Source organism: Bidens hawaiensis, unplaced genomic scaffold, assembly GCF_021521415.1.
Source record: "Bidens hawaiensis isolate Kalapana, Puna unplaced genomic scaffold, B.hawaiensis_p1.1 tig00075854_1, whole genome shotgun sequence".
NCBI classification, from domain to species: Eukaryota; Viridiplantae; Streptophyta; class Magnoliopsida; order Asterales; family Asteraceae; genus Bidens; species Bidens hawaiensis.
This window is the reverse complement of record NW_027503131.1, coordinates 1-58792: the sequence shown is the minus strand read 5'-3', so window position 1 is coordinate 58792 and position 58792 is coordinate 1. Positions and strand designations below refer to the sequence as shown.

Genomic DNA, 58792 nt, shown 5'->3' with positions numbered 1-58792 from the left:
TGATTTTTACCACAAATATAATTGAATTAATAAACGAAACGAGCTTTAATCAACCAAGTCCAAAACAGAAGGTTAACAGAACCATTTTGTTTCAATAAAGATCGGTAGCAACTTGTGCTGTAGTACCGAGCATCAGCAGCATTGTCTGTTGGTAGCAAATGAGCTAAGTTGCAAGTGAAATGCAATAGCAATAGAGTTGCTAAAGATGGAGTTGTTCATATCAACGTAGTTGCAATGATTACACCCCAGTGACATTACTTTTCATAAAATGTTGCAATATATGTTTTATCCTAACCATTGTAATGGTTCGACCCATGTATAAAGGATTCATTTGGTTTAATTTCATTATTGGATCCATGCTTCAATTCCATGGAAAAGGACATATTGTTCTTCGGAATATAATTTTCTAATTTTATTCGATAATTTATTCGCTAGGCACGAGAATTAGAATTTTAACTTATCATGAAAATACAAATCCAAAATCTTCGTACCTAAACCAAACTATGATCACCCATGGCCATAAGGCTTGGATGATTAAGTTTCTTAAATGGATTGGATTTTCATTTTTAAAAAGGGAGTAAAGGGTTAAAGTAGGATAAATGGTGTGAATTCAACTTTGAAAATTTTCCATTGTAACTGTTTTCGTTTCAATTTTCTGTTTCGGTTCCGGTTCAAGTTTGTATTTTCTTTTTTCTTGTTTATTTGGGATTCTGGCTAGAAGGTTCCTTTTATATTATTTTATTTTTATTTTTTTGGTTGTATACAAGCCTTTCAAAAACTTTTTTCATAAGACACGTTTCAACAATTTGTTTCCATAAAGGTTACTAGACAAAATTCAATACGAGTTCCTCAATTTTAAAATTTAACTTGGTTTAGTTTTCTGATTTTTACAAGAAAAAACAAATAATTATTATATGTAAAATGTTTTATTTTCACTTAAAGTCACTCCAACACGTATGTATGATTGTATCAATGTGTGCCTAGAAATTGGATACAAAATATATTTGTCATTATATTCCAACGTGTTAGAATTCAAAAAAACAAAATACATTTATTTTATGAAAATTGCCTCAATTTTAAAATCCGCTTACGCTTTAAAGCGTTTGACCAAAGAGACCCCCAATTTTAAAATACGTTTTAGGCCTAAAGAAAGTTGATGTGTTCACAACAATTTTCTATGTAAATGCCTGCCCTAGTTTTTATACAGTTTCCTGAAAATTTTCTATCAAAAAATTTTTGAAGAAACTATATAGAAATCAGGGCGGACCATAGTTGAGCTACGATAGAACCATAGTAGATATATCCCTATCCAAATAACCATAAAAAATCTTATTCTCATAGTGTTGATATATATGTATGATTTCAATTCAATATCAAACATATTTTATATGATTTCTCTATTTGTTGGTTAACTTGTTTTGTTAGTTTACTAGCTTTTGAACCTGTGTATTATACAAGATTTGTTAAATTATAAAAATTAATAAGATCCACTATTTGAAATAATACACAAAATTAAAGACAAAAAGAATTGAAATATACAGTAAAAACAATAAAAAGTCCGAAAACTCAATTTTACAAAGTTGAGAAAATCTCTTTATATTTTATACACAATATTTGTAATTTTAATATAAGTAGGTACTATCCAATATTATAGGACTATAAACACAAGCAACAATGTTTATTATATGTTTTTATTTTGTATCTTTCAAATAATTTTTTTTAATTTAAACATTAACAAATCTCATGTATTATATGGTTCTAGAGAGATAAAATAACACCGTATAGTTGAGACGCTAACAGGTAAGCTTCGTAAGGGTTTCACCGCCGTACCTGCCGCCGCCGCAGGGTTTCACCACTGCAACAGTCAAGACCCAACACTGCCGCCGTCATAGGGTTTCACCGTCGTACCACCGGGTTTCTTTATGGACCGTCGGAAGCCTATAATGGAGACGATTCAACGGAGGATAACAAAGTTCTTTGTAACAAATCTCCCTGATCGGCTTAGCAGCAATGATTTAGCGGGGTTTGTTAGAGAGCATGGTAACATTTTCGATATTTACATTGCTACGAAAAGAGATAGATTCGGAAATAGGTTTGTTTCATTGTTGGACGTAAAAAACAAGGAAGAAACGGGGAGGATGTTAAGCAAGATTAAGATGGGAGACTTTGCGTTAAAGTTTAACGTGGCGAGATTTATTCTTGAAGACGGTGAGGTTAACACTATGAAGCCGGAAGAGAGAAAGCAGCCGGAGGAGCGTGTGAATGTGGATTCTGAGGTTAATACTCATAACCAAAGTGCAGGTCGGTCAGTCGATTTCGGTAGGCGTACGTTCTATGACATTTTGTTGGGGAGGAACCATTGTGTCAATCAGAAAGGCTCGGTTTCGGTGGACGACAATGTGAATAGTTTTTCTGATTTGCATGTGAAGGCTTTAGTGGTCAAGCTGATGGATATGGATGCTTTGAAGAATGTTCATATGATCTTGAAGAAGATTAGTCCCGGTGGAGGTAAAATTCAATATTTGGTTGGTCTGACGGTCTTATTGTCTTTTTCGGACAACAGGATGGCGACGGAGGCTCTTAAGGGGGGCCGAGATATTGTAGGGATGTTTTCTAATATTGAGATGTGGGAGGGACAACCATTAAATTTTGATCGATTGGTGTGGGTCAAAATATTCGGTATTCCTCTACATCTTCGATCGAATGTGGTAGTTGAAGCTGTGGGGGGTATGATTGGTAAAGTAGTTCATAAACCTATATTATCGGAGGAGAAGGAGGATCTATCCTTTGAATCTGTGACAGTGTTGGTTGAAGGCGGGTAGGAGGTTGTGCGAGGAGATGGATATTCGGTGGAGGGGAAAATCTTTTCGTGTATCGTTTTTGGTAGATACGGTTGATTGGACTCCGGAGTTCATCTTCGATGGTGGGTCTGATGATGATGAGAGTCCAGCTGATAAAGACGAGGTGGATCATACAATTGAAGAGGATGTCATTAGTAAGGATGAAAGAACGGAGCCGGTGGTCATCGCCGGAAATGTTGTCGGAGAGGATTTGGTCGGTTATGGAAATGGTAAAACGGAACCGGTGGTCTCTGACAGAAATGTTGTCGGAGAGGATTTGGTCAGTGAGGATTTTGTGCCGGGTCCCACGTTTAATTTTGACCATTTTGTTAATTTAGAAGGTGGATTTAATGCTGGAAATAGTAATATTAACAAAAGAAAAAAAATTCAAAAGTCCTCTTCTGTGGGCCGGCCTAGTGATGTGGGGTCCAGTGGATCAGGGAATTTGAAAAAAGGGAAAAGGGCCGTACCAATGACCCTTTTGGGCTAAATGAATTGTTGGGTATATAGGATGAATCAGTGTCCAATTTGGGCTCGCATGAAGTGGAGGTGGACTCGTAGGAAGCGGACGGGGTTTCCAATGGGACCTTATCTGGAATTGATGGTAATAATGTTAACGTGACCGAGGAGGAAATCTTAGATCTTAATAATCATCCACAGGAGGGATCGATTAATACAGACAATGGTTGTTTTCATGGACCGACAAATTCTAATGAAATGGATTCAGAGGATTTAAGGTCTCCTTCGAAAATGTACAAAGGGGGACACCGAGGTCTCGGCGACCATTACGTTAGGGGAAAAACTTGGAGTTCGGCTGTCTAATTTTAACGAGATGGTGAAAGAATCGATTGTTCAAGAAGGGGTGCAAATAGGTAAACGATGAATTTCTTATCTATTAATATTCTAGGGATTGGGGTGATTGGTAAATCGGGTTGGATAAAGAAGTTAAAGGAGGATTGAGGGGTTTCGTTTTTAGCTATGCAGGAGACTATGTGTTCGGATACACAGATGTCTGCGTTTTGTAATTTTTGGGGTGGGCAGGGTTTTGAGACGGATTGGGTTAACTCTAATGGACGATCTGGTGTTATTGCAAGTTTGTGGGATCCAAAAGTTTTTCGAAAAGATAGCACAATTTTGAATGATAATTTTGTTGCAACTTCTGGTTTTCTGGTGGATGGGAATCAACGACTTAATGTAGTTAATGTGTACGCCCCTCAAAATAATGTAGATAAGAGAGTTGTTTGGCAGGGGATTATTAGGCTTATTCAGTGTGGGCAAGGGTGGTGGGTTGTGTTAGGTGATTTTAATGCAGTTAGATGTCATGAGGAAAGGAAGAATTCTACCTTTGATCAAGTGTGTGCCAAGGATTTCAATGAATTTATTGATGAAGCGGATATTAAAGAATATAATATGAAAGGTAAGAAGTATACGTTTATGGCTAACAGAGGTGATGTTGTTAAACTCAGCAAGATTGACAGGGTTTTGGTATGCTCCAACTTTATATCTAAGTGGCCGAACGCGTGCTTGAGGGCTTTCCCTAGAGAGCGGTCGGATCACGCACCGTTGGTTTTGTCTTTAGTAGATACCATTTTTGGTCCAAAGCCTTTTCGTTGGTTTAATTCGTGGGGGGGATAGAGCCGATTGTGAGGATGTGGTGGGGAAGATTCTTGTGAGGATGTGGTGGGGAAGATTCTTAGAAATTGTGCTATTTCAGGTCCTTCAAATGTGATTTTAATGAAAATATTCAGGTTGTTAAGAGACAATCTAAAAAAGTGGGTCAAGGATTGCAAAATTAAGGAAGGTGAAAACTTAAAAATTTTTAAATCAGAAAAAGAAGATTTTAAGTTACTTATGGAGGAAAGGGATCTTGAGGAGGATGAGGTGTGGGTGTGGGAACAATGTAAAAAAGGAATAGAGGATATTGAGGCTTTAGGGGCTAAAGATTTAAAACAAAAATCCAGAGTTAAACGGGCGTCCTTCGATGATGATAACACGGCCTTCTTTCATAGTATGGTTAATGGGAGGAAAGTTCAAAAACGCTATTCCAAGTTTGGAGATTAACGGGGAGTGGATTTCTAAACCGACTTTGGTTAAGAAACATGTTTACAAGTTTTTTAGAGAGCACTTTCGAGAAAAATTCACAATTTGGCCAGAGTTGGAATGTGAAGGGATTAGAACCGTCCCTACGGACCTTAAAGATAGTTTGGTGGCTTTTTTCTCTAAAGAGGAAATCAATTCCGCCGGTGTTTGATTGCGGGTCGGATAAAGCTCCTGGACCAGATGGTTTTAATTTTATGTTTGTAAAGAAGTTTTGGGGTTTGTTGGAGAATGACTTTTATAATATTCTTGTGGCCTTTCATGAGTCCGGGGTTATTAGTTCTGGTTGTGGATCTTCTTTTATCACTTTGATTCCCAAAAGTAAAAATCCTTTGGGCCTCAAGGATTACAGACCTATCACGCTCATTGGGATTATTAGTAAAGTGATTTCTAAAATCCTTGCTAATCGTCTCAAAAAGGTGTTGTGGGTGTTGATTTCTGAGTCTCAGTCTGCGTTTCTCAAAGGCAGGTTTATTTTGGATGGGCCTCTTATTGTTTCTGAGCTGGTGGATTGGTTGAAGAAAAAGAATAAGAAGGCATTCCTTTCGAAGATAGATCTTGAGAAGGCGTATGACAACGTTAATTAGAATTTTTTTTGATTAATATTATGCTTCAGATGGGCTTTCTTAACCAGTGGTGTTTGTGGGTTAAAGGGATTTTGGATTCGGCTAGGTCGGCGGTTCTAGTGAATGGGTCGCCGACTTTCGAATTTAATTGTGAAAAAGGGCTTAGACAAGGAGATCCTTTGTCCCCTTTTTTTATTTCTGATCGTGAAGGAGACTCTTTCTTGGATGTTGAATAAAGCTAGAGAGATAGGGGAATTGTCAGGGATTCGCATTTCGGACGTGGATATCACTTATATTTTTTATGCCGACGATGCTCTTATTGTTGGCGAGTGGTCTCAGGAGAGTTTGGAAAAAATAGCTCGGGTCCTTCGGTGATTTTATTTGTGTTCGGGTCTTAGAATTAATTTACATAAGTCCAACTTGTTCGGAATTGAAGTCGAAGACGACGAAGTGGATGGCATGCGGGCCGTGGTGGGGTGTAGAAGGGGATTGTTCCCTTTGATTATTTAGGGATCAAAGTGGGGGCAAACATGAATCGCATTGGCAATTGGTCTTCTGTTATTAATGTGGTGGAGAAGCGGCTCACCTCGTGGAAGTCTAGACTTCTATCTATTGGAGGAAGAGTAACTCTTATAAGATCGGTTTTAGAGAATCTTCCCATTTATTATTTCTCGTTTTTCAAAGCTCCTTCGGCGGTGATTGAAAAGTTAGAAGGTATTATGAGACGTTTTTTATGGGGAGGATCTAGTGAAGGAAAAAAGATCAATTGGGTTGCTTGGGAGAGAGTGACGAGGCCGGGGAAATTTGGTGGGTTGGGTTTAAGTCGATTAAAAGATACTAATGAAGCTCTTCTACTTAAATGGAGTTGGCGGTTCAAAAAGGATGGGAATTATTTATGGAAGGAATTCATTACAGCATGTCATGGTGGAACTCGAAGTTGGTCCTTCTTACCACTAAGATTGGGGAGAGATAGTGAAGATTGGGGAGCGTTCGGTTAGTAATGGTTAAAAACTTAATAGTTTCTTGCGTGGCGTTGCTGGGGATGGTGTAAACATTAGATTTTGGTGTGACCCATGGCTCTCAGAATTTCCTTTACGATGTATGTATCCTAATATTTTTAGATTGGAATCTCAAAAATGGTGCAGCGTGGCGGATAGAGTGAGTCTCCAAAATAATGATCGGGTCATGAGATGGGCTTAGCGGCAGGATCCCAGATCATCGGTAGAGATAAATGAGTTATTTGGGCTTCTGTCCAATATATATGAGTACGAATGGGTTGCTGGATGTGATAAATGGATGTGGGTTGGATCTGAAGATGGCATGTTCTCGGTTTCTGCTGCAAAAAACTTATTATTGATAGCCGACAATATGAACCCTTTTTTAAGTTTATATGGGATGGGTGGATGCCGATCAAGTGTAATGTGTTGGCGTTGCGAGCAGAGAAGGACAAGATTCCTACTAAAATTGCTTTAAATAAGCGAGGGATGGGTCATAGCGAGAACAGTTGTCCGTTTTGTGATTCGCATCAAGAATCCGCTAATCATATTTTCACAGGTTGTATTTTTGCAGCTGAGATATGGGATAGGATTGCCGTGTGGTGCCGTTTGGATTCTATTTTTGTGTTTGAAGTTCGGGATATTCTTGGATTAGCGAAAGGTTTAAAGAAGACGAAACTCGACAAAAAGGTGGCTCATTGTATAGTGGTTACGACCTTATGGAGTTTGTGAAATGCAAGAAATGAGAAGATTTTTCAGGATAAAGAGGCAAAAGCTTTCGAGGTGGTGTCCAAGATTAAATATTGTTCGTATTTTTGGATTCGAGATAGGTCTAGATTTAAATATATAGAATGGAACGATTGGTGTAACTATCCTTTTGGGTTGATGTAACTTGGTTTTCCTTGCGGCCCTCGTTTTGAGGACTTGCAGGTCGTTTGTGGTGAATGAAGCTTATTTTTCAAAAAAAAAAGATAAAATAACAAATATGATATGAATTTATTTAGATTTACATTTATAGCCTAATTTTTCTCTTAATTCTCTAAGTTATAACCCTTTTGTCAAAATGGTTTTAACTCATAACCCATAGATATTTAGGATGAATGAGAAAAGAGGTTAGAGAATTAGGAAAGAAATTTAAGTTATGATTGATTATAGTAAGGACACTATCATTACTTTTGTTTATTAGTTATTAGAATTAGAATAGTAAGATAAGATAAGATAAGAATCTAAGATGTTTCATGTTATTATGAGAATAATGGACATGGGCGAAAGGCGGCTGCTCATTGGGCTTAAGGAGTGGATGACTAAAGTTGTGGGCTCATTATGACTTAAAGTTGGGCTTCTCAATCTATGTCTCATAAATGCGAGAGCGTCTAAGGTGCTGTTTGTTTTTTAAAAGGTAAAATGTCTGCAGTTTGCGAACCACACATATGTGGAAGAAAACGTGGACCAAGCATCTGTAGTATGCAAGAAAAAGACTTTTTGTTTTTGAACGTCTGCAGAGTGCTATAATAAACAGAAATTTAAAAAAACAATTCATTATACCTAACTTTTCTACAAACTTTCTTCAACCAAAAATTAATAATAATCGAACACATGTAGCAATAAACAAGCAACAACAACATTCATTATATCAATCCTTTCTACAAACTTTCTTTATACCTAAACTTTTCTACAAACTTTCTTCAACAAAAAATTAATAATAATTGAACAATTACAAGAATGGTGAATATTAAACTAATCATTTTGTCTGCACCACACTGATATGTTGGATATGCTGAGAAGAGATTGGAAGAAGTGAGAAGTGGAAGGTCCAAGTCTGCACTAAGAAGAGGACGAGCAGACGTTTTTTAATGAAACGTCTTCGAAAAAACAAACAGTCTTCAGAGGGCAATGTTTGCGTGTGGTCTGGGCGGTGCAGACAAAAGAGGTCATGAAGATCTTTTGTGAAAAAACAAGCACCCCTAAGATAGGAGACGTTTCTTAAAGGTGTTAACTGTTAAGTTAATAGAGTTCTCGGTTAGATCATGGTCTTGAATCAGTTTAACATCGACATCAAAGGATCAATTTCTTACATTATCCTAAAAAAACATTATTTCTGTCATACAAAAAAAAAGTTGGGTAAAACATTCTTTGTTGAGATAAAAAAAAAATCAAGATTCGCGTTTTCTAATACATAGTAAGGTAGACAGAGACTTTAATTTCATCGTGAAGGTAAGGTGAACCATTATAGGTCTATATTGAGCTTATATACAAGTATGCAATTCCTGCGCATTCAACAATAGCCACATGTAAAACAGATAAGTTGTCAAAGATAAAAGCCAACTCAAACCGCGCATACATAAACCACCTGTTTGGTTTAGAACTTTTGGATAATTAGATTTTATGGTTCATTTACGTTTGACTGACCGAATTAATCACACAGAGAATTAAACCAAACGCTGTATTTTTTACAAATAATATGCTACATGTCGAAAAGTTACATTGTGTGTTTTTCTTATGAACATATTAGTTGTCCCTCTTTTCAATTAACAAAATTGACAAATAAAATATATTTAGCTACATTATAGATATCACTGGAGATGATCAAATTGGCTTTTCAATATACTTAACCAAATTAAATAACAAGCTTCAACTTCAAACCCAGTATGAGCTTCTTATCACAACCTTACTGATTACTAAGTGTAAACAAGGGAGTTAAAATAAACTCTTAAAGCTCAGTATTTGAAAAGAGAAGTAAAAACAAAACTCAATGCCACCGTTATTGTTTTGAAAACTCAAAACCTAAAATCATTTTTTTTTTGAAAATAGATTAGCATGTAAATTAAAAGTTAAACTAACAAGGCTATGAGTCATTGTTTTGAAAACTCAACCTCAATCTCTCTCTATAACATATTGAGTTCTACATGGGCTCATAAAAATTATCCGTACTCATGGACTCCTTGATTAACTGCAAAAGTCATACAATATACGAATAATCTACATTTGATCATGTATTCATACAATGATTATTAATGATTAGGAAATACATGGTTTCAAAGGATTATTGTCCTATACATTGAAGTTACTCCAACAAAGAAGTGTATCATTTGATACTCTCAATAACAGCATCAAATGATACAAGCAGTTAAAGAGTGTGACACTCCAAAATCAAGACCGAGTGTACAAAGCGATGTCCATAGCACTAGACACTAGCATAAACCCACATCAGATCTACAACAACACTTCACCACTTCCCCATTTGACCCTTCAAGTAGCACGCCCAACTCCATTTGTCCCACCACCAATACCTTGGCCGTCAGAGCAACCAGGGACAAAGTCACAAAGACTCATATGGCTTCAATGTGGGTCATGTGGCGCCTTCATCCAAAGTTACATAGTGTGGATGTGGGGTGGTACTAGCGCTGTGAATATCACCAGAACACTTGGCGTAATGAGAATTCCTTTAGGTTTTTTAACCATTTAGTCATCGATTATTTGCATATACAAAGAAAGAAAATAATAAAAAACTCAAAAAAATAACTAGGAAGCAATTAGGAAAGTTTTTTTATCAAAATTAGGAAACTTTTTTTTTATCAAAATGGGTTGAGGAGAAAAAGTAATTACCGTAACAACTGACTTTAAAAATATTTATGAAAATAAGATTTTTTATATATCACTTATTTTAATAATCAACATTACAATCTTTTTACTTAATCAACTAATTTGTTCAAAAACATAATCCGTAATTTCTTCATCACCACTTCCTCTAAAACATCAACCACCTCATCATTGTCTAATACAGTAATACTACATCAAGAATGATGCATTCTGATAGAGAACAAAGATTAATATTACGTACTATGCATTGATTAATTGTACCAAGAGCTATCTACGGCACCAGCACAGCCCAACATCACACCATGTCAAAACCACCCCACCACAACGCTATTGGAGCACCCCTACTACTACGCTTCAATGCTACTATAATAGCAATGCCCATCTTTTACACCGTAACACAACAGCCATTTACCAAAAATAGCACCACCACCTAATCTATAGGTCAGGTAACAGCACAAAGAAGCTTTAACTGGCTACGATATGTAGATGTTAAAAAAACAAGCACTGGAGGAAAAAGCAACAATAGAGACATGACTAGATGCTACAACATAGCACCAATGTGTGGGTGGTACTATTAAAAATCGAATGGATTTTAGAATAATAATTTATATAAAAAGTGTAGGAACCTCAGAATGCATTAACAGAAACTGGATCCTGTAATGCCAGAATATTAGCACCAATTAACGTACAGCACTCGATACACCATCAATGAGATGAACAAGCGACTCTAAAATGTAATGCCAACATCTACTTTTTATTTATTAATAAAATAAAAAAGCCTCAGTGAAAGTACTAATCAAAGAAGGATCTCAGAGAGAACCATTTCATATGGTACGGACAATACATCATCGGCAAAAAAAGATTAATTATTAACGATTGAGAAGGATATTGGGGACGTCGGCGGCTTGAATTTGAATGATGAAAGTGTTATGGGGAAGTTGTGTCTTTATAGCGATGAAGGAAACCCTAGTTTGTGTGAAAATTACCATAACACCCTTCGTCTTTTTCCTCTATTTTTATAAGATTAATTAATTAATTAATTTTACCAAGTAAAAAAAGAATGTTTGAAATGTTTTGTATCAGTTTTATTAATTTATTCATTTTCTCTGTCAATAATATGTAAGCAGTTTTCTCTCTCTCTCTCTCTCTCTCTCTCTCTCTCTCTCTCTCTCTCTCTCTCTCTCTCTTCTCTCTCTCTCTTTGGTTTTTTTAGAATTGTTAAAGTCAACCGGCAAAAGCCGCATAACCAAACCCCCTTCACAACTTGGAAGGGAGTCACAACGACGCACTACATTAAAAAGAACTTACACTATTTTTGTCTATCTATCGACTTACTTTTGGATTTATGTTTATAGCATGTAGCCTATAAACATAATATCTCCTATAATCTCTTATATCTTTACCTTTTTGGAACAAAAAAATTTTCGTTTCTCGTCTTTCAGATTTTCTAACAAGCCACAATAATAATAATAATACTGTGAAACACTTTTCTTTTCTCCAAGCCCCACCAAGCTGTGAAGCTCCAACAAGTCTTTAATCGAGAAACCGAAAATAGGAGGAACATTACACCATATGCTAATATGGTCCCAAATCCCAACAGCAACCGCGCAACCAGAAAAAATATGATCAAACAAGCCTAGGGGTGAGCAATTCGCGGTTCCGAACCGCTAGAACCGGGGAACCGGAACCGAAAAGCCAGATCCGAACCGTATTATTGTATTTCGGGTCCGGTTCCGGTTCTTAAATTTGGTTGAAAACGGTTCCCGGTTCGGTTCCGGTTAGAACCGACGGTTCCGATTATAGAACCACTAGAACTAGGTTAGGTTTAAATTTGAAGATTATATTTAAAATCTTATTTATTTAGTAGGCTTTCATGCATCCATGTACGGACGACCATTCACGTTCTCACTTTCCCGGTTACATTAAATCTCTTATAACATCATAAACAATAATCATTTTCCACGGCCATAAATCTGTTTTGAAAAATAATTGTTTTCTGAAATATTTTGAGTTATTCTAATCTATTTTCAATCCCATTCATTAAAATATAATATGTTGATATGATAATGCTTTATTTTGTGGGTTGTCGCTTGTTTTTTACACCTTCTAATATTTAATATTTAGAATTTTAATTGAAAATCGGTTCTGGCAAGAACCGTTTACACAAGAACTGTTTAACTCAGTTCCAAACTGAATCGGAACCGTTAAAATACGGTTCGGTTCCGGTTCTTATATTTAGCATTTAACGGTTCCGATTCGGTTCCGGTTCCGATTCGGTTCTTGCGGTTCTTAACCGTTGCACAGCCCTAAACAAGCCCCACCCGCTTCACAAAGAGGGCGCAACCGAACTGGCACATGAAGGCGCTTCCTGGGTAGGTAAACGATTCATTTCAGCTCTCCAAGCGTGAATCGAACACTTCAACGACACCCACTTACTCCACTTTAACACGTAATTATTGGAGTGATCGTTATCTTTCAGCAACAACATCTTTACTTAACCAAAAAAAAAACCCTGACGAATCTCCCATCCGTTATCTTTCAGCAACAACATCTTTACAATGACACTTTCTTTGGAAATATTATACCATACAACTGTAAATTTCTTGTTAATGAATTGACATTCTTCCACAGCCCCTCTTTGTTTGTTTTATGCCTCCATGCCCATTTAGCCAACAACACCACTTATTCCTGATATACCGAGGCCTCCCTGGTAGCGCAACCCCCCTATCCAAGCCACCCAATGAATCTTATTAATGTTCATCGATCCAATCCCTTCATCTTAACTTCTAGGATCTTTACCACTTTGGTAGGAACTTTGAAAAGAGATAGATAGTAAACCGGTAGGCTCTCAAGCACATACATATTTAATTAACTTCATCCTTCCACCAATCAATAAAGTTCAGGCATTTCATAAAGCTAAACGGTATGAATATTTAAATTACTCTTTTTATTACAAAATTATCTTTCACCTTTTATTATTTAAAAAATGTAGATAACAAAAAAAATTAATGTGTATTGTGACACGAATTGTAGTAGGGTTGTGCATTGCCAACCCTCATCTCCAGTAGTGATTCTGTCACCACCGTCCATTGATTTTAGACTATCGTGTTGGAGGTAATAGCCACTAGCATCAATTTTGTGATGATTTGAAGTTGTTACTTATAGATCTAGGGTAATGTTATTGAAGGTGTTGTAGGCCAAATGTTAAGAATGAAAACTAACTGAAACTTACAATTTGCTTATGTAAGTTATATTAGTCATTGTAATAATATTTGCCATGTTTAGAGGCTTACATAAAGTGGCTGCTTTTTCTATTTACAAAATCTTAACCATTGAAGCCACATATTAGTAGCTGCTATTTTATGCAGCTTACATAACCTTCCTATCATATTTAGGTTAGTAATAGTTTATAGAAGACAAAACGTTTACAAAAGTCGGTTGGTTCGCCTAATCAGATATTGGCTATGTATTGGCCTTTTTGTCCTTAGCAAAATAGTCTTCCCCAGCTTCGGTTAGCTTCAGTTGGTAGTCTTTTGGTCTTTCACCTTTGGGATGTCGTTATCTGAACCTGACAATCATTTAAAGGCTAAAGTTAGTATATGCATTGTGTTTTGATGTAGTTAGGGATGGTGTTACCTGGTGTGTCTGGTTCCTGTCTTTTTGACCCAGTTATTTTTGGATCGGGTGTTGCTGGTGTGATTGTAAGGGGTCTTTCAATTAGTCTTTGGGTAATGAGTGGCTGGCCGTCTCCAATGTTTGTAGCTTTGTTGACAATGATCGTTCGGTGTGCTTTCATTGTTAATTCAAAGAGTTTAAGTTGACCGATTTGCGTGGCGAGTTCATGTGGGATGACTTTTGGATCATTATTTGCACCTTGAACGACCAATGTCTTGCAAGGGATTTTGAGTATATATGACATGGCATCATTGAAGAAGACGAATTTTGTTGTTGCTGTATCGTCTATGATGGAACCGTTGATACAATAGCCGAAACCATAAAAGTTATATAGTTAGTAAAATTTAGTAAGTTGGTATTTTTTATGTTGTGTATTACTACCTGAATCTTGGTTCGATGTTGTCATGATCTTTGCAGACGTAGTTGTCTTCTTGCTCCTCTAGTTTCCGTGTGCATTTTGAACACTTGACAGTATACCACGTCCGATGAGCTTCAAAGTCTTTTATGCGAGCAACACATTTATAATTTGACTGCTGTGGAAAACTTGAGTGTTAGTGACCCCACAGAAAAAAAAAACCATTTTACCTATATAGAACGACAGATTGTAAAAACTGATTTTGACACTACTGATTGATTTAGAAACCAATTCCAATTTAATATCCAACTTCTGATGTATTTAACAATGAGGTGGTTGATTACCTTGTTTCCTGGATTGCTGTTGAGCATTTGGTGTATGGTAACATTAGTTTGAAGAGGCGGAAGAGCTTTCAATGTTGCAACCTTTTCTTTGAATTCGGTGAATATAGGGTTGATGTGTATGGTCGTGGCTCTTGTAGTTTCCAACTGTGCCACTGTAGATGGGTGTTGGATTTAAAGATAGAAACTATTGTAAAGTATAACGACCTGGTACACATCTAAAGATTGGCATCATACCTCTGTATATCGATGCGGTTGTTGATGTTATGGCAATTATGTCGCCTTCACGTATGTCATTACTTGCAAGATGTTCCATATCTTTCCAGAATGTTATCTCGACCTCTTTATTCCTGTTGTAGTAAGGTATGTCAGCTTGTATCATTTACACCCTTACAGCATCCACAATAAAGAGGGACATTCCACTAAACCACCAAACAAAACGCGACAGTTTTTTAATAATAAGTTCTCATTTGGCTGGCAAATTATAAAATTATAATTTTGACAGTTTTTCGTAAAACCGCGAGCCAAACCGTTATTAGCGTTTCCTATTATTGAAAACTATAGCCGAACTGTTGAGATTTAAAACTGAACCAAACATAACCGTACTAACGGTTTGGTTCCGACCAGTTTGGTTTCACAATTTAGACTTTATTAGCCTTTATAATCAGGAATGCATAACTAAATAGAATTGTTAATATTTCACTTCATGTGTAAAGTATCATGTGTACCATTCGTCTTGTATGAGAATTTTCTTCAATTTATCGCCTTTGGCTGTGTTCTGAGTGAACTTTCTCTCAACTCGTCCGATGTAGTCTGCATAGAAGATGTACAAAGAAACAAATGGTGGCTGATATGAGATCAAAATAGCTTAATAAAGTTAAAAATAACCAACAAAAATAATTGTGCTATTATCTGCTTTGGAACCGTAGAAATTGAAACCCAATACTCCAGAAATTGAAACCCAAAAGAAGTCCAAATTAACCATGTAAATTACCTGCTAGGGGCTTTGGGTCCTGTCGATGTGCCTCTAGTGACTGATGAGTCGCAAATCTGAAGTAGTAGCACGGTATGTCAACATCGTTGAGAGGTATAAAGATAGCCTTCATTCCAATGCTTAACGAAGCATTGTGGTCTACTACCCTGTTTACCTTTCTTGCAAAGGTAGATACATAATTTGAAACTGTGTAGCATGCTTGCACCTTGAGAATTTCATCAAAATGTTCTTGCTGATTCAGTTCTGCTATTACCTCAATAGCATCACCCTGTATAAAAAAGTGTTAGTAAGATTCAAATGTGTTGTTTGAGTCACAATGAAGGTAAAACTAATACATAAATTATCTTATTGAAATTAAAGTTGACTACTTACATGATGGTCTACAAACAGGTAGCATAGATCTTTTTGGTATTTAGGTATCCATTTTTTCAAAACCCTTATCTGTATCGGCTGCGGTTTTGATCGTGGTTTGATGTCACGAATACGTATTAAGTTCATTGCCATAAGGTTATCTGTTATGTAGGTCATCAATATAAGCAATAGATGTAAGGTGTATAATGTATGTATGTGTGTGTATTTATGATAAGACTGTGTTGAGTAATTATGTACAAAGTAAACATATATTTGTGTGTATGATTAGTATATGTTAAGTGTCATAGTTGTGTTATCTAGTAGTCTAGTTTGCTGTACTGTCTATTTCTTTTAGAAAATCAGAGTAGACAATATTTTTTGTTGTAGCTGGATCATCGTTGTCATGTGGAACAATAACAATTTTTATGGAGTTTGGTGTGATTGCTCTTGATAGCGCGACGTATAGTTGGCCATGAGTGAACACGGGATTTGGCAAATAGATACCTATCTTGTCTAGAGATTGACCTTGGCTTTTGTTTATTGTCATTGCGTAGCATAGTCTTAACGGGAATTGTTTCCTTTTGAATTCAAATGGAAGTTCTTTGTCTTTATGCGTTAATGATATCTTTGGAATGTACACTCGGCGACCTATGAACTTCCCTGTCATTATTTGCACTTCGACAATTGCTGGTAGAAGTTGTGTAACTATAAGTCGTGTGCCATTACAAAGGCCGCCTCTAGGGTTGGGATTTCTTAGTAGTATGACCGGAGAATTAACTTGCAATTCAAGCGCATGTGTTGGAAGACCGTTGAAGTTTAGAAGGTTAAGGTATTCAACAGGATACAAAACCTCTATATCAGTGTTGTCACCCGGATGAGGAACAACAGAGTCTATGCTTGTATAGGTTGTGGCTGTTCCTGGGGCCATATTGATAACCATAGCATTAATTTCATGGACCACGTCGTTTTTAGGACATATAATAGCCTTCCTTGAAAGCGTTGTCGCATCTGGGGTATGTAATGTATCGTTGTCGTATATGAAGTGTATAAGTTCTGTAAGTGCATTGTCAGTATAGGGTATTAGATATTGGGCAGGTATGCGTATGACTTTCATGTCTTGTGGGTCACTGATGTCGGGCGTACCAACATTGCCATCACCTACAGAGACCAACCATGAGGAAAATGTAGAGATTAGGTTTTGTTCACTTGTACTAATGTTTGGTCTCTGTAGTTGCATGTTTTCAGTTAACATATACACTTTGAAATTGTTCCACAAATAAGATCTTGGTAATGACGAAGCAAGAATTCCTGACTTTGAAGCACCAGGTACTATCGGAAGTGTTTGTCTGAAGTCACCGCCAAGTAAGACTGACTTCCCACCAAAAGGTTTATCTTGACAATCAAGTAAGTCTTGAAGAGATCTGTCTAGTGTTTCAAAGCATCTTCGGTCGTTCATTGGTGCCTCATCCCAAATGATAAGAGACGTCTCAGTTAGTAGTTAGGCAAGCTGTGTGTTTTTCTTAATGTGACATAATGAATTGTCTGTGACGTCTAATGGGATCTTGAATCTCGAGTGGGCTGTACGACCCGATGGGAGTAACAATGACGCAATGCCTGAGGCAGCGACAACCAAAACGATTCTGCCATTGGATCGCAAAGCAGAAATTATTGTTGTCCATAAGAAGGTTTTCCCTGTTCCACCATGCCCGTACACAAACACTAATACTTGATGGGCAGAAGCTATTGCGGATGTGACATCTTCATATATTCTGGTTTGCTGAGAGTTGAGCTTTGATAGGCATGTTTGGTGTTCAACTGAGAGCATATGTCGGTCGTAGTTCCTTTCTTCCATTAGAAGGCTGTTTTGTAACTGTTTAAGCAAATCAACTCTAGGCAAAGGCAGGCCGAAATCTGTTAATGATTTAGAAGGTGAACCTGAACGAAGTAACAATTCAAGCTCATACAGAACGTACTGTCTTTGATCATCTTCATTTGTAATGCCAAAGTTTCGTTGCCCATCGTCTGCCATTTTGTGCCATTAGTCATTCCACATCTTTAATGGGTCTGTTATATCACAAAAAAGCAGCATTTGAGTAAATAACGCTCGTAGTTCAGTAGCTGTGGCCCAAATGGCAGCCTCCTGGAATGCCCCTGACCATTCTACATCATCTCCAAGCAGCCCTAACTTCTCACATGTAGCACGAAAGGTTGAGCATATCTCACCATTGACTGTTCGTATAGATGCGAATGATGTACAACCTCTTTGATGGCCTAATAGCATACGCAAAAAGAAGCTTTCTCCACAGCTAGGATGTATGTAAATTAGTCTTCCAATCGCTGGAGGTTTGTCTGTTGATCGTCTTAGCCAGGCTTTAGATGACGGATCCCATCTATACTCTGTCAGATAGTCAATGTATCTTAGATGCCGACCACTATTGTCTTTCCCGTTGTTAGACAGCCACTCTGTTAAAGTTGTTCGTCTAGTGAACGTGTTGCTGGCAAGATTTTCAAGGTTGTCGTTGTCCCTAAAAGTAATGTGCTGCATGTTTTCTAAGTGGACAGCAAGGACTTGTACTGCAGGGTTTCTATCATGAATGTCAAAGTTGAATATCCTCCATGCAGCTTCGTGTGGACAAATGAATCTACCATCAACAAAATTTTGAATCTCATTGATAGGTGAACATTTACCTCTATCTCGCACGTCAATCAGAGTTGGTGATGTTGAGATATTGTAATGAATGCGGTCCACACCCTTTGATATATATTTGAAAAGATACTTGATAAGCATACTCCAACCGCAATACTCAACATTTATATGAGCCATGAAATGCAAAGATAGAGTGCGGTTGTAAGGCACAACGCATCTGCTATCTATCTTAACACCATTCTAAACTACAAAGAACCTGTCGGGCCTCCTTCTATAATGTATATGACCGTTGTCGTCGAAGTAGGTCTCGGGTTCATAGTGTTTTGGAAAGTTCTTAGAGCAAGAACCTGACAACATACATTGTGAATTTGGTCTAAGAAGCCCACATGGCCCATGAATCATCAGATCAGTAACTATTTTGTATAGATGATGGTCGACTGAAGGATCTGGGATCTCAGCAGAGATGAATTTGTCAACGTCATAGGCATCTTTAATCACACTTGTAGGAGCCACCCATAGAAGTATATGACAATGAGGAAGGCCTCTCTTTTGAAACTCAACTGTATATAAATATGCAGTGATATCGCCAAACACTTTCCTAGTCTTAACAAATTTAAGAAACAACCGTAGTTTTATGTGACCCGTGCAATTATATCCGGACGATCTTGTGACTTCAATGATGGATAGCGCGACAAATACCTTTCAATCTCAGGCCACTTAACATTACACGTGAATGTAATGAAATACTGAGGTTTACCATGCACTCTGCAAATAGCGAGAGCATCTTGGTAGTGTTTGTACATGTAGCGTGGGCTACCGACAAAAGATGAGGGCAAAACAGTGCGCTTACAAACATCTTTACCATTAGTATCACCACGCTGAACCGCGTCTTGTATACCTTGAAGGAAGTCAGCACGGAAAGTGTTCTGGTTAAGCCTTATATAGTCTAGTCGACTCTCTTCAATACAAATGTAAACGTCTACGATGAACTGTTGTAGCAAACGACCGCCCCTTAAAAGTAACGTATATAAGTTATAACGATCGTGCAGCAAATAGCTATAGTACATATTCATGGTAAGCTTTTTGCCTCGTGAATTGCCATCACCACGAAGATAAAGATCAGATGACCACCCGTGCTCACCATAAAGGAAAAGAAGAGGATATTGTAACGGCATATACAAAGGATGAATCTTGTTTATACGTTGTGGGCCACCGTCTTTATGCCTAATGATAATATCAAATTGCGTACATGTCAGATCAGGGGTCAGTCACAATTGCACCGATACACGCTTGAGATGGCATATCATAAGAAACTTTATCACGTGAACCGTAAAGACGAACACAAAAGTCAGGTACATCAGACGACGAACAAAGATCCCTAGCCGTGCGGAACAGCTTAACCAACGCGTTAGTAGATTCCAGTATGGTAAGAAGAATGCTAACGGTTTCAGGACATAAAGACGTCTGACCACCCGAGGAAAAAGGATGCAGTCGGTTGGCTATTTCATTCTCTGTGTCATAGACGTACATTTGCAAGAAACATGGCCTCTCATTAGGAGGTGGACATAACGTACCTAACCAATGATGAATCTGACCACTTATCTTAAAAACATACGGCCCAGAACCTCGGTTTATAGTATCGTCAACCTTAGCACCAAAAGAGGTCATAGAAAAGACAGAATTGTACGCACGTATGTTAGACATAAAGTCAGCTTGCTGAAACAGATGAATAATAGTCGTATAAGGTCTTCTAGGATACGGTAGTGCAACACGACCTCCCTTACAACATTGTGTATACCTCGAACGATGCCTCGTAGAGGAAGCTACAGCACGTTCATCATACCAAAAAAAAGCGTCACAAAACTCACACACGTTGTCACAATCCCCAATATCTATGTAGCTAGACGCAGTTACATGAGCGTTACGCAACAACGTTGAACGATAAGAAGCCTGCCTAGAAGACTGACCATGATTTTGATTAAAAAACGACGATAACTCAGTTCTTGGCCTTTTTTCACGTGACATATCGACAACAAAAAATTAGAAGTAAAAGGTTGAAAGTTAAAAACTACTCTAAAGACTACACAAAAGTGACAATTGAATCAGCCTAAGCAAGGAAAAAAATTAAGGCATGCACAACAGTACACAAAGAAACAACATACTAAAGCAAATGACATAAGCAAGTACCAAACAAATAATATGTGCGTACCTTCAACTTGAAAACAACAAAGTGGCTACAGATACCTAAACAACAGAGAGAGTAAAAAAAGATAAGTCTGTATAAACAAAAAACCCACCTAAAAGAAATTTAACATATGCAAAAACTAACAAACATAAGCACACAAAAGACGATGCAGACAACGTAATTACATTTCAAGAAACTATCTAAAAAAATTTTGAGAATCCGTCACTTTGTGAATTCCTATTTCTAAAGTTCTCGGTACCATAAATTAGCATAACTACCAATGAATAATAGACCTCTAGTTCTAGAAGTTGATACCAACTATTATTTTAAACCAAATTCATACCATGTTAGGGATGAGCTTGGTACCGAACTACTCTCAAATGATCAGACAATTTCACAATCCTAATGTTGTTGCAAATCAATAGCAAAGGTGATTAGTTAAAACGAAACACCATAAGAAGCATTTCATTGCATAGTCATTATGGAAAAGGTTATTTATGTAAACATTTTTTTGTGTTTTTGTGGTTTGCGTCTGTTAAAGAGAAGGCAAATTAGAGGTTTTGGTTCCTAATAAGCTGACATTCTTTAGAAATTTCTTATTGTAAATATCATATAAATTTGTCTTAGTTAGAGGTTCACTTTATTTTTGTAGTAATGATATTTCTTTTAAGCATAAATGGACATCATCCATTTTGGAAAAAAGCATATGATGTCCTCCTGAATCGAGCTGCTGTATGTTTGTGGTAATCATATACTTTGGGTTTAAAGTTTAAGAAAATTGATATGAATTGGTTGAGTCATTTTTGAAGCAAAAGTTCACTCAGGCGTTTAATCAAACACCAAACATGCAGGACGAAAAAACAAAGACAAACAGAAGAACAACATATGCAATGTGTAATCAGAGGTCGATAATAGACGATCCATGTTTTGTAATTAAACATCAGCTGCCGAAAATGCGTCTGAAAAGAAAATTGTAAAGAATGGAGACATCGGAACTTAAAAACACGTACACTCACCGTCTAACTAAGGCTAGCGGAGAACCGTGGCCGTCTGAAGTAATGTCGCCATGATACAACCCCTTGACGAAATTAAAGAGGTGGAGAGAGAAGCCACCAGTGGATACTGAAGGAAGGAAGATGAAGAAAGCAGCACTTTCCACACAAAAGAGGCTGACAGGTGTAAATATAGCTTACACGTGGAGTTGCTATAAATGAGAAGATATTGTACAATAGTCTAAGCAACAAGTACATAGTTTTAAGCTTAAAGTCTAACAAACAGTGACAGATGTGTGTATGAACAACTTTGTAATTTAAAAAATATTATAATTACCTAGCTAAATGTTGCTAAAGAATCACAACGGAGGCTTTAACGGGCTCAAGTCCAATGGCATAGAAGGTCAAATTAAATAATCGACCCTTTAATTATTTAGGTCGTTTGGTTTACCAATAGCCCAATCAATGGACGTTCGCTACCTCTTAACAAGAATCATGAATTGGTCACAAGGTACTAAAGACGTTCTAGAATATTGTTGCTGAGGTTCATTTTGTCTTTCGTACCATTCATTATATTCTTACACTAGGTTAGAACCCGTGTGATACACGGGTTGGAAAATAAAAAGATAAATAGACAAAAGAAAAAACATTTTTCATAATTTTAACAAAATTAAAAAAATAAATTTTTAAACATAAAAGCAAATCTACCATTTATCTATTACCCGAATTTACCTTTTCAGGTTGGACCCATGAATAAAAACTGTTTAACACCCATAATTTAGTCACCATGGATTTAAAGCCGTAATATTTAGGTGTTGAACTTTTGTTCTACGTAACTTGTGGATGCTTATGCATAATAAAAACACATGTCATAAGATTGCTACAAATAAATAAAGAAATTATAGCTTTATGCTACATTAAATATCCATCAAACTTTGCTGTTAAATATATTCATTCAAATGTGTTTACACTGGCCTTAAGAACATATTTCATCATAGTTTTATGAATAAACCGGCTTTAAGAACTTGTTTCATCACAGCGTGAATAGAGTTGAAGCCTATGTTAGTGAACTTTACTGAATATGTGCACAAAACCTGAGTATAGATATAATATAATCAAACCCAAATAATCGGTTTCACTGAACATAGAAAAAAAAGTCAACGTTGCAATTTTATAAAAGAAGTTGGTGATGAAACTGACATATATTGTATCAAGAAATCCTTAAAATATTCTTCAACTGCAAATATTTTAGGTAAGTTTAAATCAAGAAATACTTAAGATTATGTGTTCTATTTAATGGTAAATTCAAATTTTAAATAGAAATCGAAATCAAACTTGAAGTTAAAGGTCAAACATCAAAGTCAATAATAATAATTGTAATTAACATATTTACACTTTTGTAAGTTAACAATTTATTTTTAAGAAAGCTGAGCCAATAAACTATAAAATTATAAACAAAATACCTAAATAACAAAATAAGACGTTAAAATTGATTAACAATCATCTCTCGAGCTATACGTACTCTAATGAATAATAAATATGGTCATATTATTGTTAGCAAAATCTGATTTATGTGTTATCAAACAGGGTTAAATTAGATCATCTAGACAAAAAAGATTTAAAAGCAACAAAATTTATATTTTTTAACACTAAAATGTAAAGGGAAAAAAATCACCTTGTAAACGCCTCTATTGTTAAGTTTCACGCATAGCTTCTGAACTCCAACTACTGATGAAAAACAACATTTAAACAAATATATAATACTTAACTACTAAGAAAATGATTATATGCATATGCAAAGCCTATAAATGTGTACCTTGATTCTTTCATTTTACTCCACCGTGTCAAACTTGCCGTGCATTATTTTTTGCTATAACAAAATACAATAAGTAAGCTAATAAAGATCACAAACAAATAAACATTTGGTTGGTTTTGTATGAACACACTACTATAAACCGGTCGATTTGAAGAAAGATTTTTATTAATCAATACAAATCAATAAATAATACATTAAAGTAATTGACAAAAATTAGTTTAAATATTACATTTAAAGTTGTTACTATGTTCAAAGGAGATCATAAACTTGCTACTATAAAAAGTTAGTTTTTAGTAAAAACATAATGTTCTCATAACATTAGAGCATTTCACATATCATTTAAAATATATAAGCTGGCTCATAACAAGTAACTGTTAGTTGAAGGGTTGTAGAGTTGACTCCTTACATGGTGTAATACTTCAAGAAGAACTTACTAATCCACTCTAAAACATGTAAAATTTCTAACTAAAATACTTGTTTAACATTATAAGAAAAAAAATTTTCGATTTGTTAACAGAGATGGTCATACTCAACAACATTAAAGCATTATTTGAAGACAAAGTATTCTAGGAATAAGGAAGGTTTCTTGAAAACGCACTCTTTTATTATATAGGTGGATGTTTATCATGTGTAGCCCATTATAGACAAGCATAACCTCAAAACAACATATGCTCATGCTAAATCGAACTCCGAAGTATGAATTAACATATATATCAATCAATAAAAAAGAAAACTTAATTCACAATTTCACATCAGCACAAAATTCCACTCAAATTCACTCTATCTGCCAAACCTAAACCAATATTACAATCCTCAAAATGTTCAAATAATAATTAATCACAAAGCATGCTTGTTTATTTGATTGAAACATAACAAAAAAAAATTGTCAAGACGATAAGCCGTTAGACCTTTGCTTTGTGTTCCGGTCTATGATTAAACTCAAAGTCGACATGAACGAAGGCCCGCTCGACTTCAGGCAGTTGCTCAAGCTTCTCTTGTAACATTTCACCAATATTATGAGCTTGACTAAGCAACATATCTTCTGGCAACACAATATCCACCTCCACAAAATACTGAGAACTAAATGTGTATGCTCTTACTGTGTCAATATGCTTTATTTCCTCATGGTGGTTCCATACCAAATAAGTCAGTTTTGCTAGGAAATCCGGTGGGGCCGTTCTCCCTACTAACGACCACACATTCTCCATTACCGTCCTCGCCCATGTGCATATCGTGTAAACCGCAATCTTGCAAATAAATGAAAATTTTGATTATTAAAGCATATAAATCGTTAAGTAGTTAAATATTGTGTTTTTTTCTTATCATCATTCTTTCTTACCACAATAGCACCAACAGGATCAATCCACCACTTGTACCGAACCGCTAAGACAGTTGAAGCTAATCCAATGGAATTAGTGATAACATCAAAGAAATGATCTTGTGCGTACGCCCTCACGATTTCATTTTTGAATCGCCTGCAATATACCATTAATATAAACTTCACCACGGTCACGCTTACCATGATTCCAATCACCCATTCTTCATTATAGCTATTCGTGTCCGGGTGTGTCTGAAACATATACAAACTTCATATTAAACAACAATCACACAGAAGTCTCATGTTTGAATCCAACTTATACAGGTTTTCTTCTTTAACCAGCTATTTAGCAGGGTATTGGTGGGGTCCGTAAGTTACAAACTAAAATGATATGCACAATTTAATTGAGGCATACCTTAGCAATAAGTTGTCTACCGGACTCTAGTAATATTTGGAACCCAAGAGTTCCCATTACGGATGCAAAGACAACAATGCCCTGCAATCCAACATAATTAGTTTGTTATATATATGCGCTTTATAGTTGAAACATGATGATGAATTGAGTGAATTGAAATATTGAGGAGCTTACAACAGGCTGCATGCGGTTCTTCCCGATAGGATAATGAAACTGGTTCGGGTTTCTCATGGCATATGAAGTAAACCACAAAATAAAACCCGACAACAAGTCCAACAGTGAATCCAACGTTGAAGCAATGACAGCTAATGATCTGCTCTCTAAAGAAGCATATACTTTTGCTATAAAAAGTACCAAGTTAGCCACATTTGACACTGTGATCGCGGTTCTCTCACTCTTAGCAAGATTCTTCATTTCATCCTGTAACAAACAAGAACAAGAAAGATGAAAAATAATCCATTCATCAATCAATAAGAAGTAAAAAAGTAGTACAAGTGGCCAAAGTTAGCAACTGACCTCGGTTAAGCTTTCGGGTAAACATCCTGTTTCATTGATTGTTTCCATCTCATTGAACCCTTCTAATAGTTGTTCTTGTTTCTTGTAGTACTCTCCAACCTTTCTACCTTTCCCTGAATGGATGTGTAAGTTCAATTTTTTAAGCATTAACAAGTCCCATTTGGCCATAAAGAAAAACCAATATGTGCAAGAATATAGGCAAAATTTGAGATAAAACTTGTGTATTGATTGATTCAAAAACAGTAAAATTTTCAGGACATTTGAATTATTCCTCAATTTGGAATAATATCAGAGTCCTTGATGTTATTTGACTTGCCAAGAAATTTATATGTATGGGATTTTGGAATTAAAACTATTAAATAATAGATAAATCAAGGCGATACCAATAAGTACGCGTTGATTGGGCCCGCAATTAACAGGGTCCTGTTTTTTAGTGTTTGACTACGTTTAATTCGCATTGGCTTTCTATCTATAAAACTTTATATTGGAATTGATATTTATCTTTATGTTGTTTTTCTTTTCTTTTTTGTGTGTTCACAAATTGATTGTGAGCGGGTGATTTAGAGTTAGAGTAAAAAACCAGTATACTTTCTTTTTAAAAAAAACTCACTTTTTAAAAAATCTATTGAAAAACATGCATCTTAAAAAAAAAAAAAAGAAACCCGCAGGGAACTCGTTTTTGAAATTCAGGCACCAAAAAGATTGAACCAACCCTGATCGTATAATATATCATATGTTGAAGTAATTACTCGGGATACGGTGGAAGAGACGACGGAAACCGGCAAACCGATTGGTGGAACCAGAATTAGAAGGTTCTGGAAGATGGAATTGATCGATGTTGAGTCTCCATGACGAAGATTGCGGCAAAGCAGCACCGCTGTTATCGGTAACTCCGGTATCACCTTCCATGACCATGAGGATGCAAGAATCAAGGGGGTGGCAAGTGGTTAAGTAGAGGGATCGGAGAGAAGACTACTTTGTGCTAACGTATCTTAATGCAATTCTTTAACATTAAATAGTGATATGAAGAATATTATAAAATTAATGATAAAAGGTAAGAGTGTAAAAAGTCCACTTAAAGAAGATCCTAGTTAATGCGTGTGTTCACATCAAGGAGATGTAAGACTATATCATGCATGCCACATGACAAATACAACTATAGAAGCATGCAATGTGCCTAAGTTCATAGTTTATAACTAACAAGTTGATTGGTTCCCCATATCTCAACACAAATAAAATACTTCAAAATTTCTTACTTCTTTTCTTGGAAGATTCCTATTTGGCATGTAACATTTCACATGGATAGATACTGAGAGAAAATAATATTATGTTATATTACACCTTTGAATTATATAAAAAAGTTTATAAATTATGACACGAAATCTGTGTTGAAAAGAAATGATTATAGAGTAACAAACTATAGGCTTTTGATTATTCGATTAAACAACATGTGTTAACATCCATGGCGGCCCTAAGAATTTTGCTTTAACTACCAAAAGTCAGTGGACCATTGTTTAGTATCGCATATTGTATAACATGTTTGTGGTCGATACATTGCGCACCAAAAGAAGAGCAATTACAATATCCCATTTGAGTAGGTGTAGTTTCTGTGGGCTGCAATCGCATGTTCAAATTGACACAGTATCGAAGATGGAATACCTTGAATTTTGGATTATTAATATAAATACTTCAAGGATTTTGGGGATGTTAGTTTAGTATCTATTTTGTGTTTGGACTAAAATTTTCTTGTTGATGAATTTGGGATTGTTTCTTCTACTATTAAAGTTGAAGCTATAGTCAAGTTTGGAGAAACACACGTTGCTAGCTACTTTCTCTAAGCAAAAAACTTCTTGTGTGTGTTCTCAAGAGATCGACGACAAGAACGGGAAAAACTAGGGAGAGCAGTTGAAATTCAGCAATGTTTAGAGTAAAATCCAAGATTTAAAGGCCATATAATAACCATCCGCAACTTATGGTTAGTTTTGGTGAAGTGGTCACCAAAAAAAGGGGTCTTGGGGTAAGGAAAGAGGAAAAAACAGTGGCTCATATTGCGATAAAGACAAAGTAATTAATGGGGGTAATAAGCTAGTTTGGTTATAAGTTGCAGTCGTGTTGTTTTTATGGCTTTTGTTTTACATCGACACATGATATGTCGTTTATGGCTTCTGTTTTAATCGACACATGATATGTCGACCGACCTTCAACAAATAGATAAGGAAACTCATGCTTTCTGAAAGTTGTCAAGAAAAAGTAAGTAATTGCACTACCTAACTATGAAAAGTACATAACCATTGCAAATATACCTTGCTCACTTTACGTGTTCAATATTTATTTCTTTTGTGGCATGAGCATGTATACTTGCTAACAGAGTTCGTTTTGTTGACTAGTTGAGTATGTTGTGTCCGTTCAAAACAAAAGGTGTGCTGCGGCCCAAGGGAGTAAACGGATTGAGTTGAGCTGAGCTTGGGCTCGACTAGGTTCTACATCAGCTCGTTTCTTGAGTTTGTGTCGGTTCTTATTATTATTATTTATTAATGTATACGTTTTCTTTCAACGATATATATTATATATTTTGATAATGTCAAGAACAATAACATTAAAGAAATCGAATCACCAAACTATATTAAACATCAAACGCTTGAAAACACCACATGAAAGCAGAATCAACACATAAAACACCGAATCATAAGTCCCAGTAGACAACTACGAGTATGAAACATCGCCACCGCGAAGACGCAGGACCAGATGCAGAGTGGACTCTTTCTGAATATTATAATCCGCCAGCGTCCTCCCATCCTCCAACTGCTTGCCGGCGAAGATGAGACGCTGTTGATCCGGAGGAATGCCTTCCAGAGTGATTGTTTTGCCGGTGAGGGTTTTCACGAAGATCTGCATGTTTGATTGGATTTGGACTGATTGATCAATTGGATTGATTGATGAGATGAATATGAATGAAACAATGGGAATTAGGGGGAGGAGAGGTGATGAGTTGGGGGAAATTACCGGATACTTCCTGGTGCTTCTACCAAAGAGATTAGATTTTGAATTCAAATACGGATGCTTCTTTTTCTTTTCCTAATTAAAACCAGCCTATATTTCTGCTGTTTAACTATGCGTATTCCTATTTGTTTTTGTTATTCCCTCGCTAACAAATCACTAATGTCGTTAGTGGTGATACTGACGTGACTTTTTAATTTTTCACCAATATGATCAGAATCCTCTATTTTTCACTCTCCTTTACATTGAACCTGCTGACACTAATCATAGATCCTTTAAAACTGCTACTAAGTCCGGATATGCTTAGGCTTAATGTTTCAGGCAAATAGTAGCTTGCTCATTTATTATTTTTGGCAAATGCATTTCTTGTTGTTGGAATATCCATTGGATTAAATTGAAAACTTGAGTCTTTTCCTTATTAGCAAAACTCTTCAAAACAAATGACCCCCCCTATGCATATTAAACATCAAACCAATCCTAATCTAATGCAAATTCAAACAAACCGTAAATATAAACATACATTTAAACCTTAACTAAATCTATAATCACTTCTGCTAATCTTTTTCTTCCCTTCAGAATTATGTTGATCACCCATGACGTCTTTGTACCAGACCCTGCTTGTTATTCACTAGGTTTCCGAAACATACAACGGGATGAGGTAATCTACACATAGATTGAATCTTTTTGGGAAAAATGAAATTTGGGGCCTTAATATTAATATTCAGTTGATGATGTGAATCTGTTTAAGAAAGTTTTCCTCATCAATTTGCAATTGCTGCATGTACTTATCGAAAGCTGCCACCAGCTCCACTATGCTTTCTCCCTCTTCTTGCCTCCCACTCTTCTCTTCTGGTCCCAGACCATTATCATTTTCATAAAAACTAAAACCGGCTTTTACCTTCGCGTACTCAGCAGTATCAGCAACATCAGCATCTCCACCACCAGGAGCATTAAGCCACTGTCTCAAACTAGCCACCGTCTGAAACTCGAGTCTCTTTTTATCTTGTGTCTCAATGTTACCATCATTCTCTGTTGTGTCGGTATCCGGTGCCAACTCAGCTTGTTTGTGATCGCTGATTCGTTTCAGCAACTCGTCGTATTCCTCGACCGTGTGGATCTTTGAAAGGCGTTCGGATGCATTATCAGCAACTTTAAGGTTGGTGTTGGTGTGAATTGTCAAAGTGTCATCATCATCATCATCATCATCATCATCATCATGTTTTGGTGGTATGAATTTCAACACATGATCAGTTGTATGGTTGGTTTTGGAGGGAATGATTACCGGCTGATCAACGGATGGCTTAGAGGATATGCAGCCCATTTAGCAGTTTCTGGTTCTAACAATAAAGCCAGGAAGACCAGAGTGGAAATGATATGATATAATGTTGAAAAGGTGCGCCTGGGTTTTCTGACTAATCTAGATTTAGAACCCCACTTACCAACCCTCGTGTTTTCATATTCCATTCGTTGCCATGAGTTTTTTAATGTACCATACCCTAGTTTTAGTGCTTTCTCAAACCCGGACCCGTAATTATGTGAATGAGTTTTGTAAATTGTATGCTGTGGTTGTAAGTGGTTGTAAGTAAATGACAGGGAAAATGCTATATAAATAAGTTAAATTTGGGGTTTTATTGCTCACACCGTATAATCTCTTAATATTTTCTAAAATTGGCCGTGAGTAGATGAGAGAGAAAACATATATAATGATATAGATATAAAAATGTATTATCTAATTGAACATAAGAGAAGAGAGAAAATGCGATGATTTTTAATATAATTATATGAGTACGGTAGGGAATGGACTGGGAATGCTCTTATTACCGCTTTAGTTAAAAGGCATTTTTTTAGGCCTGCTTTGTGATAATTGTGGTGACGATAAAACAAAATCTTATTGTGAGCTTAAGTTAATAAATAATAATTTATTTATACATGTTATACAACATGTAAGTTATTTATATAATATAAAAGAAGTCTATTGTTAATTAGGCTTATATTTATAGTTATAAAATATTGGCTTAAGTTATTTAACGCGGTGGTACCTTTTTTTATATAAGTTGAGGTCCCAAGTTCAAAACACGGCTCCCACATCATTAGCCCTTTATAACAAATGTTATTTATAATTTAAAAAACGGATTAATCTCTTACCATTTCAATATATCAATTTTTGCGTCCCAGTGGATAACGGGCTTTAAGCGATGGTCGCGGCTTGAATCTCCTCTAGACGGCCTGATTGTACGCAACTCGGATTTTGTTTCGGCCTTTAGTTAGTTATGTGGCATGTTTTATTAGACCCGTAGTCGTGGGTGCTGAATATGTGATTTAATTTAATAATATTTGATGGAGTAATTTGATAGGTATGTCGGCCCCGTCATCCACTGCTTTAGCTTACATATCTGTTCTAGAATTCCGGGTGCTATTTTTTAATGCAACCAATTCGATTATTTCTTTTTTTCTCATTTTTGATGATTTAAGAATTAAAATAGCCGACAACATTAACATTTATAATAGCCGCCTTATTATCATAATTAAAGTTTCTTTAGAGTTGTACACTGAGAGAATAGTACATTTTAGTTGGATAACTCATAAGTTAATTCACTTAGAAATGTTTTAATATTGTATGTGATGATAAATTATTTAGAATAATCAGATAAGTCACAACCTTAGACTATGTGTAGTGGAGGGCTACAAAATAGGAGTATTTTCGACACGTTGCGTCACGTCAGTAGAGAGATGATTTTCATTTTAGAGGTATAGTGGTGTTGTCGCCCTTTGTCGCCCCCATTTTAATTTTTTATTATTATTTTCAACATATACATCGGCAACAAATCTACCCACCCACACTCCCCCATCACCCACATATCGCCGGGGGGTGGGGATGTTGCCGAAACTCACCCAAAAAGCCCCCCTTATCGCCCCACTACGTATACTCTTATAAACACATATTTTTAAAGTAGTTATCTTTTCATTAACATGTTTATGTAGCTTACATCCTTGTGTTATAATTCAATGTAACAAAATTACAATAAGCGGATATATATGATTAGTTACATACTAACTTAATTACTAACATTTTTATGTACTTAACATACTAATCACATTTGATGAAAAGTGTTAAACTGAAATAGGTTACCATTGCAGTAAGACGGGCCAAACCACATACGCGTAGCTTGATCCGTTACTATGCTTGGCCTCACAAGGATCCGGTACAGTAACAATATGTAAAAGGGTTCAAATCCTAACAGCTAAAAAAGTGATTGAATCGGTTTAATTGTCGAACTTAACTAACCAACTAACTAACTAACTAAGGTTTTGGTTCCCCTGCAAGTCTTCTAAACGTTATATATAAATATATTAAAACTATTGGTTCCGATGTTTGATAAATGTATGTTTAGGGTAAACAAATGTTTGATTCGTTATAAGAAAAATAACTATGGATATAAATACGATTGTATGATGAAATGCAAATCATTAGAGACTCGCTAGATTTGTAGCATGCGCTTGTTCAATATAAATATCACTATTTATAAACTAAGACAAGTTATGAATCGAAGTGTCAAACACACCTTCATTATCGTTTCCGGTAAACAAACGTCACATAAAACCTTTGGAGAACATCCACTAACAGTCATGGACAAAGTTTGGTGGTCCTATGACAACAGCAACTCTAGAAAAGAAATGGCTAAAACCAAACGACAGAAATATAAAACAACAAAGAGGAAAAAAGATCATCATCATCATCATCATCATCATACTCAGTATATCCCACCAATAGCAAAGCTATGGTAGAGTCTGAGGAGGGTAAGATGTAGACAGCCTTACCTCTACCCCATAAGGATAGAGAGGCTGCTTCCAGTGAGACCCCCGGCTCGATAGTAGTTTTGCATCAAGCCTTGGACATAAGGCACATAGCACTCAATCATCGGGACCGGCTGATCGGTGCATGTACCCTTGTCTTTCGGCTATCAACGCCACTACATGATGCCTGATTAACCGTCCGTCACTTTTAACGTATTTTCACGAGATTAGTAAAATAACTTCAAAATTAGTGCAATTTCACTTTTGCCCGCCCGAGGGTTCACACATATATACATCATATGTGCGCACCGCAACCAGGGCTAAAAGAGGAAAAAAGATGCAACTAAAATATATTTATTCTAAGAAAAGAGAAAAAAAAATACTTAGAATCAAAGCAACTCACCTTTTATTTATCTAGAGAATCATATTCATTTGGATCGGGACATCATAGTTTAATTGACCAAGTGGTCGAGAAAATAGTTATTTAAGTCATTGGTTATAGATGCACCTACGTGTCTGTCATACCTTATTGATGATATAACCATGCTTGAATGATAAATTACCAAGATACCTATTGAATTTTAGCTTTACTAAAAATAAACATGTTAAAAAAAAACCAATTAAGAGAGGATAAGTAACCGTCGGCGGCTAAAAGTAGTCGGCGGTGTATCTTGTATAGGCTAAATTTTAGCTGACAAAAAAGTCTTGAAAAATACAATGTGATTCATAAAAAAATCAATCAAGATAAGACCAATCAACATATAAAACAAAAAATAAAAACATTTCTTTTTGCTTATATGAAAAGCATAAAACATTTATATCTAACACCAATTAATATGTGACACCACATTATCTTTTGTATAAGTACATTTATCTTTTTCAATAAAACTTACTTTTATGTTGAACGAAAATTTACTAAAGTTAATATTGAAATTTTAGCTTTACTAAAAATAAACATGTAAAAAAAACCAATCAAGAGAGGATAAGTAAGAATCGTTGGCTAAAAGTAGCTGCCGATGTATCTTGTATAGGCTAAATTTTAACTGACAAAAAAACCTTGAAAAATAAAATGTAGTTTATAAAAAAACCAATCAAGATAAGACCAATCAACATATAAAGCAGAAAATAAAAACTTTTCTTTTTTCCTTATATGAAAAGCATAAAACATTAATCTCTAACACCAATTAACATGTGACACCATATTATCTTTTGTATTAATGCATTTATCTTTTCTAGTAACACTCACTTTTATGTTGAACGTAACTTTACTAAAGTTAATATTGAAATTTTAGCTTTAGTAAAATAAATATGTTAAAAAAAAATCAATAGCCTGTTAAGACCGCAATGCACAAGCTTAGTTTTAGCCAACAAAAACATTTAAAAGGTACAACAAAGTTCATGAAACAGTCAATCAATATAACGCCAATCAGCGTATAAAGCAAAGAACAAAAACTTTCTATTTTGTTTATATTAAAAAAAAATAAAGCATTTATCACTAACACCAATCAATACATGACACAACATTATATTCTATATTATCACATTTATCTTTTCCAATAACACTCACTTTCATGTAAAAAAAATAATAAAGTAATTCTTAAAAGAAAAACCTTAAATCATTATGTTCTCTTCTAAACCTCTCTAAAAACATAAAAATTAATGGATTATCACCTATACTTTCAACCTGGATTATAATTTAAAACAATTTGATTAACTTGACGCTTAAAATGGTTATTTTTGGAGCTTGTAAAGTTGAGCTTCGATGTATTGAACGTGTATCGATTGATTTATATGCATAGAGATTAAAAGTTAAGGGACTTTAACCGTACAATCCACATTCTTCAGGGATCTTTTCTTTTTATGAGGGTTTTAATGAAAAACTGTAATGAAAGCAGGGGAAACGTGGACTCCTATTCATCATCTGAGTTTGACCTGACCTGACCTGGATAATTATAATAATATAATCAACACAACACAACACAACACACTCTATCTCGCTTATTGTCTCAGAAAACACTAGCGATACACAGATAAAACCCCCCCAACTCTTTAAAATTAGATCCTCAATCAAACAAAGTTGGGGATTTAATCATCGACTAATATGTTCTAAAGGTATGTCTTTTAACTTTGATCTATTGCTCTTATTCTTATATATATTACAGGGTTTTTGTTTAGGTATCCAGATAATAATTTAATACTTTAATTGGGTGTTTGGATGTACTTTGATGCTGCTGCTATTTTGATGTATTTAATTCACTCTTAGTTACTTTGAGCAGTATATGATATGGATTGATTTTAGATTTTGTGTATAGATATATTCAATATAAAACCGATTTTAAGTAGAGAATCACGAAAACTTGTGCCTGCTGATTTAAACTGTATGGAACGTGCTAGGGGTGTGTTTGGGTCGGTTTTGCTACCCTCCCTCTAACTGTATGGATCCGTGGGTAGCTTTGCTAACTGAAATCGTAACTGAATACTTCTGTTATCCGGTTTTAAGAAACCGATCGGTTTTAGGCCCTAACCGAAGCCATAACCGAATGCTTTGGTTATCTGATATTGCAAATGAATAATTCATCACATTCTATTGCATATTTGCATCATATTAATGTCACCAAAATTGTACATTTTGAATATATATATATATATATATATGTATATATATATATATGTATGTATGTATGTATGTATGTATGTATGCATGTATAATCGGTTTGGTTGATTCAATGATTCGGTTATGCCACACACCATAACCAAAACGAGCCACAGTTTTCGGTTAATCAGTAATTGCTTATCCAAACCATCGGTTACTTGTTTGGTTCAGTTAAGTCGGTTAATTCATTTATTCGCTTACCCTAAGAGCGCGCATATGCACACGCATATAAATACGTGCATATAATCGGAACTTTTTGTTTGGTATATTGTAGGTGAGAATGAAGTGTGCACATATGGCTTTCATACAGTTTTCATGGCATCCATGAATTGATAGCTGTCACCATTAATACAAATTTTATAGAAGTTATTCTATTATAATTAGTTAATTACTTTGAATAATGGAACCTTCAAAAGGCTACAACCAAGTCCAATACTGTCATGCCATTCAACCCGAAAACAATGAATCAAGATCCTCTTCATCTCAAGGTTTCATAAATTCCACCAATTTAAGACCACCAGAGACAAAACCTGTACTAAATTATTCCATCCAGACAGGTGAAGAATTTGCTCTTGAGTTTATGTGGGACCAGCGTGAACCCCAGAACGCCCTTCGTTCCATACTCTGCAGGCGATCCTAGCCATACATCTGGCTCTAATAGTCACATGGTCAACGTTATCCAAAGAGGGTCAAAGGATAACCGTTTACCCTTGTCATCAATACCCCGAATCAACAGTGATCGTGTGTCGGATAATTCATTAAAAATCAAGATTCTATGCAGTTTTGGAGGGAAAATCTTACCTCGTCCACGTGACGGGAAACTTAGATATGTCGGTGGAGATACGCGAATAATCCGTGTTAAACGGGATATTTCTTGGCAAGAATTATGGCAGAAAGCGATAGAACTTTATAACGAAACGTGTTCGATTAAATATCAGCTTCCGGGTGAGGATCTTGATGCTTTGGTGTCGGTTTCTTGTGATGAAGATTTGCAAAATATGATGGAGGAATGGAATGTTCTTGGAGATGGTGAAGCTTCAAAGAAGATTAGAATGTTCTTGTTTTCTTTAAGTGATTTAGATGATGCTCAATTTGGTTTGGCCAACTCTGGCGTTGACTCTGAAGTTCAGTTTGTGGTTGCGGTCAACGGTTTGGACCTGGGGTCAAGACGGGAGTCGAGTTTGCATGGTCTCGGGATCACTTCACCGAATAACGCTGAAGTGGACATAAGTAAAACAACCGAAAAACTACCTGTTGAAAATTCTGTTCAACTGAATTCTGAGGGGCAGAAAGGTAATAACACCACGGACATGAAGCATCCAGAGTCGCCAGTGAAGTTGCCAAGTCAGAAAGAAGTTGACGACGGTAATGCTAAATCTCTCAAAAGTGAAGGGGATGAAAAACTGCTAGATAAGAATGAGGATGTCCGGCTTGATGAAAAACCGCTTGATGATAATCCGCCTTATGGTGGGTCCGGGACAGATCTCATTGATTTAAGCTACCTTGAACCGCCTGTGGCCCCGCCACGGGTTTATCATTCTGAAAGAATTCCACGCGGGCAGGCGGAATTTAACCGGCTAACAAAGTCCGATGACTCACTTGGTTCTCAATTCATTTTAACTCATTCGCGTTCTGATGTGGGCCCACAAAATCAGAATCCCATTTTAGAAGAAACATCGCGTATGAATCCTCAAAGTAATAATGAGAATGTCCAGTTTGATAAACCAGAAGAAACTAATGATGCTCAATCTTGTGATAAAAACGAGCAGGGAGACATAGTAATTGATGTTGCTGATCGGTTACCGCGTGATTTTTTGTCTGGTATATTTACAATGGAAAAAATGTCTGAAGATTTATCTAGTAAAGGTGTTATACCCACAAGATGGAGCAGGACTGAGCATGAACATACCGAATCACGAACCGCAACATTGGTCTTTTTTCCAGAAATTGGCGAGAGAGGATTTCCCACAAAAAGACGTTTCTCTTATTGATCAAGATCAACTTGCATTTTCATCTATGTTTCCAAAAGTTGAAGAAGCTTCCGGAAGCCACTTAGATTCCAAAACTGCACGTGTTGAAGATGAAAAAGACGCATCTTCGTCGCAGGTTAAAGTCAGTGAAAGCATGCAGTTTGTTGATATGATGGAAAACATGAAGATTCCCGAGTCAGAGTATGAGGTAAAATTACAGAATCACCCTTCATGGCTACATGTTTTCTTGAAATCTGACCGGTTGTATGATGCATCTTTTGTAGGTTAACATTGGGAATGTTGGGCTGCCTTCTCAAGATAATGTGGATTTCAGTCCTTTGCAGGTATGATGGCACGTGCCAACCTTTCAATGGTTTATTAAGAATCTTGAAATAACATTAAGATACTGTTGTTGCAGATCATAAGAAATGATGATCTTGAAGAATTAAAGGAGCTTGGTTCTGGTACGTTTGGGACGGTTTTCCATGGAAAATGGAGGGGAACTGATGTGGCGATTAAGCGGATTAAAAAGAGTTGCTTTGCAGGTCGATCATCCGAGCAAGAGAGATTGGTTAGTTGGTCACTTATATATTTCTTTCATTAATCTATGTAATTTTGTTAACTTACGGTTTATGATTTGATTGCAGACAAATGAGTTTTGGCGGGAAGCTGATATTCTGTCAAAGCTTCACCATCCAAATGTCGTGGCATTTTATGGTGTTGTACGAGATGGACCTGGTGGGACATTAGCAACCGTCACCGAGTTTATGGTTGATGGTTCACTAAGACGTGTCTTACTTCGCAAAGATAGGTATTTTAGTTATTATTGTTAGTATTATTTTCTAAGATATGCATATTACATATTTTTGATAACTAATCTTTTATAATGTGAATTTGCAGGCATTTAGATCATCGAAAGAAACTTATAATTGCGATGGACGCAGCCTTTGGGATGGAATATTTACATTCTAAGAACATTGTGCATTTTGATATCAAATGTGACAATTTATTGGTCAATATGAAGGATCCTTCACGCCCTATATGCAAGGTTAAAATACTATAGACTACAAATTCTGACAAGCTAACAATATATTTACTGTTTTATTTATAGTTTCTAATTACTTTTTTGTGTAGGTTGGTGATTTTGGGCTATCGAAGATCAAGCGAAACACTTTGGTTTCGGGTGGTGTTAGGGGAACTTTGCCTTGGATGGCCCTGAGCTACTTAATGGCAGCAGTAATAAAGTTTCTGAAAAGGTATATATATAATTTAAATTATAAAGTTACAAATAGAAAGTTTAATCATATAATGTTACTTTTCGTTACAGGTTGATGTGTTCTCTTTTGGAATTGTGTTATGGGAGATCCTGACTGGTGAGGAGCCATATGCTAACATGCACTATGGTGCCATTATAGGTCGGGTTTCGTTTATCTTTTTGTTTGTTAAATTAGCAGTCTGCTAACTAGTACTTGTTAATTTATTATGTTGATGCGCATATTTTCAGGAGGCATTGTTAGCAACACTTTGAGACCCCCGATTCCAAAGGATTGTGACCGTGAATGGAGAAAGCTAATGGAGCAATGTTGGGCACCTAACCCTATGGTTAGGCCAACTTTCACTGAAATAACGGGTCGGTTACGTGTTATGTCACATGCCAAACCGAAGGCGGTCATGGCAACAAAGGATCTTAGCTAAAGTAATAAGTACACATATAGTATATGTTAAATTTTGGCACAAGGGAAAATCAGACATGTGGGGGGGGGGGGGGGGTTAATTGTGTTATTTTAAAAGATGCTTTTAAGATTGTGTAATGTGAAGATGATTTTGTTTGTTTGGTGTATATATGGAGAGTGGATTTGTGTTTGTACAAAATGCAACATATCATTTAATATTCGTTGGGTGGTTGTTTTCTGGCTTTTTAATGTGGTTATAAAGGCATGCCATTTTAATGTGGATAATGAGATTTGATCTCACAGATGTATACTTATTTGATCGTCTGCTAATAAAAAAAGATATTGTTGTGTATTTTTTGGAAGAAATAAAGTAATATGACTAATATCCCCTAAAATTTTGTTCATTAATTTTTATTCCTTTTAAAGAAAAATAATATACTTATATTAATCTTTTAGAGCATTCTCATCCGGTTCTCCAAAATTTTGTGGATGAGTTTGTAAATTATAAGGTGAGTTTTCAGTGGTTGTGATTGTAAATTATAGGGTGGAGAGAGAAAATGTAGTGATTTTTTTGTAAATTTGAGGAAAAGGTAATGATTTTTTGTAAATTATAGGGTGGAGAGAAAAAACTGTAATGATTAAAATACAAAACAAATATTAATTAATTAAACAGAAGAGAGAAATGTAGTTTTTTTTAGTGTAATTATAGAGATAAGGATAGGAGATCGGTTGAAAATGCTCTTAAATATAGCCGACTTTTTAAATTTAACGCAAAATTTAAATATTTTTTTGTAACTACTTATAACATTATTCGGTTATAAATGCATGCCATTTTAACATTATATTATCATACACTGATTAAATTAACCTAAAATATTATCTTCCGTTGATGATGAGATTTGATCTCAGTACACATATATACTTATTTGATCTTGTCTTGCTAATCTAAAAAGATATTGTATTGCATTTCTAGGAATATAAATGAAGTAATCTATATCTATACTCTCTAATAAAAAGCTACAGGTTTTGTTATTTGTCTCCCATATTAAACCTCACTATTTTTAACAAATTTATAATAGTAGAATAATATTTACCATTCTTAAATTTATGCTTCAAAATTTGTTAATTTAATATTTACTTTCTATTTTTTTTTTCAAATATTTGATATTTATAATAATACTTTAAAATTGCTTTGAAGACTATTGTACAACGACTGTGTATTAATAGTGTTTAATAGGTTTATTGTTTCTTGTATATCGATTATTTATTAAATATTGTATTTTCAAGAACTACCTGTATAATAGACGGGTCTCAAACTAGTATGACAAATATCCTCTTAAAATTTGTTCATTAATTTGTTATTCCTTTTAAGAAAAAACAATATAGTTATTTTATTCTTTTATTAATAACAAACTTTTCTAAATTTAACGTAAAATTTAATTTTATAACCAATTATAACCTAATTCGGTTTTGGTTTTCCCAACCAGTAAACTAGTAACGCGACCGATTCTTTGGTTTCATAACATTTATAAAACCTTATACAATTCAAAACCGACCTTTGCGTTTCAACGTTGATCGCTTTTATATGCTCATTGTGCTATAAGGAAAGCTACAAAACTACACCATCCTCTTGTTTAGTTTTCTTTCTTCTATTGTTAGTTATTACATATATATAAATATTATTTGTTTTGACAACGATTTACATGGATATAAAAACCTTTCTATCAAAAAGTAACAAAAATATAATAAAAAAAAAAAATCAAACGTGGAACTGTTAGGTGACTACTAACAAACTAACTAAATGTTCACAGATGCCAGTGAAAAATCAAAATGATACTACATCTGTATTGACGTGTACAAATTTATGAGACACACAATATCATTGATTGACTCATAACTACTTGTTTATTATATTAAAGTAAAGATTTTGGTTGATTTGTTGAGTCGAAAATGGAGTCACCATTCAAGCCGGAGATTTTGAAAGGCAAAGTAGCACTTTTGACCGGAGGAGCTTCCGGCATCGGCTTCGAGATCTCTACTCAGTTCGGTAAGCATGGCGCCTCCATCGCCGTTATGGGCCGTCGCAAAGCTGTTGTCGATTCTGCTGTCTCTTCGCTCCAGTCACTTGGTATTCCGGTACTCTTCTTAATTATAATCATTATAGTATAGTGTTTAATTAGGGTTTCTTCAGTTTTCTATATGATGGGAACAATTGATTCGATTTCTTACATTACAAAATTAGGTTAGCTTAATATATTGTTAGGATCTCGGTTTTTGCGCATACATATCACTTCCCAAAATGTCCAACTAAAACTTGTAGACCGGATCACTTTTTAATCCTTACTAATAAGCAAGGCGGTGATTGCATCGAAAACAGAAGACAACAAGCCGCGCCGCTACCCCTTTTGAATTGCAAAACCCAATCTTTTAAAAACCACATTTGCTGATCTTGTAGTCATAACATTACTATGCATGACCCGTTGAACTCGGGTAACTAACTCCACAGCTTCAGGCGCGAGAAAACCAAAAGTGTAAAAAGCAAAAGGAATAAATACATGTTGGTTGTAAAGACACGCCTTCTCATGTTTAGTCACCTTGCTTGAAGCAGCTTGACCGACTGTGAAACCGCTGCTCCCTAAGCCCACCAGAGGGGAAACCCCTGTTAAATCCTTACTTGAACCAGATGCTGTCACGTGCCATAAATCGTCGTTAGACAGCTATTTTCTTTTAAATCTTCAGAGGTGATGGGATTATTTAGGCGTCGGACGAGATTATTTTGGCCTCTGAAGATATTTACTTTGACGTCCGATAAGTTTTCTTTTTTTTTTTTTGGCGTCCGACGAGATTTTTGGACAAGTGGTAGAATCTGGCTGGTTAAAAATCATGTCGAGTGATGATTAGATAGTGACTGGGTCAATGGGTTTTAAGGGGGGACATTTTGGAATTGGTTGGTCAAATGGACATTTTGTTCATTTTCGCTAACAATAAATAGAATTACAATCAGGGTTTCTAACTTAAAGAACAGGAAAACTAAACGGTTTCAAATAAAAGAAAATAAGGGCCGTCCACAAGCCTCCCTTGTCTTTGATTTCCATTAAGCCTAAACCCAAGAATGGGCCTCCACAAACCCAACTTATATAAGACGTGATGATGCTTTTACAGGCTGTTGGTTTTGCGGGAGATGTTCGCAAGCATGAAGATGCAAAAAGAGTAGTAGAATCAACTATTGAACACTTCGGAAAGCTTGATATTCTTGTGAACGCTGCAGCCGGAAATTTTCTGGTTTCACCGGAAGATCTATCTCCAAAGGGCTTTAAAACAGGTGTTGCTTCCTACTATTCATCTTCAGACTAAACGTATCTCAAATCTTTAATCAGGGATGAATATTAATCAATGTTTTTACCATGGTTAGTGTTGGACATCGATTCGGTTGGTACGTTTACCATGTGCCATGAAGCAATCAAATATCTAAAGAAAGGAGGACCTGGAAGAAGCCCAGATGAAAGTGGTGGAATGATACTAAATATTAGTGCCACCCTGCACTACACAGCTACTTGGTATCAAATTCATGTGGCTGCTGCTAAGGTTTATTGTTTATACATAATGATATTAAATTTAAGTCATCTTGATGTTTATATGCATTCATGTATGTATGCTTTAATGTGTGATATTATAGGCTGCAGTGGATGCTATTACAAGAAATTTGGCACTGGAATGGGGAACTGATTATGATATACGTGTGAATGGGATTGCACCTGGACCGATAGGTGACACAACCGGCATGAGGAAACTTGGGCCTGATGAGATAAAAAGCAATAGGAAGGAGACAATGCCTCTTTACAAGCTTGGCGAAAAATGGGATGTTGCGGTTGCAGCCCTTTATCTTGCATCATCAGCAGGTAAATATGTGAACGGGATGACCATTGCTGTTGATGGAGGTCTGTGGTTGAGCCGTCCACGTCATCTACCAAAGGAGGATGTGAAAATGCTTTCTAGGGTAGTCGAAAAACGTGCCCGAGCTGCTCCTGTTGGGGTACCTTCTAGCAAGCTCTAGCCTAATGGGATTCTGATGATGTTATTGGTATTGATGTAATTTCCGGGAACCAATTATAATCATTCTAGCTGTTTATCAGTTAAATAATTATGAATATGAAAGAAAAAAACTTAGTTCCTATGGTGGGTAATATATCAATTTGACTTTGTGTTGGTCAACAACATATGTGGAAGTCAGGCATGTGTGATAGATGTTTTAAGTTTTAATTGTGGTATTTAAAAGCATAAACTTAAAATTTGTGTCATGGGGAGAAACTGTTACATCATGGTATTAACATGTGAAGCTGATTTTGTTTGTTTGATGTCATTATTTCTGCTTGGAGAGGGGGATTTGTGTTTTGTACAAAATGGAACATATGATTTGCTATTTATTAGGTTGTTATTTTATACCTTTTAGTTTGGTTGCAAAAGCATACCATCATAACATTCTATCATCTTACACTCAATTATTATTATTATTAGACTAAATAAAAAAAATATAAACAAAATTAAAAATTCCATATGACATCTTATTAAAAAAAATACCACCTTAGCAGTGTTGTTTGCCAATGTGTTTTAAGTGCAAGTCCAAAACAAGAAGAGTGCAATACAAATATGGTTGCTTATGATGAGATAATATTAAGGTTTGTCATTTTCTTTATTAAAAAAATATTACTATGTACTGCGTTACCAATGTGCCAATGTTACTTGTTTACCAATACGTTTTTGGCTTAGACGATGTAGCAGGTAAGCGCAAGTACATAAGAGTAAAATACAAATATGGTTTGTGTGATAAGATTATATTACGCTTTTAGTCCTTTTCTTTATAATCTTCTCTAACAAATAAGCAAATCACGCATAGATACATCTTATATTCGGTTAACATTTATGCTTGTATCTATTTTTCCATACAATATGTTAAGAGGTTTCAACAATATTAGCAAATCGAATAGCAAGTTCACTACAAAAATACGAGTGTGCAAGTAAATAGAAAATTAACAATAAAAAAACCAATGTGACTAACTTCATTGCTCCCATAAATCTTCCACCCTTGATGACATGGAGTATTTTTGTAATCACAGGCCCATTGGAGGATATCCTCAAATGAAAAACGTCTGAATGCAACGACTTTTCAAATTTAACATTGCTCTACTTGCAAAATGGTGGTCTTGATATAAAAACTGTAAGTCTTTTTGTTGTTCATACGAATGTTCAGTCTTGGGGATCAATTCTGGTTAAAAAATCTCTTGGGGGAATCTGGAAAGCTATACATAAATTGGATCAATTAGATCAAGATGAACTGATGAGTAATCAGAATATGTTGGAAAGAATACAACCAAAAATGGGTATGTGAGACAAAATCTTAGCGATAGGCCATTAAAAATCATATTCCCCTCGATAGTTGCCTTGGAGAAGCGGAAATGTATTTTTGTTAAAGATTGTTATGTGTGGTATAATAATAATGTTAACTAGGTATGGCGATGGTCCAGAATACCTAGATCGGCCCAGTTCCATGTCGAATTTCAAAATTGTTTGGACTTGATATCGTCGACAGTAGTGACTTGGACCCTGATAAGTGGATGTGGAAAGGTTTGGATGGTTCTGCTGAGGAGTTTCTGGTCAAGAACCTGAGGTGGGAACTAGATAACAAGGCGCATCACGCCATTGACAGGGTCCCTTTGGATGAAATGCATTCCCACTAAGGTAAATTGTTTTGTTTGGAGGTTACTTTTAGATCAGATTGCTACAAAGTTAGCACTCTTAACGAGAGGTATTGATGTTGGAAACGATACATGTGTTTTGTGCAATATGAATCAGGAGTCGTTGGTACATCTTATAATTCATTGTCAGGTGGCTAAATGGGTTTGGTTGATTTATCCACGATTGGGTAAAGTTACCAAAGTAACCACTAATTTTCATACCGTGAGGGATCTTTTGGAGTATCCTAATAAGCATAAAAATAATGTGGCGGAACGTGAAGCGACCCAAGCAATTTTATTAGTCATATGTTGGATGATTTGGAAGGCTCGAAATGATAAGATTTTTAATAATAAACAATTCTCGATGAGCAATTTGGTGTATGACATCAGGCAACTTCGTTTCTTTGGATCAAGCATAGGAGCAAACATGCGGGCTTGGAGTGGGATAAATGATGCAAGATTAGTTTCGTTAATTTTCCTACTTAAGCGGCTGTAAAATGTTTTTTGCTTGATGTTTTTGTTATTTTTATTTTCTTGTATGTTTTAGGCCTCTTGCGACTTCCAAGTGATTTTCTTTTCTTTTTATAATATTGAGTCCTTAAAAAAATCATATTTGGGTTTTTTTTTTGCCAAACCATTTACCTTTTGTTTTCTTTTCAAAGATAATACCATTAATTTGTTTACTAACCATATCAATAATCAACATCAATTATCAATAATCAATATCAATAATAATAATTAAAGTAGATGAATTTTCCTTTACAGATATACTTGACATCTTACAATTTAATTGCCTTCCATAAATAAATAGCCATTAAAAGATAGCAAGCGTATGCTGGTTTCATCCTAGAAGTTAATCGGCTTTCATAATTTACATACATTGGTAAATGGTAATCCATTTCACTCTCATTTATGCAATTTATGTAGTTTTATATTGTTTTTTAAGTCTAGTTTATTTTTACATATTTCTTATTTAATTATTTAAATACATTTAAGTAATTAATTTTAAAGAAAAGATGAGTGATGATGTGATAGTTAAGTAGAGCGCACCTTTACCATTTAAAATGAAGTTGGAGTTTTTAAGGATTTTAAAGGATCTATAAGAATATGATGTAGTAGTTGACTGGGCAGCTAAGGATGTATAAAAGCCTCCTTAGACCGTGCGTAGTGAGGTGCTTCCCCCCTCCAAAACGCTCAAAAGTGTCGGGGAACACCGCCCCCGGAATGCTTTGGCTGTTAGAGAGAGAGAGAGAGAGAGGGAGGGAGGGAGAAAGACGGGGGGGGGGGGGGGGGGTAAAAGGTGATTGGGTGTCTTTATTTGTTTTTATAAATAATAATAAAATAATAATGAGGTAATGATTTGAAGGGATTCTATCCACTACACTCACATTAGCAAAAAAAAAAATCTATATGGTAACGTGACATCACATGACACAAAACGCCACATAGTAGCTCTATCCACGACACAAGGTCTTAGCATTTTCATTCACCATTATCAAATGTTCATTGTACTGTTGGCTAGGGCGAACTATAAATATACTCTCTGTTATTCCTTAATTTCAGTTGTTACATACACCAAATTTATTGCTTGCCGGCTTGTCCGATAAGGTTTGAAGGGGTATAATAGTCAGTTTACCATAACATGACAAAAATCTTAGCATTAGTGGAAAAATATATATGCTAGTACTGAGTAAGCAATGACAATTGCTCTTTGTTTTTTCAGGGGTAAAATGTCTGCAGTCTGCGGACCACATTTGCAGGCATCTGCAACAGAAGAGGTGACCCAAACCTCTATAGTCTGCAAAAAGAAGACTGTTTGTTTTTTTAACATCTACAGACCGGTAAAATAAACAAAATGGATTAAAAAGAGAAATTAAAACGAAACGAATCCAAACAAGGTTCAACATTAGACATATCAACAATATTTTAATATCTTTCTTTCTTATTCAAATTTTTTACATAACCAAAACTAAGATTGTATTTTTACATATTCAAACTTTAATATCTTTCTTTCTTATTCAAAAAGCACTGAAAGATGCCCAAAGAGGGAACGGGGGACGAGCAACGGGGGCGGCGGAGGAGCATCGGTGGGCGGCGTATGTGTGTGGTGGACGGGACTGCCGGAGGTGGAGGTGCAGGGCTGCCAGGGATGGAGTTGACAGGCGCTGGAGGTGGAGGTGTAAGGCTACCGGAGGTGGCGGCGCACTAGAGGAGGAGGTCGCCGGAGGTGGAGAGGTGGGATGGATGAAGGGGGCTAGGATTTGAGAGAGGTGGAACCAAGACCTGATGGAAAATAAAATATGAGAAAATGTAGAAGACTTGAGAAGTGGGTGGTCCATGCCTTCTACGATAAGAGGGCGTGCAGACGTTTTTTAATGAAATGTCTTCAGAAAAACAAACAGTCTGCGTGTGGTCTGTGCGGTGTAGACATAAGAGGTCAGGAAGATCTTTAGACAAAAAAACAAACACCACCTAAATATATCTTTCAAAAGAAAAGTTCTAAATCAAGATGAAAAAGAAAAAAAGGGATAGTCCTTAACATATCCCTATATATTGAGTTTCATCATTTAGTTTGTTGGCTTATGGCTTCATAGTTTCTTTAAATATTTAGACTATCTTGTCTTGTTTTGACGGTTGTTTATATATCTTTTCATTATTTATAACATTTTTTCACACTATGCTTTATATAAAAATTAAATAAAAACAAATTCGTAAAACAGTGTTATCTTAGACCATACGACTAATTTACTAAAAAATAAAGATAAATTGGATTTTAATAATCTCTCCATCTTGCAGTTGGTCGATAATAATTGGACCTTAGAAAATAGATGTCACCGGCCCCATCTTTCACAATAATTGTTTTTATTGGGTCTTCGTTTAAAAAAACTTAACAATGTTAGGTATTTTACCAAATTTTAAACTGATGTTTTAGGGTTTTTGATTGTAATGAGGATCCTTGAAATAGTTTTCCAAACGGCTTGATTTTTGCTAATTGAAAATTTAAACACTCAAATTGAAGCACCGTTTCGTTGTTTAGAGCACCGATCAAAAACCATAAAACATCAGTTTGAAATTTGGTACGCATGAATGACAATTGGAATGGAATGATTCATTACGTAGGAATGAAAAAAGTGGTGTTTGGTTGCTCAATGAAATGGAATCATCCATTACACATCCCATTCCATCAAATTTATTCCTTCCCACCCCCCTCCCCCCTTCTTTTTTCCATTCCATTCCTCATTCACTGTATTTTCTCATCAACACCATCACCTAACAACCACCACCACCACTATCATCGGCACCACCACCAACTCCGCCGACACCACCACCGCTGCCACCACCATCGCCACCGCCACCAACATTTTCGTCACCGGAGCTACCACCGTCGCCATTGTAGGTTTTTTTTTTTGGTTTAAAAAGTATTCACTTTTTTGAGATAGAAGTGTTTCTATTATTTCTATTTCATTTATACAATTTTTTAGATACCAAACAATAAAAATTAATAAATGATTTTATTCCTATAGGTTAACCAAACAAGAAAAATGAATAGTATTCATTTCATTCATTTGTCAATTCCATTCCTTCTTTCATTCTATTCCCCCTTCATTCCATTACCTCCAACCAAACATACCCTTAGCGTGAAAGCTGTACTAGTGAAAGGCTATTTTCAAAATGATGGATTATTAATTTGCCAAAAAAATAAAACGTAGGAAAGTGACAAATTTTGGTGATGACGTGTTATAAATAGAGTAGTTGATTGGTGTCAGCGATTGATTCTAAGACTGACTGTCGTTAATTTCTACACTGACAAAGCAAATCAGCCGACTTTGGACACCAAGAAAATGGAGTCGCCATTCAAGCCGGAGATCCTGAAAGGCAAAGTAGCACTTTGACCGGAGGAGCTTCCGGCATCGGCTTCGAGATCTCCATTCAGTTCGGTAAACATGGCGACTCCATCGCCGTTATGGGCCGTCGCAAATCCGTCGTTGACTCTGCTGTTTCTTCACTCCACTCACTTGGTATTCCGGTACTAATTTGATTCTACTCTTCCATTGTATAAATAAATCGCTAGGCACTAGTCAGGCGGTGGTGGGGTATGGACTGGCAATTAATCGGGGGTTGGAATTTATATGTAATTTATCAAATATACACATATGTATAATAATTCTTTTATATAAATTTTTTAATTTTGACCGATTTTGAACACTAGCGATTAATCAGCTCTTAATCGCTATGACATGTGATGACATGTGATGATGCTTCTACAGGCTGTTGGTTTTGCAGGGGATGTTCGCAAACAGGAAGATGCAAAGAGAGTGATAGAATCAACCATTGCGCGCTTCGGTAAGCTCGATATTCTCGTGAACTCGGCAGCTGGAAATTTTCTGGTTTCTCCGAAGATCTATCTCCGAAGGGCTTTCGAACAGGTTTTGTAACTTTGTTGTGTATGCCTCAAATCTTTAAACAAAGATGTTGTCAGTGAAGAATATTAATATGAAAGTGTTGTCAATGTTTTTACCATGGTTAGTGATGGACATCGATTCTGTCGGTACGTTTACCATGTGCCATGAAGCAGTCAAGTATCTGAAGAAAGGAGGACCTGGAAGAAGCTCAGACGAGAGCGGTGGAATAATATTGAATATCAGTGCTACCTTGCATTACACAGCTGGTTGGTACCAAATCCATGTAGCTGCTGCTAAGGTTATGCATAAAGATTCTAAATTTAAGTAGACATTATGTGTATATATGTATGTATGTTTGTTTAATGTGTAATATTATAGGCTGCAGTGGATGCTATTACAAGGAATCTGGCACTGGAATGGGGAACCGATTGTGATATACGCGTGAACGGGATTGCGCCTGGGCCAATAAACGACACTGCTGGCATGAGGAAACTCGGGCCAGATGAAATAAAGGCCGAGACCAGGGCGAGCATGCCTCTTTTCAAACTTGGAGAAAAGTGGGATATTGCAGTTGTAGCCCTGTATCTTGCATCATCTGCAGGTAAGTATGTTAACGGGACGACTCTTGTGGTTGATGGAGGACAGTGGTTGAGCGGTCCACGCCATATGCCAAAAGAGGAAGTGAAAACGCTTTCTAGAATTGTGGAAAAACGTGCTCGGGCTGCACCTACCGGGGTACCTTCTGGCAAACTTTAGCCTAATGGAAATCTGATTATTATGCATATTTGGTGATGACAACTATTGGTATTGATGTAATTTTCTTGAAAACATTGTGATCATTCTAGCTGTTTATCGGTCAAAAATACAATAAATATAAGAAAACAAAAAAAGAAAAGTATGTTCCTTTGGTGATACAGATTTGACTTTTTGTTGGTCAACATCTATGAAGAGGTGCAGGGTAAACATCGAGTGGTTGGTATCTCAAACGGTCATTATGAGGTATCGGTCCTTCCTGTAAAAACAAACAAACCAAACTCGTCAACTACATTTCACTAACTACCGAATTGATATTATTAATATTTTAACTTAAAAAATGTATATCACGTACGTCATCTGGATTTATTTGGAAGGGCTTAACAAAATCTTCAAACATCTGCGGGGATAATCCGCTTATCTTATCTTTAACTTCCTGAAATCATCCAATCAAACTCATTTTCAAATGTAAACATGACCTAATTTCAACTAATCTGGTAATGATATGTAAAATGTAGCATGTAAAGCTTACCATCCCTGTAATTCTTGAGTTCTCTAATAGTTCATTTGAAATCAAATCCAGTATGTGCCTATTATCCATCAATCCCTTCATCGCAAGCTCTTCAGTCTCTTCGATATACTGGAACCCACATCAGAATAATATTAGGTAACAAATATAAGTTAAGTTTATTAACGAATGATATCAAAAAAAAGTTATGCGTACTCTTGTCAATTCACGAGTGAAGAGCTCCGAAACTTCTACTGTCATATCAGCAGGAATTACATGCGGGTCATCCCACTGAAATATAAATACCAAAGCAGATGATTAATGACGTGTTAAGAATGAATTAAAGGCAACGATGAATAGTCAAATATCATTTACCCTGTATTTTATAAGTTCTCCATCAGTATTATCTGCTCTATTAGCCAATCCGACTCGGTGTGTCAATGTTGCATACCCTAATCTTGCATTTCTTGGGCTTATCACCATTTCTCGAGCAATCTAACAGATAATCACATGTTAAAACCAATGTGAGTATTAATTTAAAAAAAAAAAAGTGAAAACATATGCACCTTTGTGATCTTTTCTAGATCATCAGCTCCACCATCTGTTACATCATCACCAAAAACAACACGTTCAGCACAACGTCCACCATGAGCAACCACCATTTGCATCATCATGTACCCAAATGTTGTGTAACCTTGGTCCACCATATCTTCTCTAGGGTAAAAAACAGATATTGCAGTTTCCTGATCAAATATGTTAGCTATTAACAAGAATATAAAATTTAAACGAACACTTTAAAAGACAAATTCCGATATTATAATCATACCTTACCACCGGGTAATAACTGAGAAAACGCGTGCCAATCGTATCGAGGAAATAAATGCGCTAATAAAATATGACCGGCTTCATGCACTGCCAAGAGCCTCTTCTTTTCAATAGATACCTTTCACATTTTGAAAACATGATTTATGACTAAAATACCCTTACAAAGATGCAAGATTTTCAAATCATAAGAGGGCAAAAAGGCATACTCTTTCTTCAGATTTTTGTTGCTCTTCCTCTGTCAAAAGCACACCCATTCCCTCAAGCAACTGCTTATCTAACACATCAACAATATCTTGCTGGTATATTTTTGTATGCCCTTTTCTCACCTTCATAAATTTAATCATTTAATCTATTAATTCATATAAAGAACAGTGAGTAAATTATATAAAAAGTAACACTTACAGCCATTATTCCAGCTTCATTGACAAGATTTCTTATATCTGCCCCAGAGTACCCAACAGTGCGAAAAACCAACTGTATAACAGTAAAATAAACTTACAAAACGTAAACCTAAAATAAAAAAAATAAAAAAAATTAAAAAATTCCAAAAAATTACCTCTCCAAAATCAACATCTTCAGCTAGCTGCTTCCCTGTACTATGAACACCAAAAATTTGAACTCTTTGATTTGCATCAGGTAAACCGATGTACAATCGGCGATCGATACGTCCAGCATGAACGAATTCTAGATCCAATTCATCCGGTCTATTTGTAGCACAGATGAATATAACTGCTTGTCTTAATGAAAATCTATCAACCCCGGTTTTCACCTTTCTGAAATTCATAAAAGAAATAACATATATCAAAGCAAATCCAAAAAATTAAAAGGTGATCATTAAATTTAAGAAACTAACTCTCCATCAAGCTGAGAGATTAATGCATCAAATGTTGATTTCCTTCTTGGATCTTTTCTTGCGTGTCTGCCAGCAATAGCATCAATCTCATCCACAAATATAAAAGCAGGGGCCTGCAAATAAAAAAAAGAAGTTATTATTACTGTAACCCATCATAAACGATTATTAAAAGTAAAAATCTATAAAAATTTACATTTCGTCTTGCAACCGAGAACATTTGATTAATTCGCGCAGCACCACTTTTTTCACTATCTGTGAACTCTGCACCCGAAGCAAAAACGAATGGCATCCCGCTCTCCTTTGCTAGTGTTCTTGCAAATAGTGTTTTTCCTGTTCCCGGTGGTCCCGATAAAAGTACTCCCTGCCATGCGTAATTAAAAACTTTATCATATACCACACTTGTGTAGTTATGGTTGTGTTTTAAAATTAGGCTGTAAGTGAACCAAACGAAATGAACCACACATGTTCATCTTCGCTCGTTTAACTTTAACTAAACAGACAATCTAACACGAACACGAACCATGCATGTTCATCTTCGTTCGTTTAAGTTTAAACAAACAGACGATGAGCACGAACTAAACGAGTGTTCAACTTCGTTTAAGTTCGTTCATTAACAGTATAACGAACGCTTCACGGCATAGTTGTCAATAGCGACAACCTACCTATACGCTATGTAGTGATAGCGATGAAATAGCGGGCACTATTTGAAGTTTAGGGATAAGGTAGTATAAAGTATTATTTTAAAAAATAGGGGTTCATTCACAAAATTGAGTTCTTACAGTGGAATTGATTTGAGATTGGTGCTGTTTAATCGATTATAATGCCTACAATTACGGTTTTTGATATTTAAAAAAAAACGCTATTTATCGCTATATCACGCTATTGAGGCGCTATACATCAGATAGCAGGAAGGTACCGGTTCGCTATGATGCGCGCTATAACAGGCACTATCCTTGCTATTAACAACTATGGTTCACGAACATAAACGAACATAACTGAACAAAGATGAACGAACATAATTGAGCAAACACCAATTAAAGTAAACATTAACACTAACCTATTGGACCTAGAAAAATAACGAAACTAGACTAAACTATAAAGACGCTATTTTAGTTTCATGAACCCAGACTAAACTGTAATTGACCAAAATAATATTAATGAAATATAAACGGGCGAACTTAATTGAACGTAAATGAACTAACGTTAATTAAAAAAGATAAACGAATGTTCACGAACATAAATGAACAAACAAGACATGTGTTCATGCTCATTTGTTTCACTAAATGGAAAAAAAGTTGTTCTCGTGTTCATTTGTTTATTAATTAAACGAACTTCCCGCTGAATAATTCACTGATGCTCAGTTTATTTACAAGCCTATTTCAAATATTTGATCATACAAAAATATTTAAAATTACCCGAACAAACTTGACTTCTTTCTCATAATATTGCATAGGATTCCGCATGTAAATCATTAATTCATCCAAAAGATCCCAAACATCTCCACCTAACACTACATCCTCATACATTGATTTTGTTTCATCAACTTCTCTAACTGGCTGCAGTTGTAAAATAATTTTTTAACATAAAAATAAAAAGATTAGCCATGAAATATGTATAAATCTAACAGAAGTCAGTTTTATATAAAGATTAAAACTTTACCATGATAAAGTTTTCAGCATAAGCCATGTCAAAAAGCTGATTATACTTCTTGTAGAGGAATCTTCTTGAAGTAATGTGTAAAAGCATTAGTGATTCCCGTAAAAAACCACAAAACCAAGATTCCGGGAAGTAATGCAATTATAAATTTTAATAAGTAATAGCTTTGCTTCCTTTGAAGAAGGTCAACTTCAGCTCCCGAATTTGTGATCATTTCAAAAAGGTACGGATCAAGAGGCATATCAACCTATAGAAACAAACCGAATTAGTCAAAGTCAAAAGAAAATTGCAAATTCTTTATAATAAACTTACAATATATTCCAGAGGGAACCCTTCATTCATTGTTACATACAATGTTTTCAGATCCTCAGTGAACACAACAGCAGCCACCTGTCAAAGCTTTATATTGACTAAAATGAAGTGTTCAGAAAGAGAAATCTAAGAAAAAAGTCACTTGTCTGACCTCAGAATGTTCAAGTTTTTCAAGAAAATAAGTGTAAGGCAGTTTAGGGCGGTAGCGCCACCATCTTTTTGATATCCAAAGTGCTCTAACGCCTTGTGTGCCTTTCGCTTTCGCCTTTGCATCTTCTTCACGGAAACTTTTTTCAACCTCTTTCATGTCAAATTCAATTGCATATTTAGCACGCGATGAATCTAATTGTTCGGCTAATTGCTCCTTTTTGAGAATATCTTTCCATATTTGCAGCCTTTCTTGCCATGTTCCTTTACTTTCTTGATTGTTGTCTAACAACAAAAAACTATCAGATATCTTACTAAACATTAGTAGGCTTGTAAACAGAACGAACAACACAAACAAAACTTTTTCTTCATATAGTTGAACAAGCAAGCAAGAACACATGTCCCATTCGTTCATTTATGTTTGTGAGCATTCATTTACGTTCATCCAATTAAATTCATTTATGCTTGTTCGTTTACATTCATTTTATGTTCATTAGTTTACGTTAGTTATACATTTACATTTTTTAGGCCCATTACATTTAATTTTAATTGGTTTTAGTTCAGTTATGTTGTTCATCTCTATTCAGTTATGTTCATTTGTTTATGTTCCAGAACTGTTCGTTTATACTGTCAAAAGAACAAACATAAACGAGCACAAACACGTTCATTTTCTTAACGAACAAACACAAACAAAAAAAACATCGTTCATCTGATTTTCCGTATCCAATCGTTTCTTTGGTTACAGTTAAACGAATAAACACAAACATGGCGTGTGCCGTTTGATTTGTTTGCAGGCCTAAACATTAGACACAAAAATGGCATTTCCAAACTAACCTGTAAGCCCTAGTTCTTCTTGAAGTTTATTCTTATCCTGTGTCTTCAACTTCACATCCTGGTCAATTATTTCCTTGACTTTGTTCTTATAAACTGCCACCTCATCATCGTCACCATCGTCCCATGCGTTTTCTCCAACGTAAGACGTGTCTCGAACAAGTGTTCCTTCGGGCCCTTCAACGAATTTCTTCATCTTAAGACCTTTAGGCAGTGACTTCCTCCATAAACCCTTTTTATACCTTTGCAAACACGCATATTCAAATCAAATAAATACTCCCTAAATAACTAATTAACTCCTAAATTATGCCATAATATATAGAAATTGAAAAACAACACATACTTCATAATATTAGCTGCAGATGGTTCAGGGATCAACGCTTCCATATACGCTTCAGACACTTCTTTTATCTGCCTATTAATAAACGGAGCTCGAACCGCCATGAATATCCTTTGACATGAAACAACCGTCACCAACAGATAAATTGCCAGCACACCTACTCTTATGGGATCCCAATTATTAACATCCTGCAAAAATAACATTTTTCCCAAATGTCGGTAAACCCGAACACCAATAAACTCATTTAAGCACAATGTTGTATATATCCCGACTAGGCCGCCAATTAATCCCTATTTGCCCAAAATCAGTCAAAATTGAAAATTTTATACATATTTACATATAATTTCCAATCCGATTAATCGCTAGTCCCTGTCCCACCACCCGACTAGCGCCTACGACACTGTTTAAGCGCAATTTAGGGTTACAACTACCTTCCAACGCTGCCATTCATTCCAATTCTTGAATTCAGTTTGTGACTTCAATAAAGAATCTTGAAACTCACCCACAAAGCCATAAAGCATAGAACTTGCATCTTTCAAATTAACCCCAGTTTCTTTCTTCAACGAATCCCCTAAATAATAAACCAAACCCTCAGAATTGCGGCGAATCGACTGCGAGAACCGGGTCCAAGACGACCCGGTGTCCGACCCATCTGGGTTAACCGAAGCTGAAACACGGAAAGTGGGTTTTCTTGATTTGATTCGATTGTAACGATGAAGTGGTAAAAACGCAAGATTTGGGTGGGTTTGATTGAACAAGACGAACCCTTGTCTTGTGGGTTTGAGCTCTAATTTGAGATCCATTTGTGGGTGTTGTTAGTTGCAGGTGAGATGATGAAGAACCCTAGTGTATGGTGTTGGTGTCAGCCATTGTAGCCTCCGAGAGTGAAGACAGTAAGGGGTTTAAGAGGTTTATCGTAGTTGTTTCGCTAGCGCCAAAAAAGATAAGTTTTGTGTATTCATGCGAGTCGAATTGGTCATAAGCTATTTAAGATCGATTTTAATGTAGTCACTTATGTGGGTCGACTTGATACTCAGCTATTTAAAATTGATTTTAATCCGGTTAAGATAGGGATGTTTAAAAAGCTCGTAGCTTGAAGTTCGGGTTTGTAGCTCGCTTGATAAAAGTTTGAATAAACTAGAAAAAAAACTTGATTTGAAACGACCTGAGCCGAGCTGGCTCATTTTTGTAACTGAGTTGAGCTTGATTCGATAATAGGCTCATTTAACTTCAAGTTCGAGCTCGAGCCGAACTGCCTCGTTTAATTTTGAGCTCGAGATCGAACTCACCTTAACTTGACTCGGGAGTTAAAGATTAATAGTTTAAACTCGAATATAAATATCAGATGTCATGCACTTTATTTGAGTAGATTCACTCATTCATAAACTTATTATTTGTATGGATATGGATATGATAAAGGTATTATTAGGTATACTGCAAAATAAGCATGCCTTGCATTAACTATTTTTGGGTTGTAGATTTAATTCGGATGGATAAGATATGTTACAGCTAGTCATCAGATTTGAAACCATTTAGACCGAGGGCTCAGGGCTGGATTCGGTTGTACTGATGTATTCAGTTTATATCAGTCAACTAGTCAAGTAGTCAACTGAGACTCAAAATGTTTTGGGCTGGGGTTGGTCGTTGGTGGGCTTTTCTTTTGTTTGTAAGCAATGTAATTATGTAAGCAATTTCTTAAAAACAAATTTGGTTTGTACCTTAATATTACAATAATATTATTTATTTTGTTAGCTTTCATTGGTTATATTTACCAATGTTTTTAAAACCGGCCGGTTCGGCCGGTCGGATCGGTTGGACCGGATTCGTTCACCCGACCCGACCGGGATTCGCTTCTCTTTAACATTTTTTTAGACTTTTGAGTTTGACCGGTTAGACCGGTTGAACCGGTAACCCATCTGGTTCAGTGTTCGATCTGGTTATAAAAACATTGATATTTACATAAATATTTGCAGTTCCCATTGATTACATGATGTGAAAATAACTTTTATATTAGGGGTATCAATATATTAGATAATATCACCCCAGGTATTTTGAAGCCGGATGACCCGCTACCCGTTGAAGACCCAGACCCGATGGTTTCTGTTGACCCGCAAGATGACGTCATGCATAGATAAGGCTAGTTGAAGAATGCACGTGGGAATTATCATCATGCAAGTTTATCTCCATTTTATTTGAATTTCAAGTTATTCCTTTTGTTTAGTATTTTCCTTGTTCGTTGGTTTGTTTTCTATCTTTCAGTTTTGAACTACCTATTTATTTTCCTTGTTTACGTGAATGGAGATGATGATTGATTTTGTGTGAAACTTCTTTGTTACTTTCTCTCTTTCTAATACTCGAATCCTCAACGAGCTGCACCATTTTGGTATCAAAGCTCAGAGATACCTAATGGCTGGACGTGGAAAAATTACTCGTAACAACGCCGATGGAGGCAACGAAGGTGTAACATGAGATCCACGTGATGATGAGATCGAGAGGCTGCAACAATGGGTACGAGAGTTGGAACTACAATACGAGGACCCCAATGAGGAGACCGAATCGGATGTCAATGTCCGGGACGTTGGCTACGAGGAGGGTAATCCCTTGGTAGACCCCGTTACCTTAACCATGAATCGGATCCCTTCCGGAATCTTGGTTTGCGGATCGAGATACCTGAATTTGAAGGTCGCGCCCAACCCGATGAGTTCATTGACTGGTTGAGCACGGTTGAACGGGTTTTTGACCTTCGAGACATTCCCGACAACCTCAAGGTGAAACTAGTCGCTATCAAGCTACGAAAATATGCATCCCTTTGGTGGGATCATGTTCGAAAGAAACGACATCAGGAAGGTAAATCTAAGGTGGAAACATGGTCCAAGATGAGAAAGCTCCTACAAGCAAAATTCATTCCTGTTAACTATCGGCAGGATGCTTTCTTTGAATACCATAACATTGCCCAACGGGATTCCTCCGTTGAAGAACTTATTGCTGAATTTGATAGGTTAAGGATGAGATGCGCGGTTAAAAGAGATGAAGAACAGGTGATTGCATAATTTTTTGGAGCCTTGCGCCCCGACATTGCCGACATCATCCATCTCCAACAATTCTGGACTCTTAATGATGTTTACCGGCTTGCCCTTAAAGTTGAGAAGCAATTAAAGAACAAAGGGAAGTCTGTGACTATTCGATCATCGAGCTGGACCCTCACGTTCTCGTCTCCTGTTAGTAAACCATTCCCAACCAAAGCGGAGGTTCCTGCCACTACGGCTCCGAGTTCGAATACACGACCTAATCGTTGTTTTAAATGCCAAGGTTTGGGTGACTTCACTCGCGAGTGCCCTAACAAACAACTCGTAACCTTTGTTGATGACCCTCTTCCTACTTATGACACCGACGGGGCTGATGACGAGGCCCGTAGTGACAACGAAATCATTTATCCCGATCGAGGCAAGGCCTTGAATACCCAACGAGTCCTTAGCACTATTGTTGGAAAAAACGGTGATGATACCCTTTGGCTTAGAAATAATAATTTTTGAACACAATGTACAACCAAAGGGAAGGTGTGCAGCGTTGTTATGGATGGGGGTAGCTCATAGCTGTGAGAATATGGTTGCAACTAGTATGGTTGAAAAATTGGAGGCACA

The 58792-nt window shown here is 36.0% G+C and overlaps 5 protein-coding genes and 3 pseudogenes across 8 annotated transcripts; 4 read left to right on the top strand and 4 right to left on the bottom strand.

Annotated features, from left to right (window-relative positions):
- The first annotated feature begins 3848 nt into the window (after positions 1 to 3848).
- On the top strand, positions 3849 to 4901 carry LOC143606611 (uncharacterized). Its single transcript, XM_077082324.1, has 2 exons — positions 3849 to 4402; positions 4589 to 4901. Exons 1-2 carry the CDS (start codon positions 3849 to 3851, stop codon positions 4899 to 4901), a joined length of 867 nt encoding a protein of 288 aa, XP_076938439.1.
- Positions 4902 to 16139: 11238 nt separating this feature from the next.
- On the bottom strand, positions 16140 to 17270 carry LOC143606610 (uncharacterized). Its single transcript, XM_077082323.1, has one exon. The coding sequence runs from the start codon at positions 17268 to 17270 to the stop codon at positions 16140 to 16142; it is 1131 nt and encodes a 376-aa protein (XP_076938438.1).
- A 42-nt stretch (positions 17271 to 17312) lies between these two features.
- Positions 17313 to 17843, bottom strand: LOC143606609 (uncharacterized). The gene has a single exon (XM_077082321.1). The coding sequence runs from the start codon at positions 17841 to 17843 to the stop codon at positions 17313 to 17315; it is 531 nt and encodes a 176-aa protein (XP_076938436.1).
- A 6491-nt stretch (positions 17844 to 24334) lies between these two features.
- Positions 24335 to 25915, bottom strand: LOC143606608 (metal tolerance protein 10-like). The gene is made up of 5 exons (XM_077082320.1): positions 25704 to 25915; positions 25362 to 25607; positions 25188 to 25268; positions 24794 to 25024; positions 24335 to 24701 (listed from the first exon to the last, which is right to left on the bottom strand). The coding sequence occupies exons 1-5, from the start codon at positions 25869 to 25871 to the stop codon at positions 24357 to 24359; spliced, it is 1071 nt and encodes a 356-aa protein (XP_076938435.1). The 5' UTR covers positions 25872 to 25915; the 3' UTR covers positions 24335 to 24356.
- A 9667-nt stretch (positions 25916 to 35582) lies between these two features.
- On the top strand, positions 35583 to 38848 carry LOC143606615 (RAF-like serine/threonine-protein kinase 20; annotated as a pseudogene). Its single transcript, XR_013148783.1, has 8 exons — positions 35583 to 37326; positions 37403 to 37462; positions 37537 to 37689; positions 37766 to 37929; positions 38019 to 38166; positions 38253 to 38374; positions 38446 to 38533; positions 38623 to 38848. The product of XR_013148783.1 is annotated as an RAF-like serine/threonine-protein kinase 20 (transcript).
- A 1862-nt stretch (positions 38849 to 40710) lies between these two features.
- Positions 40711 to 42884, top strand: LOC143606613 (peroxisomal 2,4-dienoyl-CoA reductase [(3E)-enoyl-CoA-producing]-like). The gene is made up of 4 exons (XM_077082326.1): positions 40711 to 40927; positions 41954 to 42113; positions 42204 to 42376; positions 42468 to 42884. Exons 1-4 carry the CDS (start codon positions 40742 to 40744, stop codon positions 42843 to 42845), a joined length of 897 nt encoding a protein of 298 aa, XP_076938441.1. The 5' UTR covers positions 40711 to 40741; the 3' UTR covers positions 42846 to 42884.
- A 5481-nt stretch (positions 42885 to 48365) lies between these two features.
- Positions 48366 to 49842, top strand: LOC143606614 (peroxisomal 2,4-dienoyl-CoA reductase [(3E)-enoyl-CoA-producing]-like; annotated as a pseudogene). The gene is made up of 4 exons (XR_013148782.1): positions 48366 to 48550; positions 48792 to 48950; positions 49052 to 49224; positions 49305 to 49842. The product of XR_013148782.1 is annotated as a peroxisomal 2,4-dienoyl-CoA reductase [(3E)-enoyl-CoA-producing]-like (transcript).
- On the bottom strand, positions 49784 to 55987 carry LOC143606612 (ATP-dependent zinc metalloprotease FTSH 12, chloroplastic-like; annotated as a pseudogene). The gene is made up of 19 exons (XR_013148781.1): positions 55583 to 55987; positions 55155 to 55339; positions 54815 to 55053; positions 53985 to 54265; positions 53834 to 53911; positions 53525 to 53768; positions 53281 to 53421; positions 52059 to 52226; positions 51866 to 51978; positions 51569 to 51785; positions 51415 to 51486; positions 51219 to 51338; positions 51014 to 51130; positions 50754 to 50930; positions 50563 to 50682; positions 50404 to 50478; positions 50212 to 50319; positions 50035 to 50115; positions 49784 to 49938 (listed from the first exon to the last, which is right to left on the bottom strand). The product of XR_013148781.1 is annotated as an ATP-dependent zinc metalloprotease FTSH 12, chloroplastic-like (transcript).
- Between the last annotated feature and the right edge of the window lie 2805 nt (positions 55988 to 58792).

Bases quoted from the DNA above. Each gene is read 5' to 3' on its own strand.
- LOC143606611 (XM_077082324.1), top strand. From the start codon at position 3,849: ATGTCTGCGTTTTGTAATTTTTGGGGTGGGCAGGGTTTTGAGACGGAT. The intron at 4,403-4,588 runs GTTGGTTTTGTC...GAAAATATTCAG, and splicing joins GAGCGGTCGGATCACGCACC to GTTGTTAAGAGACAATCTAA.
- LOC143606610 (XM_077082323.1), bottom strand. From the start codon at position 17,270: ATGAACGACCGAAGATGCTTTGAAACACTAGACAGATCTCTTCAAGAC.
- LOC143606609 (XM_077082321.1), bottom strand. From the start codon at position 17,843: ATGGCAGACGATGGGCAACGAAACTTTGGCATTACAAATGAAGATGAT.
- LOC143606608 (XM_077082320.1), bottom strand. From the start codon at position 25,871: ATGGCCAAATGGGACTTGTTAATGCTTAAAAAATTGAACTTACACATC. The intron at 25,608-25,703 runs GTCAGTTGCTAA...TGTTTGTTACAG, and splicing joins TACCCGAAAGCTTAACCGAG to GATGAAATGAAGAATCTTGC. The intron at 25,269-25,361 runs GTAAGCTCCTCA...GTTGGATTGCAG, and splicing joins AGAACCGCATGCAGCCTGTT to GGCATTGTTGTCTTTGCATC.
- LOC143606613 (XM_077082326.1), top strand. From the start codon at position 40,742: ATGGAGTCACCATTCAAGCCGGAGATTTTGAAAGGCAAAGTAGCACTT. The intron at 40,928-41,953 runs GTACTCTTCTTA...ATGCTTTTACAG, and splicing joins TCCAGTCACTTGGTATTCCG to GCTGTTGGTTTTGCGGGAGA. The intron at 42,114-42,203 runs GTGTTGCTTCCT...TACCATGGTTAG, and splicing joins TCCAAAGGGCTTTAAAACAG to TGTTGGACATCGATTCGGTT.